Genomic DNA, 72,089 nt, shown 5'->3' on the forward strand with positions numbered 1-72,089 from the left:
AATAGGTAACGAAGAAGTAAAACTCGCGTTGTTTGCAGACGACATGATCTTATACATAAAAAACCCCAAAGAATCCACAGAAAAACTATTAGAAATAATCAACAACTACAGCAAAGTAGCAGGGTATAAAATTAACGGGCCCCAAAGCATCTTGCTTCCAGCTCTCTGGGAAGCTAAGAAACAACTCGCTCTGCACAGTCCTCTAACAGCCTACCGGGAACATCTCGTACAAAGGCCTGTGAAACGCAGTTTCTTTGCAGGTCTGATCTAGCTGAAGTAGAACTTCTGCTCTGGGTGTGCTACATTGCCCTAGAGCTGCAAGGCACACAGTGCTGCCTTCTTTCCAAAGGGTGAGAAGGGACCCAAAGCATCTTGCTTCCAGCTCTTTGGTAAGCTAAGAAACAAGTCGCTCTGCACAGTGCTCTAACAGCCTACCGGGAACATCTCTTACAAAGGCCTGTGAAACGAAGTTTCTTTGCAGGCCTGACCTGGCAGAAGTAGAACAACTTCTCTGGGTGTGCTACATTGCCCTAGAGCTGCAAGGCACAAAGTGCTGCCTTCTTTCCTTAAGGGCAGATGGTCCCTAAAGCATCTTGCTTCCAGCTCCTTGGGAAGCTAAGAAACAACTCGCTCTGCACAGTTCTCTACAGCCTACAGGGAACATCTTTTACAAAGGTCTGTGAAACGCAGTTTCTTTGCAGGTCTGATGTGGCTGAAGTAGAACTTCTGCTTTGGGTGTGCTACATTGCCCTAGAGCTGCAAGGCACAAAGTGCTGCCTTCTTTCCAAAGGGTGAGAAGGGCCCCAAAGCATCTTGCTTCCAGCTCTTTGGGAAGCTAGGAAACAACTTGCTCTGCACAGTGCTCTAACAGCCTACCGGGAACATCTCTCACAAAGGCCTGTGAAACGCCGTTTCTTTGCAGGCCTGATCTGGCTGAAGTAGAACTTCTGCTCTGGGTGTGCTACATTGCCCTAGAGCTGCAAGGCACAAAGTGCTGCCTTCATCTGAAAGGGGCAGATGAGCCCCAAAGCATCTTGCTTCCAACTCTTTTGGAAGCTGAGAAACAACTCGCTCTGCACAGTGCTCTAACAGCCTACCGGGAACATCTCTTACAAAGGCCTGTGAAACGCAGTTTCTTTGCATGCCTGATCTGGCTGAAGTAGAACTTCTGCTCTGGGTGTGCTACATTGCCTTAGAGCTGCAAGGCACAAAGTGCTGCCTTCTTGCCAAAGGGTGAGAAGGGCCCCAAAGCATCTTGCTTCCAGCTCTTTGGGAAGGTAAGAAACAACTCGCTCTGCACAGTGCTCTAACAGCCTACTGGGAACATCTCTTACAAAGGCCTGTGAAACGCAGTTTCTTTGCGGGCCTGATCTGGCTGAAGTAGAACTTCTGCTCTGGGTGTGCTACATTGCCCTAGAGCTGCAAGGCACAAAGTGCTGCGTTCTTTCCATAAGGGCAGATGGGCCCCAAAGCATCTTTTTTTTTTTTGTTTATTAATGTCATGATGGATTAGAAGCTTGTGAAATTTCAGTTGTACATTTTTGTTAGTCATGTTGTGGGAACACCACTTCCCACTCCGTGCCCTCCCCCCACCCCCCCTTTTCCCTGGTAACCACCGATCAGATCTCCTTCTCAATATACTAATTTCCACCTATGAGTGGAGTCATATAGAGTTCGTCTTTCTCTGACTGACTTATTTCGCTTAACATAATGCCCTCGAGGTCCATCCACATTGTTGTGAAGGGGCCAATGTCGTCTTTTTTTATGGCTGAGTAGTATTCCATTGTGTATATATACCACATCTTCTTTATCCAATCATCAGTTTCTGGGCATGTAGGCTGGTTCCACGTCTTGGCTATTGTAAATAATGCTGCGATGAACATAGGGGTGCAACGGACTCTTGAGATATCTGATATCAGGTTCTTAGGATAGATACCCAGTAATGGGATGGCTGGGTCATAGGGTATTTCTATTTTTAACTTTTTGAGAATTCTCCATACTGTTTTCCATAGTGGCTGTACCAGTTTGCATTCCCACCAACAGTGTATGAGGGTTCCTCTTTCTCCACAACCTCTCCCACATTTGTCGTTCTTGGTTTTGGATGTTTTTGCCAATCTAACGGGGGTAAGGTGATATCTTAGTGTAGTTTTGATTTGCATTTCCCTGATGATTAGCGATGATGAACATCTTTTCATGTGTCTATTGGCCATATTCCTATCTTCTTTTGAGAAATGTCTGTTCATGTCCTCTGCCCATTTTTGGATCGGGTTGTTTGTTTTTTTGTTGTTAAGCAGTGTGAGTTCTTTGTACCTATTCTCCTCAAACTGTTCCAGAAAATTGAGAAAGATGGAGAACTCCCTAACACATTCTATGAAGCCAACATCACTCTGATCCCCCAACCTGACAAGGACAACACAAAGAAGGAGAACTACAGGCCGATATCACTGATGAACATAGATGCAAAAATCCTCAACAAAATTTTGGCAAACCGATTACAGCAATACATCAAAAAGATTATACACCATGATCAAGTGGGATTTATACCAGGGACACAGGGATGGTTCAACACCCGCAAGTCAATCAACGTGATACACTACATCAACAAAATGAAAAACAAAAACCACATGATCATCTCAATAGACGCAGAGAAAGCATTCGACAAGATCCAACACCCATTTATGATAAAAACCCTCAGTAAAATGGGTATAGAAGGAAAGTACCTCAACATAATAAAGGCCATATATGATAGACCCACAGCCAACAGCATACTCAATGGACAAAAGCTGAAAGCCATCCCTCTGAGGACAGGAACAAGACAAGGGTGCCCACTTTCACCACTCCTATTCAACATAGTACTGGAGGTGCTGGCCAGAGCAATTCGGCAGGAAAAAAAAATAAAAGGAATCCAAATAGGTAACGAAGAAGTAAAACTCGCGTTGTTTGCAGACGACATGATCTTATACATAGAAAACCCCAAAGATTCCACAGAAAAACTATTAGAAATAATCAACAACTACAGCAAAGTAGCAGGGTATAAAATTAACGGGCCCCAAAGCATCTTGCTTCCAGCTCTCTGGGAAGCTAAGAAACAACTCGCTCTGCACAGTGCTCTAACAGCCTACCGGGAACATCTCTTACAAAGGCCTGTGAAACGCAGATTCTTTGCAGGCCTGATCTGGCTGAAGTAGAAATTCTGCTCGGGCTGTGCTGCATTGCCCTAGAGCTGCAAGGCACAAAGTGCTGCGTTCTTTCCATAGGGGCAGATGGGCCCCAAAGCATCTTGCTTCCAGCTCTCTGGGAAGCTAAGAAACTAGTCGCTCTGCACAGTGCTCTTACAGCCTACCGGGAACATCTCTCACAAAGGCCTGTGAAACGCAGTTTCTTTGCAGGCCTGATCTGGCTGAAGTAGAACTTCTGCTCTGGGTGTGCTACATTGCCCTAGAGCTGCAAGGCACAAAGTGCTGCGTTCTTTCCATAGGGGCAGATGGGCCCCAAAGCATCTTTTTTTTTTTTGTTTATTAATGTTATGATGGATTACAAGCTTGTGAAATTTCAGTTGTACATTTTTGTTAGTCATGTTGTGGGAACACCACTTCCCCCTCCGTGCCCTCCCCCCACCCCCCCTTTTCCCTGGTAACCACCGATCAGATCTCCTTCTCAATATACTAATTTCCACCTATGAGTGGAGTCATATAGAGTTCGTCTTTCTCTGACTGACTTATTTCGCTTAACATAATGCCCTCGAGGTCCATCCACATTGTTGTGAAGGGGCCAATGTCGTCTTTTTTTATGGCTGAGTAGTATTCCATTGTGTATATATACCACATCTTCTTTATCCAATCATCAGTTTCTGGGCATGTAGGCTGGTTCCACGTCTTGGCTATTGTAAATAATGCTGCGATGAACATAGGGGTGCAACGGACTCTTGAGATATCTGATATCAGGTTCTTAGGATAGATACCCAGTAATGGGATGGCTGGGTCATAGGGTATTTCTATTTTTAACTTTTTGAGAATTCTCCATACTGTTTTCCATAGTGGCTGTACCAGTTTGCATTCCCACCAACAGTGTATGAGGGTTCCTCTTTCTCCACAACCTCTCCCACATTTGTCGTTCTTGGTTTTGGATGTTTTTGCCAATCTAACGGGGGTAAGGTGATATCTTAGTGTAGTTTTGATTTGCATTTCCCTGATGATTAGCGATGATGAACATCTTTTCATGTGTCTATTGGCCATATTCCTATCTTCTTTTGAGAAATGTCTGTTCATGTCCTCTGCCCATTTTTGGATCGGGTTGTTTGTTTTTTTGTTGTTAAGCAGTGTGAGTTCTTTGTACCTATTCTCCTCAAACTGTTCCAGAAAATTGAGAAAGATGGAGAACTCCCTAACACATTCTATGAAGCCAACATCACTCTGATCCCCAAACCTGACAAGGACAACACAAAGAAGGAGAACTACAGGCCGATATCACTGATGAACATAGATGCAAAAATCCTCAACAAAATTTTGGCAAACCGATTACAGCAATACATCAAAAAGATTATACACCATGATCAAGTGGGATTTATACCAGGGACACAGGGATGGTTCAACACCCGCAAGTCAATCAACATGATACACTACATCAACAAAATGAAAAACAAAAACCACATGATCATCTCAATAGACGCAGAGAAAGCATTCGACAAGATCCAACACCCATTTATGATAAAAACCCTCAGTAAAATGGATGTAGAAGGAAAGTACCTCAACATAATAAAGGCCATATATGATAGACCCACAGCCAACATCATACTCAATGGACAAAAGCTGAAAGCCATCCCTCTGAGGACAGGAACAAGACAAGGGTGCCCACTTTCACCACTCCTATTCAACATAGTACTGGAGGTGCTGGCCAGAGCAATTCGGCAGGAAAAATAAATAAAAGGAATCGAAATAGGTAACGAAGAAGTAAAACTCGCGTTGTTTGCAGACGACATGATCTTATACATAGAAAACCCCAAAGAATCCACAGAAAAACTATTAGAAATAATCAACAACTACAGCAAAGTAGCAGGGTATAAAATTAACGGTCCCCAAAGCATCTTGCTTCCAGCTCTCTGGGAAGCTAAGAAACAACTCGCTCTGCACAGTGCTCTAACAGCCTACAGGGAACATCTCTTACAAAGGCCTGTGAAACGCAGTTTCTTTGCAGGTCTGATCTGGCTGAAGTAGAACTTCTGCTTTGGGTGTGCTACATTGCCCTAGAGCTGCAAGGCACAAAGTGCTGCCTTCTTTCCCAAGGGTGAGAAGGGCCCCAAAGCATCTTGCTTCCAGCTCTTTGGGAAGCTAGGAAACAACTCGCTCTGCACAGTGCTCTTACAGCCTACCGGGAACATCTCTTACAAAGGCCTGTGAAACGCAGTTTCTTTGCAGGCCTGATCTGGCTGAAGTACAACTTCTGCCCTGGGTGTGCTACATTGCCCTATAGCTGCAAGGCACAAAGTGCTGACTTCTTTCCAAAGGGTGAGAAGGGCCCCAAAGCATCTTGCTTCCGGCTGTTTGGGAAGCTAAGAAACAACTCGCTCTGCACAGTGCTCTAACAGCCTACTGGGAACATCTCTTACAGAGGCCTATGAAACGCAGTTTCTTTGCAGGCCTGATCTGGCTGAAGAAGAACTTCTGCTCTGGGTGTGCTACATTGCCCTAGAGCTGTAAGGCACAAAATGCTGCCTTCTTTCCAAAGGGTGAGAAGGGCCCCAAAGCATCTTGCTTCCAGCTCTTTGGGAAGCTAAGAAACAACTCGCTCTGCACAGTGCTCTATCAGCCTACCGGGAACATCTCTTACAAAGGCCTGTGAAACGCAGTTTCTTTGCAGGCCTGATCTGGCTGAAGTAGAACTTCTGCTCTGGGTGTGCTACATTGCCCTAGAGCTGCAAGGCACAAAGTGCTGCGTTCTTTCCATAAGGGCAGATGGGCCCCAAAGCATCTTTTTTTTTTTTGTTTATTAATGTCATGATGGATTAGAAGCTTGTGAAATTTCAGTTGTACATTTTTGTTAGTCATGTTGTGGGAACACCACTTCCCACTCCGTGCCCTCCCCCCACCCCCCCTTTTCCCTGGTAACCACCGATCAGATCTCCTTCTCAATATACTAATTTCCACCTATGAGTGGAGTCATATAGAGTTCGTCTTTCTCTGACTGACTTATTTCGCTTAACATAATGCCCTCGAGGTCCATCCACATTGTTGTGAAGGGGCCAATGTCGTCTTTTTTTATGGCTGAGTAGTATTCCATTGTGTATATATACCACATCTTCTTTATCCAATCATCAGTTTCTGGGCATGTAGGCTGGTTCCACGTCTTGGCTATTGTAAATAATGCTGCGATGAACATAGGGGTGCAACGGACTCTTGAGATATCTGATATCAGGTTCTTAGGATAGATACCCAGTAATGGGATGGCTGGGTCATAGGGTATTTCTATTTTTAACTTTTTGAGAATTCTCCATACTGTTTTCCATAGTGGCTGTACCAGTTTGCATTCCCACCAACAGTGTATGAGGGTTCCTCTTTCTCCACAACCTCTCCCACATTTGTCGTTCTTGGTTTTGGATGTTTTTGCCAATCTAACGGGGGTAAGGTGATATCTTAGTGTAGTTTTGATTTGCATTTCCCTGATGATTAGCGATGATGAACATCTTTTCATGTGTCTATTGGCCATATTCCTATCTTCTTTTGAGAAATGTCTGTTCATGTCCTCTGCCCATTTTTGGATCGGGTTGTTTGTTTTTTTGTTGTTAAGCAGTGTGAGTTCTTTGTACCTATTCTCCTCAAACTGTTCCAGAAAATTGAGAAAGATGGAGAACTCCCTAACACATTCTATGAAGCCAACATCACTCTGATCCCCCAACCTGACAAGGACAACACAAAGAAGGAGAACTACAGGCCGATATCACTGATGAACATAGATGCAAAAATCCTCAACAAAATTTTGGCAAACCGATTACAGCAATACATCAAAAAGATTATACACCATGATCAAGTGGGATTTATACCAGGGACACAGGGATGGTTCAACACCCGCAAGTCAATCAACGTGATACACTACATCAACAAAATGAAAAACAAAAACCACATGATCATCTCAATAGACGCAGAGAAAGCATTCGACAAGATCCAACACCCATTTATGATAAAAACCCTCAGTAAAATGGGTATAGAAGGAAAGTACCTCAACATAATAAAGGCCATATATGATAGACCCACAGCCAACAGCATACTCAATGGACAAAAGCTGAAAGCCATCCCTCTGAGGACAGGAACAAGACAAGGGTGCCCACTTTCACCACTCCTATTCAACATAGTACTGGAGGTGCTGGCCAGAGCAATTCGGCAGGAAAAAAAAATAAAAGGAATCCAAATAGGTAACGAAGAAGTAAAACTCGCGTTGTTTGCAGACGACATGATCTTATACATAGAAAACCCCAAAGATTCCACAGAAAAACTATTAGAAATAATCAACAACTACAGCAAAGTAGCAGGGTATAAAATTAACGGGCCCCAAAGCATCTTGCTTCCAGCTCTCTGGGAAGCTAAGAAACAACTCGCTCTGCACAGTGCTCTAACAGCCTAACGGGAACATCTCTTACAAAGGCCTGTGAAACGCAGATTCTTTGCAGGCCTGATCTGGCTGAAGTAGAAATTCTGCTCGGGCTGTGCTGCATTGCCCTAGAGCTGCAAGGCACAAAGTGCTGCGTTCTTTCCATAGGGGCAGATGGGCCCCAAAGCATCTTGCTTCCAGCTCTCTGGGAAGCTAAGAAACTAGTCGCTCTGCACAGTGCTCTTACAGCCTACCGGGAACATCTCTCACAAAGGCCTGTGAAACGCAGTTTCTTTGCAGGCCTGATCTGGCTGAAGTAGAACTTCTGCTCTGGGTGTGCTACATTGCCCTAGAGCTGCAAGGCACAAAGTGCTGCGTTCTTTCCATAGGGGCAGATGGGCCCCAAAGCATCTTTTTTTTTTTTGTTTATTAATGTTATGATGGATTACAAGCTTGTGAAATTTCAGTTGTACATTTTTGTTAGTCATGTTGTGGGAACACCACTTCCCCCTCCGTGCCCTCCCCCCACCCCCCCTTTTCCCTGGTAACCACCCATCAGATCTCCTTCTCAATATACTAATTTCCACCTATGAGTGGAGTCATATAGAGTTCGTCTTTCTCTGACTGACTTATTTCGCTTAACATAATGCCCTCGAGGTCCATCCACATTGTTGTGAAGGGGCCAATGTCGTCTTTTTTTATGGCTGAGTAGTATTCCATTGTGTATATATACCACATCTTCTTTATCCAATCATCAGTTTCTGGGCATGTAGGCTGGTTCCACGTCTTGGCTATTGTAAATAATGCTGCGATGAACATAGGGGTGCAACGGACTCTTGAGATATCTGATATCAGGTTCTTAGGATAGATACCCAGTAATGGGATGGCTGGGTCATAGGGTATTTCTATTTTTAACTTTTTGAGAATTCTCCATACTGTTTTCCATAGTGGCTGTACCAGTTTGCATTCCCACCAACAGTGTATGAGGGTTCCTCTTTCTCCACAACCTCTCCCACATTTGTCGTTCTTGGTTTTGGATGTTTTTGCCAATCTAACGGGGGTAAGGTGATATCTTAGTGTAGTTTTGATTTGCATTTCCCTGATGATTAGCGATGATGAACATCTTTTCATGTGTCTATTGGCCATATTCCTATCTTCTTTTGAGAAATGTCTGTTCATGTCCTCTGCCCATTTTTGGATCGGGTTGTTTGTTTTTTTGTTGTTAAGCAGTGTGAGTTCTTTGTACCTATTCTCCTCAAACTGTTCCAGAAAATTGAGAAAGATGGAGAACTCCCTAACACATTCTATGAAGCCAACATCACTCTGATCCCCAAACCTGACAAGGACAACACAAAGAAGGAGAACTACAGGCCGATATCACTGATGAACATAGATGCAAAAATCCTCAACAAAATTTTGGCAAACCGATTACAGCAATACATCAAAAAGATTATACACCATGATCAAGTGGGATTTATACCAGGGACACAGGGATGGTTCAACACCCGCAAGTCAATCAACGTGATACACTACATCAACAAAATGAAAAACAAAAACCACATGATCATCTCAATAGACGCAGAGAAAGCATTCGACAAGATCCAACACCCATTTATGATAAAAACCCTCAGTAAAATGGATGTAGAAGGAAAGTACCTCAACATAATAAAGGCCATATATGATAGACCCACAGCCAACATCATACTCAATGGACAAAAGCTGAAAGCCATCCCTCTGAGGACAGGAACAAGACAAGGGTGCCCACTTTCACCACTCCTATTCAACATAGTACTGGAGGTGCTGGCCAGAGCAATTCGGCAGGAAAAATAAATAAAAGGAATCGAAATAGGTAACGAAGAAGTAAAACTCGCGTTGTTTGCAGACGACATGATCTTATACATAGAAAACCCCAAAGAATCCACAGAAAAACTATTAGAAATAATCAACAACTACAGCAAAGTAGCAGGGTATAAAATTAACGGTCCCCAAAGCATCTTGCTTCCAGCTCTCTGGGAAGCTAAGAAACAACTCGCTCTGCACAGTGCTCTAACAGCCTACAGGGAACATCTCTTACAAAGGCCTGTGAAACGCAGTTTCTTTGCAGGTCTGATCTGGCTGAAGTAGAACTTCTGCTTTGGGTGTGCTACATTGCCCTAGAGCTGCAAGGCACAAAGTGCTGCCTTCTTTCCCAAGGGTGAGAAGGGCCCCAAAGCATCTTGCTTCCAGCTCTTTGGGAAGCTAGGAAACAACTCGCTCTGCACAGTGCTCTTACAGCCTACCGGGAACATCTCTTACAAAGGCCTGTGAAACGCAGTTTCTTTGCAGGCCTGATCTGGCTGAAGTACAACTTCTGCCCTGGGTGTGCTACATTGCCCTATAGCTGCAAGGCACAAAGTGCTGACTTCTTTCCAAAGGGTGAGAAGGGCCCCAAAGCATCTTGCTTCCGGCTGTTTGGGAAGCTAAGAAACAACTCGCTCTGCACAGTGCTCTAACAGCCTACTGGGAACATCTCTTACAGAGGCCTATGAAACGCAGTTTCTTTGCAGGCCTGATCTGGCTGAAGAAGAACTTCTGCTCTGGGTGTGCTACATTGCCCTAGAGCTGTAAGGCACAAAATGCTGCCTTCTTTCCAAAGGGTGAGAAGGGCCCCAAAGCATCTTGCTTCCAGCTCTTTGGGAAGCTAAGAAACAACTCGCTCTGCACAGTGCTCTATCAGCCTACCGGGAACATCTCTTACAAAGGCCTGTGAAACGCAGTTTCTTTGCAGGCCTGATCTGGCTGAAGTAGAACTTCTGCTCTGGGTGTGCTACATTGCCCTAGAGCTGCAAGGCACAAAGTGCTGCGTTCTTTCCATAGGGGCAGATGGGCCCCAAAGCATCTTTTTTTTTTTTTGTTTATTAATGTTATGATGGATTACAAGCTTGTGAAATTTCAGTTGTACATTTTTGTTAGTCATGTTGTGGGAACACCACTTCCCCCTCCGTGCCCTCCCCCCACCCCCCCTTTTCCCTGGTAACCACCGATCAGATCTCCTTCTCAATATACTAATTTCCACCTATGAGTGGAGTCATATAGAGTTCGTCTTTCTCTGACTGACTTATTTCGCTTAACATAATGCCCTCGAGGTCCATCCACATTGTTGTGAAGGGGCCAATGTCGTCTTTTTTTATGGCTGAGTAGTATTCCATTGTGTATATATACCACATCTTCTTTATCCAATCATCAGTTTCTGGGCATGTAGTCTGGTTCCACGTCTTGGCTATTGTAAATAATGCTGCGATGAACATAGGGGTGCAACGGACTCTTGAGATATCTGATATCAGGTTCTTAGGATAGATACCCAGTAATGGGATGGCTGGGTCATAGGGTATTTCTATTTTTAACTTTTTGAGAATTCTCCATACTGTTTTCCATAGTGGCTGTACCAGTTTGCATTCCCACCAACAGTGTATGAGGGTTCCTCTTTCTCCACAACCTCTCCCACGTTTGTCGTTCTTGGTTTTGGATGTTTTTGCCAATCTAACGGGGGTAAGGTGATATCTTAGTGTAGTTTTGATTTGCATTTCCCTGATGATTAGCGATGATGAACATCTTTTCATGTGTCTATTGGCCATATTCCTATCTTCTTTTGAGAAATGTCTGTTCATGTCCTCTGCCCATTTTTGGATCGGGTTGTTTGTTTTTTTGTTGTTAAGCAGTGTGAGTTCTTTGTACCTATTCTCCTCAAACTGTTCCAGAAAATTGAGAAAGATGGAGAACTCCCTAACACATTCTATGAAGCCAACATCACTCTGATCCCCAAACCTGACAAGGACAACACAAAGAAGGAGAACTACAGGCCGATATCACTGATGAACATAGATGCAAAAATCCTCAACAAAATTTTGGCAAACCGATTACAGCAATACATCAAAAAGATTATACACCATGATCAAGTGGGATTTATACCAGGGACACAGGGATGGTTCAACACCCGCAAGTCAATCAACGTGATACACTACATCAACAAAATGAAAAACAAAAACCACATGATCATCTCAATAGACGCAGAGAAAGCATTCGACAAGATCCAACACCCATTTATGATAAAAACCCTCAGTAAAATGGATGTAGAAGGAAAGTACCTCAACATAATAAAGGCCATATATGATAGACCCACAGCCAACATCATACTCAATGGACAAAAGCTGAAAGCCATCCCTCTGAGGACAGGAACAAGACAAGGGTGCCCACTTTCACCACTCCTATTCAACATAGTACTGGAGGTGCTGGCCAGAGCAATTCGGCAGGAAAAATAAATAAAAGGAATCGAAATAGGTAACGAAGAAGTAAAACTCGCGTTGTTTGCAGACGACATGATCTTATACATAGAAAACCCCAAAGAATCCACAGAAAAACTATTAGAAATAATCAACAACTACAGCAAAGTAGCAGGGTATAAAATTAACGGGCCCCAAAGCATCTTGCTTCCAGCTCTCTGGGAAGCTAAGAAACAACTCGCTCTGCACAGTGCTCTAACAGCCTAACGGGAACATCTCTTACAAAGGCCTGTGAAACGCAGATTCTTTGCAGGCCTGATCTGGCTGAAGTAGAAATTCTGCTCGGGGTGTGCTGCATTGCCCTAGAGCTGCAAGGCACAAAGTGCTGCGTTCTTTCCATAGGGGCAGATGGGCCCCAAAGCATCTTGCTTCCAGCTCTCTGGGAAGCTAAGAAACTAGTCGCTCTGCACAGTGCTCTTACAGCCTACCGGGAACATCTCTCACAAAGGCCTGTGAAACGCAGTTTCTTTGCGGGCCTGATCTGGCTGAAGTAGAACTTCTGCTCTGGGTGTGCTACATTGCCCTAGAGCTGCAAGGCACAAAGTGCTGCGTTCTTTCCATAGGGGCAGATGGGCCCCAAAGCATCTTTTTTTTTTTTGTTTATTAATGTTATGATGGATTACAAGCTTGTGAAATTTCAGTTGTACATTTTTGTTAGTCATGTTGTGGGAACACCACTTCCCCCTCCGTGCCCTCCCCCCACCCCCCCTTTTCCCTGGTAACCACCGATCAGATCTCCTTCTCAATATACTAATTTCCACCTATGAGTGGAGTCATATAGAGTTCGTCTTTCTCTGACTGACTTATTTCGCTTAACATAATGCCCTCGAGGTCCATCCACATTGTTGTGAAGGGGCCAATGTCGTCTTTTTTTATGGCTGAGTAGTATTCCATTGTGTATATATACCACATCTTCTTTATCCAATCATCAGTTTCTGGGCATGTAGGCTGGTTCCACGTCTTGGCTATTGTAAATAATGCTGCGATGAACATAGGGGTGCAACGGACTCTTGAGATATCTGATATCAGGTTCTTAGGATAGATACCCAGTAATGGGATGGCTGGGTCATAGGGTATTTCTATTTTTAACTTTTTGAGAATTCTCCATACTGTTTTCCATAGTGGCTGTACCAGTTTGCATTCCCACCAACAGTGTATGAGGGTTCCTCTTTCTCCACAACCTCTCCCACGTTTGTCGTTCTTGGTTTTGGATGTTTTTGCCAATCTAACGGGGGTAAGGTGATATCTTAGTGTAGTTTTGATTTGCATTTCCCTGATGATTAGCGATGATGAACATCTTTTCATGTGTCTATTGGCCATATTCCTATCTTCTTTTGAGAAATGTCTGTTCATGTCCTCTGCCCATTTTTGGATCGGGTTGTTTGTTTTTTTGTTGTTAAGCAGTGTGAGTTCTTTGTACCTATTCTCCTCAAACTGTTCCAGAAAATTGAGAAAGATGGAGAACTCCCTAACACATTCTATGAAGCCAACATCACTCTGATCCCCAAACCTGACAAGGACAACACAAAGAAGGAGAACTACAGGCCGATATCACTGATGAACATAGATGCAAAAATCCTCAACAAAATTTTGGCAAACCGATTACAGCAATACATCAAAAAGATTATACACCATGATCAAGTGGGATTTATACCAGGGACACAGGGATGGTTCAACACCCGCAAGTCAATCAACGTGATACACTACATCAACAAAATGAAAAACAAAAACCACATGATCATCTCAATAGACGCAGAGAAAGCATTCGACAAGATCCAACACCCATTTATGATAAAAACCCTCAGTAAAATGGATGTAGAAGGAAAGTACCTCAACATAATAAAGGCCATATATGATAGACCCACAGCCAACATCATACTCAATGGACAAAAGCTGAAAGCCATCCCTCTGAGGACAGGAACAAGACAAGGGTGCCCACTTTCACCACTCCTATTCAACATAGTACTGGAGGTGCTGGCCAGAGCAATTCGGCAGGAAAAATAAATAAAAGGAATCGAAATAGGTAACGAAGAAGTAAAACTCGCGTTGTTTGCAGACGACATGATCTTATACATAGAAAACCCCAAAGAATCCACAGAAAAACTATTAGAAATAATCAACAACTACAGCAAAGTAGCAGGGTATAAAATTAACGGTCCCCAAAGCATCTTGCTTCCAGCTCTCTGGGAAGCTAAGAAACAACTCGCTCTGCACAGTGCTCTAACAGCCTACAGGGAACATCTCTTACAAAGGCCTGTGAAACGCAGTTTCTTTGCAGGTCTGATCTGGCTGAAGTAGAACTTCTGCTTTGGGTGTGCTACATTGCCCTAGAGCTGCAAGGCACAAAGTGCTGCCTTCTTTCCCAAGGGTGAGAAGGGCCCCAAAGCATCTTGCTTCCAGCTCTTTGGGAAGCTAGGAAACAACTCGCTCTGCACAGTGCTCTTACAGCCTACCGGGAACATCTCTTACAAAGGCCTGTGAAACGCAGTTTCTTTGCAGGCCTGATCTGGCTGAAGTACAACTTCTGCCCTGGGTGTGCTACATTGCCCTATAGCTGCAAGGCACAAAGTGCTGACTTCTTTCCAAAGGGTGAGAAGGGCCCCAAAGCATCTTGCTTCCGGCTGTTTGGGAAGCTAAGAAACAACTCGCTCTGCACAGTGCTCTAACAGCCTACCGGGAACATCTCTTACAGAGGCCTATGAAACGCAGTTTCTTTGCAGGCCTGATCTGGCTGAAGAAGAACTTCTGCTCTGGGTGTGCTACATTGCCCTAGAGCTGTAAGGCACAAAATGCTGCCTTCTTTCCAAAGGGTGAGAAGGGCCCCAAAGCATCTTGCTTCCAGCTCTTTGGGAAGCTAAGAAACAACTCGCTCTGCACAGTGCTCTATCAGCCTACCGGGAACATCTCTTACAAAGGCCTGTGAAACGCAGTTTCTTTGCAGGCCTGATCTGGCTGAAGTAGAACTTCTGCTCTGGGTGTGCTACATTGCCCTAGAGCTGCAAGGCACAAAGTGCTGCGTTCTTTCCATAGGGGCAGATGGGCCCCAAAGCATCTTTTTTTTTTTTTGTTTATTAATGTTATGATGGATTACAAGCTTGTGAAATTTCAGTTGTACATTTTTGTTAGTCATGTTGTGGGAACACCACTTCCCCCTCCGTGCCCTCCCCCCACCCCCCCTTTTCCCTGGTAACCACCGATCAGATCTCCTTCTCAATATACTAATTTCCACCTATGAGTGGAGTCATATAGAGTTCGTCTTTCTCTGACTGACTTATTTCGCTTAACATAATGCCCTCGAGGTCCATCCACCATGTTGTGAAGGGGCCAATGTCGTCTTTTTTTATGGCTGAGTAGTATTCCATTGTGTATATATACCACATCTTCTTTATCCAATCATCAGTTTCTGGGCATGTAGGCTGGTTCCACGTCTTGGCTATTGTAAATAATGCTGCGATGAACATAGGGGTGCAACGGACTCTTGAGATATCTGATATCAGGTTCTTAGGATAGATACCCAGTAATGGGATGGCTGGGTCATAGGGTATTTCTATTTTTAACTTTTTGAGAAATCTCCATACTGTTTTCCATAGTGGCTGTACCAGTTTGCATTCCCACCAACAGTGTATGAGGGTTCCTCTTTCTCCACAACCTCTCCCACATTTGTCGTTCTTGGTTTTGGATGTTTTTGCCAATCTAACGGGGGTAAGGTGATATATTAGTGTAGTTTTGATTTGCATTTCCCTGATGATTAGCGATGATGAACATCTTTTCATGTGTCTATTGGCCATATTCATATCTCCTTTTGAGAAATGTCTGTTCATGTCCTCTGCCCATTTTTTGATCGGGTTGTTTGTTTTTTTGTTGTTAAGCAGTGTGAGTTCTTTGTACCTATTCTCCTCAAACTGTTCCAGAAAACTGAGAAAGATGGAGAACTCCCTAACACATTCTATGAAGCCAACATCACTCTGATCCCCAAACCTGACAAGGACAACACAAAGAAGGAGAACTACAGGCCGATATCACTGATGAACATAGATGCAAAAATCCTCAACAAAATTTTGGCAAACCGATTACAGCAATACATCAAAAAGATTATACACCATGATCAAGTGGGATTTATACCAGGGACACAGGGATGGTTCAACACCCGCAAGTCAATCAACGTGATACACTACATCAACAAAATGAAAAACAAAAACCACATGATCATCTCAATAGACGCAGAGAAAGCATTCGACAAGATCCAACACCCATTTATGATAAAAACCCTCAGTAAAATGGGTATAGAAGGAAAGTACCTCAACATAATAAAGGCCATATATGATAGACCCACAGCCAACATCATACTCAATGGACAAAAGCTGAAAGCCATCCCTCTGAGGACAGGAACAAGACAAGGGTGCCCACTTTCACCACTCCTATTCAACATAGTACTGGAGGTGCTGGCCAGAGCAATTCGGCAGGAAAAAAAAATAAAAGGAATCCAAATAGGTAACGAAGAAGTAAAACTCGCGTTGTTTGCAGACGACATGATCTTATACATAGAACACCCCAAAGAATCCACAGAAAAACTATTAGAAATAATCAACAACTACAGCAAAGTAGCAGGGTATAAAATTAACGGGCCCCAAAGCATCTTGCTTCCAGCTCTCTGGGAAGCTAAGAAACAACTCGCTCTGCACAGTGCTCTAACAGCCTACCGGGAACATCTCTTACAAAGGCCTGTGAAACGCAGTTTCTTTGCAGGCCTGATCTGGCTGAAGTAGAACTTCTGCTCGGGGTGTGCTGCATTGCCCTAGAGCTGCAAGGCACAAAGTGCTGCGTTCTTTCCATAGGGGCAGATGGGCCCCAAAGCATCTTGCTTCCAGCTCTCTTTGAAGCTAAGAAACTAGTCGCTCTGCACAGTGCTCTTACAGCCTACCGGGAACATCTCTTACAAAGGCCTGTGAAACGAAGTTTCTTTGCAGGTCTGATCTAGCTGAAATAGAACTTCGGCTCTGGGTGTGCTACATTGCCCTAGAGCTGCAAGGCACAAAGTGCTGCCTTCTTGCCAAAGGGGGAGAAGGGCCCCAAAGCATCTTGCTTCCAGCTGTTTGGGAAGCTAAGAAACAACTCGCTCTGCACAGTGCTCTAACAGCCTACGGGGAACACCTCTTACAAAGGCCTGTGAAATGCAGGTTCTTTGCGGGCCTGATCTGGCTGAAGTAGAACTTCTGCTCTGGGTCTGCTAAATTGCCCTAGAGCTGCAAGAAACAAAATGCTGCCTTCCTTTCAAAGAGGTAGATGAGCCCCAAAGCATCTTGCTTCCAACTATTTGGAAGCTGAGAAACAACTTGCTCTGCACAGTGCTCTAACAGCCTACAGGGAACATCTCTTACAAAGGCCTGTGAAACGCAGTTTCTTTGCGGGCCTGATCTGGCTGAAGTAGAACTTCTGCTCTGGGTGTGCTAAATTGCCCTAGAGCTGCAAGGCACAAAGTGCTGACTTCTTTCCAAAGGGTGAGAAGGGCCCCAAAGCATCTTGCTTCCGGCTGTTTGGGAAGCTAAGACACAACTCGCTCTGCACAGTGCTCTAACAGCCTACCGGGAACATCTCTTACAAAGGCCTGTGAAACGCAGTTTCTTTGCGGGCCTGATCTGGCTGAAGTAGAACTTCTGCTCTGGGTGTGCTACATTGCCCTAGAGCTGCAAGGCAGAAAGTGCTGCGTTCTTTCCATAGGGGCAGATGGGCCCCAAAGCATCTTTTTTTTTTTTTTTTTTGTTTATTAATGTTATGATGGATTACAAGCTTGTGAAATTTCAGTTGTACATTTTTGTTAGTCATGTTGTGAGAACACCACTTCCCCCTCCGTGCCCTCCCCCCACCCCCCCTTTTCCCTGGTAACCACCGATCAGATCTCCTTCTCAATATACTAATTTCCACCTATGAGTGGAGTCATATAGAGTTCGTCTTTCTCTGACTGACTTATTTCGCTTAACATAATGCCCTCGAGGTCCATGCACATTGTTGTGAAGGGGCCAATGTCGTCTTTTTTTATGGCTGAGTAGTATTCCATTGTGTATATATACCACATCTTCTTTATCCAATCATCAGTTTCTGGGCATGTAGGCTGGTTCCACGTCTTGGCTATTGTAAATAATGCTGCGATGAACATAGGGGTGCAACGGACTCTTGAGATATCTGATATCAGGTTCTTAGGATAGATACCCAGAAATGGGATGGCTGGGTCATAGGGTATTTCTATTTTTAACTTTTTGAGAAATCTCCATACTGTTTTCCATAGTGGCTGCACCAGTTTGCATTCCCACCAACAGTGTATGAGGGTTCCTCTTTCTCCACAACCTCTCCAACATTCGTCGTTCTTGGTTTTGGATGTTTTTGCCAATCTAACGGGGGTAAGGTGATATCTTAGTGTAGTTTTGATTTGCATTTCCCTGATGATTAGCGATGATGAACATCTTTTCATGTGTCTATTGGCCATATTCATATCTTCTTTTGAGAAATGTCTGTTCATGTCCTCTGCCCATTTTTGGATCGGGTTGTTTGTTTTTTTGTTGTTAAGCAGTGTGAGTTCTTTGTACCTATTCTCCTCAAACTGTTCCAGAAAATTGAGAAAGATGGAGAACTCCCTAACACATTCTATGAAGCCAACATCACTCTGATCCCCCAACCTGGCAAGGACAACACAAAGAAGGAGAACTACAGGCCGATATCACTGATGAAATAGATGCAAAAATCCTCAACAAAATTTTGGCAAACCGATTACAGCAATACATCAAAAAGATTATACACCATGATCAAGTGGGATTTATACCAGGGACACAGGGATGGTTCAACACCCGCAAGTCAATCAACGTGATACACTACATCAACAAAATGAAAAACAAAAACCACATGATCATCTCAATAGACGCAGAGAAAGCATTCGACAAGATCCAACACCCATTTATGATAAAAACCCTCAGTAAAATGGGTATAGAAGGAAAGTACCTCAACATAATAAAGGCCATATATGATAGACCCACAGCCAACAGCATAATCAATGGACAAAAGCTGAAAGCCATCCCTCTGAGGACAGGAACAAGACAAGGGTGCCCACTTTCACCACTCCTATTCAACATAGTACTGGAGGTGCCGGCCAGAGCAATTCGGAAGGAAAAAAAAATAAAAGGAATCCAAATAGGTAACGAAGAAGTAAAACTCGCATTGTTTGCAGACGACATGATCTTATACATAGAAAACCCCAAAGAATCCACAGAAAAACTATTAGAAATAATCAACAACTACAGCAAAGTAGAAGGGTATAAAATTAACGGGCCCCAAAGCATCTTGCTTCCAGCTCTCTGGGAAGCTAAGAAACAACTCGCTCTGCACAGTGCTCTAACAGCCTACCGGGAACATCTCTTACAAAGGCCTGTGAAACGCAGTTTCTTTGCAGGCCTGATCTGGCTGAAGTACAACTTCTGCTCTGGGTGTGCTACATTGCCCTAGAGCTGCAAGGCACAAAGTGCTGACTTCATTTCAAAGGGGCAGATGAGCCCCAAAGCATCTTGCTTCCAACTCTTTTGGAAGCTGAGAAACAACTCGCTCTGCACAGTGCTCTAACAGCCTACCGGGAACATCTCTTACAAGGGCCTGTGAAACGCAGTTTCTTTGCATGCCTGATCTGGCTGAAGTAGAACTTCTGCTCTGGGTGTGCTACATTGCCTTAGAGCTGCAAGGCACAAAGTGCTGCCTTCTTGCCAAAGGGTGAGAAGGGCCCCAAAGCATCTTGCTTCCAGCTGTTTGGGAAGCTAAGAAACAAGTCTCTCTGCACAGTGCTCTAACAGCCTACCGGGAACATCTCTTACAAAGGCCTGTGAAACGCAGTTTCTTTGCGGGCCTGATCTGGCTGAAGTAGAACTTCTGCTCTGGGTGTGCTACATTGCCCTAGAGCTGCAAGGCACAAAGTGCTGCGTTCTTTCCATAGGGGCAGATGGGCCCCAAAGCATCTTTTTTTGTTTTGTTTTGTTTATTAATGTTATGATGGATTACAAGCTTGTGAAATTTCAGTTGTACATTTTTGTTAGTCATGTTGTGGGAACGCCACTTCCCCCTCCGTGCCCTCCCCCCACCCCCCTTTTCCCTGGTAACCACCCATCAGATCTCCTTCTCAATATACTAATTTCCACCTATGAGTGGAGTCATATAGAGTTCCTCTTTCTCTGACTGACTTATTTCGCTTAACATAATGCCCTCGAGGTCCATCCACATTGTTGTGAAGGGGCCAATGTCGTCTTTTTTTATGGCTGAGTAGTATTCCATTGTGTATATATACCACATCTTCTTTATGCAATCATCAGTTTCTGGGCATGTAGGCTGGTTCCACGTCTTGGCTATTCTAAATAATGCTGCGATGAACATAGGGGTGCAACGGACTCTTGAGATATCTGATATCAGGTTCTTAGGATAGATACCCAGTAATGGGATGGCTGGGTCATAGGGTATTTCTATTTTTAACTTTTTGAGAAATCTCCATACTGTTTTCCATAGTGGCTGTACCAGTTTGCATTCCCACCAACAGTGTATGAGGGTTCCTCTTTCTCCACAACCTCTCCAACATTTGTCGTTCTTGGTTTTGGATGTTTTTGGCAATCTAACGGGGGTAAGGTGATATCTTAGTGTAGTTTTGATTTGCATTTCCCTGATGATTAGCGATGATGAACATCTTTTCATGTGTCTATTGGCCATATTCATATCTTCTTTTGAGAAATGTCTGTTCATGTCCTCTGCCCATTTTTTGATCAGGTTGTTTGTTTTTTTGTTGTTAAGCAGTGTGAGTTCTTTGTACCTATTCTCCTCAAACTGTTCCAGAAAATTGAGAAAGATGGAGAACTCCCTAACACATTCTATGAAGCCAACATCACTCTGATCCCCAAACCTGACAAGGACAACACAAAGAAGGAGAACTACAGGCCGATATCACTGATGAACATAGATGCAAAAATCCTCAACAAAATTTTGGCAAACCGATTACAGCAATACATCAAAAAGATTATACACCATGATCAAGTGGGATTTATACCAGGGACACAGGGATGGTTCAACACCCGCAAGTCAATCAACGTGATACACTACACCAACAAAATGAAAAACAAAAACCACATGATCATCTCAATAGACGCAGAGAAAGCATTCGACAAGATCCAACACCCATTTATGATAAAAACCCTCAGTAAAATGGGTATAGAAGGAAAGTACCTCAACATAATAAAGGCCATATATGATAGACCCACAGCCAACATCATACTCAATGGACAAAAGCTGAAAGCCATCCCTCTGAGGACAGGAACAAGACAAGGGTGCCCACTTTCACCACTCCTATTCAACATAGTACTGGAGGTGCTGGCCAGAGCAATTCGGCAGGAAAAAAAAATAAAAGGAATCCAAATAGGTAACGAAGAAGTAAAACTCGCGTTGTTTGCAGACGACATGATCTTATACATAGAAAACCCCAAAGAATCCACAGAAAAACTATTAGAAATAATCAACAACTACAGCAAAGTAGCAGGGTATAAAATTAACGGGCCCCAAAGCATCTTGCTTCCAGCTCTCTGGGAAGCTAAGAAACAACTCGCTCTGCACAGTGCTCTAACAGCCTACCGGGAACATCTCTTACAAAGGCCTGTGAAACGCAGTTTCTTTGCAGGCCTGATCTGGCTGAAGTAGAACTTCTGCTCGGGGTGTGCTGCATTGCCCTAGAGCTGCAAGGCACAAAGTGCTGCGTTCTTTCCATAGGGGAAGATGGGCCCCAAAGCATCTTGCTTCCAGCTCTCTGGGAACCTAAGAAACTAGTCGCTCTGCACAGTGCTCTTACAGCCTACCGGGAACATCTCTTACAAAGGCCTGTGAAACGCAGTTTCTTTGCGGGCCTGATCTGGCTGAAGTAGAACTTCTGCTCTGGGTGTGCTACATTGCCCTAGAGCTGCAAGGCACAAAGTGCTGCGTTCTTTCCATAGGGGCAGATGGGCCCCAAAGCATCTTTTTTTTTATTTTGTTTATTAATGTTATGATGGATTACAAGCTTGTGAAATTTCAGTTGTACATTTTTGTTAGTCATGTTGTGGGAACACCACTTCCCACTTCGTGCCCTCCCCCCACCCCCCCTTTTCCCTGGTAACCACCGATCAGATCTCCTTCTCAATATACTAATTTCCACCTATGAGTGGAGTCATATAGAGTTCGTCTTTCTCTGACTGACTTATTTCGCTTAACATAATGCCCTCGAGGTCCATCCACATTGTTGTGAAGGGGCCAATGTCGTCTTTTTTTATGGCTGAGTAGTATTCCATTGTGTATATATACCACATCTTCTTTATCCAATCATCAGTTTCTGGGCATGTAGGCTGGTTCCACGTCTTGGCTATTGTAAATAATGCTGCGATGAACATAGGGGTGCAACGGACTCTTGAGATATCTGATATCAGGTTCTTAGGATAGATACCCAGTAATGGGATGGCTGGGTCATAGGGTATTTCTATTTTTAACTTTTTGAGAATTCTCCATACTGTTTTCCATAGTGGCTGTACCAGTTTGCATTCCCACCAACAGTGTATGAGGGTTGCTCTTTCTCCACAACCTCTCCCACATTTGTCGTTCTTGGTTTTGGATGTTTTTGCCAATCTAACGGGGGTAAGGTGATATCTTAGTGTAGTTTTGATTTGCATTTCCCTGATGATTAGCGATGATGAACATCTTTTCATGTGTCTATTGGCCATATTCATATCTTCTTTTGAGAAATGTCTGTTCATGTCCTCTGCCCATTTTTGGATCGGGTTGTTTGTTTTTTTGTTGTTAAGCAGTGTGAGTTCTTTGTACCTATTCTCCTCAAACTGTTCCAGAAAATTGAGAAAGATGGAGAACTCCCTAACACATTCTATGAAGCCAACATCACTCTGATCCCCAAACCTGACAAGGACAACACAAAGAAGGAGAACTACAGGCCGATATCACTGATGAACATAGATGCAAAAATCCTCAACAAAATTTTGGCAAACCGATTACAGCAATACATCAAAAAGATTATACACCATGATCAAGTGGGATTTATACCAGGGACACAGGGATGGTTCAACACCCGCAAGTCAATCAACGTGATACACTACATCAACAAAATGAAAAACAAAAACCACATGATCATCTCAATAGACGCAGAGAAAGCATTCGACAAGATCCAACACCCATTTATGATAAAAACCCTCAGTAAAATGGGTATAGAAGGAAAGTACCTCAACATAATAAAGGCCATATATGATAGACCCACAGCCAACATCATACTCAATGGACAAAAGCTGAAAGCCATCCCTCTGAGGACAGGAACAAGACAAGGGTGCCCACTTTCACCACTCCTATTCAACATAGTACTGGAGGTGCTGGCCAGAGCAATTCGGCAGGAAAAAAAAATAAAAGGAATCCAAATAGGTAACGAAGAAGTAAAACTCGCGTTGTTTGCAGACGACATGATCTTATACATAGAAAACCCCAAAGAATCCACAGAAAAACTATTAGAAATAATCAACAACTACAGCAAAGTAGCAGGGTATAAAATTAACGGGCCCCAAAGCATCTTGCTTCCAGCTCTCTGGGAAGCTAAGAAACAACTCGCTCTGCACAGTGCTCTAACAGCCTACAGGGAACATCTCTTACAAAGGCCTGTGAAACGCAGTTTCTTTGCAGGTCTGATCTGGCTGAAGTAGAACTTCTGCTTTGGGTGTGCTACATTGCCCTAGAGCTGCAAGGCACAAAGTGCTGCCTTCTTGCCAAAGGGTGAGAAGGGCCCCAAAGCATCTTGCTTCCAGCTCTTTGGGAAGCTAGGAAACAACTAGCTCTGCACAGTGCTCTAACAGCCTACCGGGAACATCTCTTACAAAGGCCTTTGAAACGCAGTTTCTTTGCAGGCCTGATCTGGCTGAAGTACAACTTCTGCCCTGGGTGTGCTACATTGCCCTATAGCTGCAAGGCACAAAGTGCTGACTTCTTTCCAAAGGGTGAGAAGGGCCCCAAAGCATCTTGCTTCCGGCTGTTTGGGAAGCTAAGAAACAACTCGCTCTGCACAGTGCTCTAACAGCCTACCGGGAACATCTCTTACAAAGGCCTATGAAACGCAGTTTCTTTGCAGGCCTGATCTGGCTGAAGAAGAACTTCTGCTCTGGGTGTGCTACATTGCCCTAGAGCTGTAAGGCACAAAATGCTGCCTTCTTTCCAAAGGGTGAGAAGGGCCCCAAAGCATCTTGCTTCCAGATCTTTGGGAAGCTAAGAAACAACTCGCTCTGCACAGTGCTCTATCAGCCTACCGGGAACATCTCTTACAAGGGCCTGTGAAACGCAGTTTCTTTGCGGGCCTGATCTGGCTGAAGTAGATCTTCTGCTCTGGGTGTGCTACATTGCCCTAGAGCTGCAAGGCACAAAGTGCTGCGTTCTTTCCATAGGGGCAGATGGGCCCCAAAGCATCTTTTTTTTTTTCTTTTTTTGTTTATTAATGTTATGATGGATTAGAAGCTTGTGAAATTTCAGTTGTACATTTTTGTTAGTCATGTTGTGGGAACACCACTTCCCCCTCCGTCCCCTCACCCCACCCCCCCTTTTCCCTGGTAACCACCGATCAGATCTCCTTCTCAATATACTAATTTCCACCTATGAGTGGAGTCATATAGAGTTCGTCTTTCTCTGACTGACTTATTTCGCTTAACATAATGCCCTCGAGGTCCATCCACATTGTTGTGAAGGGGCCAATGTCGTCCTTTTTTATGGCTGAGTAGTATTCCATTGTGTTTATATACCACATCTTCTTTATCCAATCATCAGTTTCTGGGCATGTAGGCTGGTTCCACGTCTTGGCTATTCTAAATAATGCTGCGATGAACATAGGGGTGCAACGGACTCTTGAGATATCTGATATCAGGTTCTTAGGATAGATACCCAGTAATGGGATGGCTGGGTCATAGGGTATTTCTATTTTTAACTTTTTGAGAAATCTCCATACTGTTTTCCATAGTGGCTGTACCAGTTTGCATTCCCACCAACAGTGTATGAGGGTTCCTCTTTCTCCACAACCTCTCCCACATTTGTCGTTCTTGGTTTTGGATGTTTTTGCCAATCTAACGGGGGTAAGGTGATATCTTAGTGTAGTTTTGATTTGCATTTCCCTGATGATTAGCGATGATGAACATCTTTTCATGTGTCTATTGGCCATATTCATATCTTCTTTGGAGAAATGTCTGTTCATGTCCTCTGCCCATTTTTGGATCGGGTTGTTTGTTTTTTTGTTGTTAAGCAGTGTGAGTTCTTTGTACCTATTCTCCTCAAACTGTTCCAGAAAATTGAGAAAGATGGAGAACTCCCTAACACATTCTATGAAGCCAACATCACTCTGATCCCCCAACCTGACAAGGACAACACAAAGAAGGAGAACTACAGGCCGATATCACTGATGAACATAGATGCAAAAATCCTCAACAAAATTTTGGCAAACCGATTACAGCAATACATCAAAAAGATTATACACCATGATCAAGTGGGATTTATACCACGGACACAGGGATGGTTCAACACCCGCAAGTCAATCAACGTGATACACTACATCAACAAAATGAAAAACAAAAACCACATGATCATCTCAATAGACGCAGAGAAAGCATTCGACAAGATCCAACACCCATTTATGATAAAAACCCTCAGTAAAATGGGTATAGAAGGAAAGTACCTCAACATAATAAAGGCCATATATGATAGACCCACAGCCAACATCATACTCAATGGACAAAAGCTGAAAGCCATCCCTCTGAGGACAGGAACAAGACAAGGGTGCCCACTTTCACCACTCCTATTCAACATAGTACTGGAGGTGCTGGCCAGAGCAATTCGGCAGGAAAATAAAATAAAAGGAATCGAAATAGGTAACGAAGAAGTAAAAGTCGCGTTGTTTGCAGACGACATGATCTTATACATAGAAAACCCCAAAGAATCCACAGAAAAACTATTAGAAATAATCAACAACTACAGCAAAGTAGCAGGGTATAAAATTAACGGGCCCCAAAGCATCTTGCTTCCAGCTCTCTGGGAAGCTAAGAAACAACTCGCTCTGCACAGTGCTCTAACAGCCTACCGGCAACATCTCTTACAAAGGCCTGTGAAACGCAGTTTCTTTGCAGGCCTGATCTGGCAGAAGTAGAACATCTGCTCTGGTTGTGCTACATTGCCCTAGAGCTGAAAGGCACAAAGTGCTGCCTTCTTTCCTTAAAGGCAGATGGCCCCCAAAGCATCTTTCTTCCAGGTCTTTGGGAAGCTAAGAAACAACTCGCTCGGCACAGTGCTCTAACAGCCTACAGTGAACATCTCTTACAAAGGCCTGTGAAACGCAGTTTCTTTGCAGGCCTGATCTGGCTGAAGAAGAATTTCTGCTCTGGGTGTGCTACATTGCCATAGAGCTGTAAGGCACAAAGTGCTGCCTTCTTTCCAAAGGGTGAAAGGGCCCCAAAGCATCTTGCTTCCAGCTCTTTGGGAAGCTAAGAAACAACTCGCTCTGCACAGTGCTCTAACAGCCTACCGGGAACATCTCTTACAAAGGACTGTGAAACGCAGATTCTTTGCAGGCCTGACCTGGCAGAAGTAGAACATCTTCTCTGGGTGAGCTACATTGCCCTAGAGCTGCAAGGCACGAAGTGCTGCCTTCTTTACTTAAGGGCAGATGGCCCATAAAGCATCTTGCTTCCAGCTCTTTGGGAAGCTAAGAAAGAACTCACTCTGCACACTGCTCTAACAGCCTACCAGGAACATCTCTTACAAAGGCCTGTGCAACGAATTTTCTTTGCAGGTCTGATCTAGCTGAAGTAGAACTTCTGCTCTGGGTGTGCTACATTGCCCTAGAGCTTCAAGGCACAAAGTGCTGCCTTCTTTCCAAAGTGTGAGAAGGCCCCAAAGCATCTTGCTTCCAGCTCTTTGGGAAGCTAAGAAACAACTCGCTCTGCACAGTGCTCTAACAGCCTACCGGGAACATCTCTTACAAAGGACTGTGAAACGAAGTTTCTTTGTAGGACTGACCTGACAGAAGTAGAACATCTGCTCTGGGTGTGCTACATTGCCCTAGACCTGCAAGGCACAAAGTGCTGCCTTCTTTCCAAAGGGGCAGATGAGTCTCAAATCATTTTGCTTCCAGCTCTTTGGTAAGGTAAGAAACAAGTCCCTCTGCACAGTGCTCTTACAGCCTACCGGGAACATCTCTTACAAAGGCCTGTGAAACGCAGTTTCTTTGCAGGCCTGATACGGCTGAAGTAGAACTTCCACTCTGGGTGTGCTACATTGCCCTAGAGCTGCAAGGCACAAAGTGCTGAGTTCTTTCCATAGGGGCAGATGGGCCCCAAGGCATCTTTTTTTTTTTTTTGTTTATTAATGTTATGATGGATTACAAGCTTGTGAAATTTCAGTTGTACATTTTTGTTAGTGATGTTGTGGGAACACCACTTCCCCCTCCGTGCCCTCCCCCCACCCCCCCTTTTCCCTGGTAACCACCGATCAGATCTCCTTCTCAATATACTAATTTCCACCTATGAGTGGAGTCATATAGAGTTCGTCTTTCTCTGACTGACTTATTTCGCTTAACATAATGCCCTCGAGGTCCATCCACATTGTTGTGAAGGGGCCAATGTCGTCTTTTTTTATGGCTGAGTAGTATTCCATTGTGTATATATACCACATCTTCTTTATCCAATCATCAGTTTCTGGGCATGTAGGCTGGTTCCACGTCTTGGCTATTGTAAATAATGCTGCGATGAACATAGGGGTGCAACGGACTCTTGAGATATCTGATATCAGGTTCTTAGGATAGATACCCAGTAATGGGATGGCTGGGTCATAGGGTATTTCTATTTTTAACTTTTTGAGAAATCTCCATACTGTTTTCCATAGTGGCTGTACCAGTTTGCATTCCCACCAACAGTGTATGAGGGTTCCTCTTTCTCCACAACCTCTCCCACATTTGTCGTTCTTGGTTTTGGATGTTTTTGCCAATCTAACGGGGGTAAGGTGATATCTTAGTGTAGTTTTGATTTGCATTTCCCTGATGATTAGCGATGATGAACATCTTTTCATGTGTCTATTGGCCATATTCTTATCTTCTTTGGAGAAATGTCTGTTCATGTCCTCTGCCCATTTTTTGATCGGGTTGTTTGTTTTTTTGTTGTTAAGCAGTGTGAGTTCTTTGTACCTATTCTCCTCAAACTGTTCCAGAAAATTGAGAAAGATGGAGAACTCCCTAACACATTCTATGAAGCCAACATCACTCTGATCCCCAAACCTGACAAGGACAACACAAAGAAGGAGAACTACAGGCCGATATCACTGATGAACATAGATGCAAAAATCCTCAACAAAATTTTGGCAAACCGATTACAGCAATACATCAAAAAGATTATACATCATGATCAAGTGGGATTTATACCAGGGACACAGGGATGGTTCAACACCCGCAAGTCAATCAACGTGATACACTACATCAACAAAATGAAAAACAAAAACCACATGATCATCTCAATAGACGCAGAGAAAGCATTCGACAAGATCCAACACCCATTTATGATAAAAACCCTCAGTAAAATGGGTATAGAAGGAAAGTACCTCAACATAATAAAGGCCATATATGATAGACCCACAGCCAACAGCATACTCAATGGACAAAAGCTGAAAGCCATCCCTCTGAGGACAGGAACAAGACAAGGGTGCCCACTTTCACCACTCCTATTCAACATAGTACTGGAGGTGCTGGCCAGAGCAATTCGGCAGGAAAAAAAAATAAAAGGAATCCAAATAGGTAACGAAGAATTAAACCTCGCGTTGTGTGCAGACGACATGATCTTATACATAGAAAACCCCAAAGAATCCACAGAAAAACTATTAGAAATAATCAACAACTGCAGCAAAGTAGCAGGGTATAAAATTAACGGGCCCCAAAGCATCTTGCTTCCAGATCTCTGGGAAGCTAAGAAACAACTCGCTCTGCACACTGCTCTAACAGCCTACCGGGAACATCTCTTACAAAGGCCTGTGAAACGCAGTTTCTTTGCAGGCCTGATATGGCTGAAGTAGGACTTCTGCTCTGGGTGTGCTACATTGCCCTAGACCTGCAAGGCACAAAGTGCTGCCTTCTTTCCAAAGGGGCAGATGAGTCTCAAATCATTTTGCTTCCAGCTCTTTGGTAAGCTAAGAAACAAGTCCCTCTGCACAGTGCTCTTACAGCCTACCGGGAACATCTCTTACAAAAGCCTGTGAAACGCAGTTTCTTTGCAGGCCTGATACGGCTGAAGTAGAACTTCCACTCTGGGTGTGCTACATTGCCCTAGAGCTGCAAGGCACAAAGTGCTGCGTTCTTTCCATAGGGGCAGATGGGCCCCAAAGCATCTTTTTTTTTTTTTTGTTTATTAATGTTATGATGGATTACAAGCTTGTGAAATTTCAGTTGTACATTTTTGTTAGTCATGTTGTGGGAACACCACTTCCCCCTCCGTGCCCTCCCCCCACCCCCCTTTTCCCTGGTAACCACCGATCAGATCTCCTTCTCAATATACTAATTTCCACCTATGAGTGGAGTCATATAGAGTTCGTCTTTCTCTGACTGACTTATTTCGCTTAACATAATGCCCTCGAGGTCCATCCACATCGTTGTGAAGGGGCCAATGTCGTCTTTTTTTATGGCTGAGTAGTATTCCATTGTGTATATATACCACATCTTCTTTATCCAATCATCAGTTTCTGGGCATGTAGGCTGGTTCCACGTCTTGGCTATTGTAAGTAATGCTGCGATGAACATAGGGGTGCAACGGACTCTTGAGATATCTGATATCAGTTTCTTAGGATAGATACCCAGTAATGGGATGGCTGGGTCATAGGGTATTTCTATTTTTAACTTTTTGAGAAATCTCCATACTGTTTTCCATAGTGGCTGTACCAGTTTGCATTCCCACCAACAGTGTATGAGGCTTCCTCTTTCTCCACAACCTCTCCAACATTTGTCGTTCTTGGTTTTGGATGTTTTTGCCAATCTAACGGGGGTAAGGTGATATCTTAGTGTAGTTTTGATTTGCATTTCCCTGATGATTAGCGATGATGAACATCTTTTCATGTGTCTATTGGCCATATTCTTATCTTCTTTGGAGAAATGTCTGTTCATGTCCTCTGCCCATTTTTTGATCGGGTTGTTTGTTTTTTTGTTGTTAAGCAGTGTGAGTTCTTTGTACCTATTCTCCTCAAACTGTTCCAGAAAATTGAGAAAGATGGAGAACTCCCTAACACATTCTATGAAGCCAACATCACTCTGATCCCCAAACCTGACAAGGACAACACAAAGAAGGAGAACTACAGGCCGATATCACTGATGAACATAGATGCAAAAATCCTCAACAAAATTTTGGCAAACCGATTACAGCACTACATCAAAAAGATTATACACCATGATCAAGTGGGATTTATACCAGGGACACAGGGATGGTTCAACACCCGCAAGTCAATCAACGTGATACACTACATCAACAAAATGAAAAACAAAAACCACATGATCATCTCAATAGACGCAGAGAAAGCATTCGACAAGATCCAGAACCCATTTATGATAAAAACCCTCAGTAAAATGGGTATAGAAGGAAAGTACCTCAACATAATAAAGGCCATATATGATAGACCCACAGCCAACAGCATACTCAATGGACAAAAGCTGAAAGCCATCCCTCTGAGGACAGGAACAAGACAAGGGTGCCCACTTTCACCACTCCTATTCAACATAGTACTGGAGGTGCTGGCCAAAGCAATTCGGCAGGAAAAAAAAATAGAAGGAATCCAAATAGGTAACGAAGAAGTAAAACTCGCGTTGTTTGCAGACGACATGATCTTATACATAGAAAACCCCAAAGAATCCACAGAAAAACTATTAGAAATAATCAACAACTACAGCAAAGTAGCAGGGTATAAAATTAACGGGCCCCAAAGCATCTTGCTTCCAGCTCTCTGGGAAGCTAAGAAACAACTCGCTCTGCACAGTGCTCTAACAGCCTACCGGGAACATCTCTTACAAAGGCCTGTGAAACGCATTTTCTTTGCAGGCCTGATCTGGCAGAAGTAGAACATCTGCTCTGGTTGTGCTACATTGCCCTAGAGCTGAAAGGCACAAAGTGCTGCCTTCTTTCCTTAAAGGCAGATGGCCCCCAAAGCATCTTTCTTCCAGGTCTTTGGGAAGCTAAGAAACAACTCGCTCGGCACAGTGCTCTAACAGCCTACAAGGAACATCTCTTACAAAGGCCTGTGAAACGCAGTTTCTTTGCAGGCCTGATCTGGCTGAAGAAGAATTTCTGCTCTGGGTGTGCTACATTGCCATAGAGCTGTAAGGCACAAAGTGCTGCCTTCTTTCCAAAGGGTGAAAGGGCCCCAAAGCATCTTGCTTCCAGCTCTTTGGGAAGCTAAGAAACAACTCGCTCTGCACAGTGCTCTAACAGCCTACCGGGAACATCTCTTACAAAGGCCTGTGAAACGCATTTTCTTTGCAGTCCTGATCTGGCAGAAGTAGAACATCTGCTCTGGTTGTGCTACATTGCCCTAGAGCTGAAAGGCACGAAGTGCTGCCTTCTTTACTTAAGGGCAGATGGCCCCCAAAGCATCTTGCTTCCAGCTCTTTGGGAAGCTAAGAAAGAACTCGCTCTGCACACTGCTCTAACCGCCTACCGGGAACATCTCTTACAAAGGCCTGTGCAACGAATTTTCTTTGCAGGTCTGATCTAGCTGAAGTAGAACTTCTGCTCTGGGTGTGCTACATTGCCCTAGAGCTTCAAGGCACAAAGTGCTGCCTTCTTTCCAAAGTGTGAGAAGGCCCCAAAGCATCTTGCTTCCAGCTCTTTGGGAAGCTAAGAAACAACTCGCTCTGCACAGTGCTCTAACAGCCTACCGGGAACATCTCTTACAAAGGCCTGTGAAACGCAGTTTCTTTGCAGGCCTGATACGGCTGAAGTAGAACTTCCACTCTGGGTGTGCTACATTGCCCTAGAGCTGCTAGGCACAAAGTGCTGCGTTCTTTCCATAGGGGCAGATGGGCCCCAAGGCATCTTTTTTTTTTTTTTGTTTATTAATGTTATGATGGATTACAAGCTTGTGAAATTTCAGTTGTACATTTTTGTTAGTCATGTTGTGGGAACACCACTTCCCCCTCCGTGCCCTCCCCCCACCCCCCCTTTTCCCTGGTAACCACCGATCAGATCTCCTTCTCAATATACTAATTTCCACCTATGAGTGGAGTCATATAGAGTTCGTCTTTCTCTGACTGACTTATTTCGCTTAACATAATGCCCTCGAGGTCCATCCACATCGTTGTGAAGGGGCCAATGTCGTCTTTTTTTATGGCTGAGTAGTATTCCATTGTGTATATATACCACATCTTCTTTATCCAATCATCAGTTTCTGGGCATGTAGGCTGGTTCCACGTCTTGGCTATTGTAAATAATGCTGCGATGAACATAGGGGTGCAACGGACTCTTGAGATATCTGATATCAGGTTCTTAGGATAGATACCCAGTAATGGGATGGCTGGGTCATAGGGTATTTCTATTTTTAACTTTTTGAGAAATCTCCATACTGTTTTCCATAGTGGCTGTACCAGTTTGCATTCCCACCAACAGTGTATGAGGGTTCCTCTTTCTCCACAACCTCTCCCACATTTGTCGTTCTTGGTTTTGGATGTTTTTGCCAATCTAACGGGGGTAAGGTGATATCTTAGTGTAGTTTTGATTTGCATTTCCCTGATGATTAGCGATGATGAACATCTTTTCATGTGTCTATTGGCCATATTCTTATCTTCTTTGGAGAAATGTCTGTTCATGTCCTCTGCCCATTTTTTGATCGGGTTGTTTGTTTTTTTGTTGTTAAGCAGTGTGAGTTCTTTGTAGCTATTCTCCTCAAACTGTTCCAGAAAATTGAGAAAGATGGAGAACTCCCTAACACATTCTATGAAGCCAACATCACTCTGATCCCCAAACCTGACAAGGACAACACAAAGAAGGAGAACTACAGGCCGATATCACTGATGAACATAGATGCAAAAATCCTCAACAAAATTTTGGCAAACCGATTACAGCAATACATCAAAAAGATTATACACCATGATCAAGTGGGATTTATACCAGGGACACAGGGATGGTTCAACACCCGCAAGTCAATCAACGTGATACACTACATCAACAAAATGAAAAACAAAAACCACATGATCATCTCAATAGACGCAGAGAAAGCATTCGACAAGATCCAACACCCATTTATGATAAAAACCCTCAGTAAAATGGGTATAGAAGGAAAGTACCTCAACATAATAAAGGCCATATATGATAGACCCACAGCCAACAGCATACTCAATGGACAAAAGCTGAAAGCCATCCCTCTGAGGACAGGAACAAGACAAGGGTGCCCACTTTCACCACTCCTATTCAACATAGTACTGGAGGTGCTGGCCAGAGCAATTCGGCAGGAAAAAAAAATAAAAGGAATCCAAATAGGTAACGAAGAATTAAACCTCGCGTTGTGTGCAGACGACATGATCTTATACATAGAAAACCCCAAAGAATCCACAGAAAAACTATTAGAAATAATCAACAACTGCAGCAAAGTAGCAGGGTATAAAATTAACGGGCCCCAAAGCATCTTGCTTCCAGCTCTCTGGGAAGCTAAGAAACAACTCGCTCTGCACACTGCTCTAACAGCCTACCGGGAACATCTCTTACAAAGGCCTGTGAAACGCAGTTTCTTTGCAGGCCTGATCTGGCTGAAGTAGGACTTCTGCTCTGGGTGTGCTACATTGCCCTAGACCTGCAAGGCACAAAGTGCTGCCTTCTTTCCAAAGGGGCAGATGAGTCTCAAATCATTTTGCTTCCAGCTCTTTGGTAAGCTAAGAAACAAGTCCCTCTGCACAGTGCTCTTACAGCCTACCGGGAACATCTCTTACAAAGGCCTGTGAAACGCAGTTTCTTTGCAGGCCTGATACGGCTGAAGTAGAACTTCCACTCTGGGTGTGCTACATTGCCCTAGAGCTTCAAGGCACAAAGTGCTGCGTTCTTTCCATAGGGGCAGATGGGCCCCAAAGCATCTTTTTTTTTTTTTTTGTTTATTAATGTTATGATGGATTACAAGCTTGTGAAATTTCAGTTGTACATTTTTGTTAGTCATGTTGTGGGAACACCACTTCCCCCTCCGTGCCCTCCCCCCACCCCCCCTTTTCCCTGGTAACCACCGATCAGATCTCCTTCTCAATATACTAATTTCCACCTATGAGTGGAGTCATATAGAGTTCCTCTTTCTCTGACTGACTTATTTCGCTTAACATAATGCCCTCGAGGTCCATCCACATCGTTGTGAAGGGGCCAATGTCGTCTTTTTTTATGGCTGAGTAGTATTCCATTGTGTATATATACCACATCTTCTTTATCCAATCATCAGTTTCTGGGCATGTAGGCTGGTTCCACGTCTTGGCTATTGTAAATAATGCTGCGATGAACATAGGGGTGCAACGGACTCTTGAGATATCTGATATCAGGTTCTTAGGATAGATACCCAGTAATGGCATGGCTGGGTCATAGGGTATTTCTATTTTTAACTTTTTGAGAAATCTCCATACTGTTTTCCATAGTGGCTGTACCAGTTTGCATTCCCACCAACACTGTATGAGGGTTCCTCTTTCTCCACAACCTCTCCAACATTTGTCGTTCTTGGTTTTGGATGTTTTTGCCAATCTAACGGGGGTAAGGTGATATCTTAGTGTAGTTTTGATTTGCATTTCCCTGATGATTAGCGATGATGAACATCTTTTCATGTGTCTATTGGCCATATTCTTATCTTCTTTGGAGAAATGTCTGTTCATGTCCTCTGCCCATTTTTTGATCGGGTTGTTTGTTTTTTTGTTGTTGAGCAGTGTGAGTTCTTTGTACCTATTCTCCTCAAACTGTTCCAGAAAATTGAGAAAGATGGAGAACTCCCTAACACATTCTATGAAGCCAACATCACTCTGATCCCCCAACCTGACAAGGACAACACAAAGAAGGAGAACTACAGGCCGATATCACTGATGAACATAGATGCAAAAATCCTCAACCAAATTTTGGCAAACCGATTACAGCAATACATCAAAAAGATTATACACCATGATCAAGTGGGATTTATACCAGGGACACAGGGATGGTTCAACACCCGCAAGTCAATCAACGTGATACACTACATCAACAAAATGAAAAACAAAAACCACATGATCATCTCAATAGACGCAGAGAAAGCATTCGACAAGATCCAACACCCATTTATGATAAAAACCCTCAGTAAAATGGGTATAGAAGGAAAGTACCTCAACATAATAAAGGCCATATATGATAGACCCACAGCCAACAGCATACTCAATGGACAAAAGCTGAAAGCCATCCCTCTGAGGACAGGAACAAGACAAGGGTGCCCACTTTCACCACTCCTATTCAACATGGTACTGGAGGTGCTGGCCAGAGCAATTCGGCAGGAAAAAAAAATAAAAGGAATCCAAATAGGTAACGAAGAAGTAAAACTCGCGTTGTTTGCAGACGACATGATCTTATACATAGAAAACCCCAAAGAATCCACAGAAAAACTATTAGAAATAATCAACAACTACAGCAAAGTAGCAGGGTATAAAATTAACGGGAACCAAAGCATCTTGCTTCCAGCTCTCTGGGAAGCTAAGAAACAACTCGCTCTGCACAGTGCTCTAACAGCCTACAGGGAACATCTCTTACAAAGGCCTGTGAAACGCAGTTTCTTTGCAGGTCTCATCTGGCTGAAGTAGAACTTCTGCTTTGGGTGTGCTACATTGCCCTAGAGCTGCAAGGCACAAAGTGCTGCCTTCTTTCCCAAGGGTGAGAAGGGCCCCAAAGCATCTTGCATCCAGCTCTTTGGGAAGCTAAGAAAGAAGTCGCTCTGCACAGTGCTCTAACAGCCTACCGGGAACATCTCTTACAAAGGCCTGTGAAACGCAGTTTCTTTGCGGGCCTGATCTGGCTGAAGTAGAACTTCTGCTCTGGGTGTGCTACATTGCCCTAGAGCTGCAAGGCACAAAGTGCTGCGTTCTTTCCATAGGGGCAGATGGGCCCCAAAGCATCTTTTTTTTTTGTTTATTAATGTTATGATGGATTACAAGCTTGTGAAATTTCAGTTGTACATTTTTGTTAGTCATCTTGTGGGAACACCACTTCCCCCTCCGTGCCCTCCCCCCACCCCCCCTTTTCCCTGGTAACCACCGATCAGATCTCCTTCTCAATATACTAATTTCCACCTATGAGTGGAGTCATATAGAGTTCGTCTTTCTCTGACTGACTTATTTCGCTTAACATAATGCCCTCGAGGTCCATCCACCATGTTGTGAAGGGGCCAATGTCGTCTTTTTTTATGGCTGAGTAGTATTCCATTGTGTATATATACCACATCTTCTTTATCCAATCATCAGTTTCTGGGCATGTAGGCTGGTTCCACGTCTTGGCTATTCTAAATAATGCTGCGATGAACATAGGGGTGCAACGGACTCTTGAGATATCTGATATCAGGTTCTTAGGATAGATACCCAGTAATGGGATGGCTGGGTCATAGGGTATTTCTATTTTTAACTTTTTGAGAAATCTCCATACTGTTTTCCATAGTGGCTGTACCAGTTTGCATTCCCACCAACAGTGTATGAGGGTTCCTCTTTCTCCACAACCTCTCCAACATTCGTCGTTCTTGGTTTTGGATGTTTTTGCCAATCTAACGGGGGTAAGGTGATATCTTAGTGTAGTTTTGATTTGCATTTCCCTGATGATTAGCGATGATGAACATCTTTTCATGTGTCTATTGGCCATATTCCTATCTTCTTTTGAGAAATGTCTGTTCATGTCCTCTGCCCATTTTTTGATCGGGTTGTTTGTTTTTTTGTTGTTAAGCAGTGTGAGTTCTTTGTACCTATTCTCCTCAAACTGTTCCAGAAAATTGAGAAAGATGGAGAACTCCCTAACACATTCTATGAAGCCAACATCACTCTGATCCCCCAACCTGACAAGGACAACACAAAGAAGGAGAACTACAGGCCGATATCACTGATGAACATAGATGCAAAAATCCTCAACAAAATTTTGGCAAACCGATTACAGCAATACACCAAAATATTATACACCATGATCAAGTGGGATTTATACCAGGGACACAGGGATGGTTCAACACCCGCAAGTCAATCAACGTGATACACTACATCAACAAAATGAAAAACAAAAACCACATGATCATCTCAATAGACGCAGAGAAAGCATTCGACAAGATCCAGCACACATTTATGATAAAAACCCTCAGTAAAATGGGTATAGAAGGAAAGTACCTCAACATATAAAGGCCATATATGATAGACCCACAGCCAACATCATACTCAATGGACAAAAGCTGAAAGCCATCCCTCTGAGGACAGGAACAAGACAAGGGTGCCCACTTTCACCACTCCTATTCAACATAGTACTGGAGGTCCTGGCCAGAGCAATTCGGCAGGAAAAAAAAATAGAAGGAATCCAAATAGGTAACGAAGAAGTAAAACTCGCGTTGTTTGCAGACGACATGATCTTATACATAGAAAGCCCCAAAGAATCCACAGAAAAACTATTAGAAATAATCAACAACTACAGCAAAGTAGCAGGGTATAAAATTAACGGGCCCCAAAGCATCTTGCTTCCAGCTCTCTGGGAAGCTAAGAAACAACTCGCTCTGCACAGTGCTCTAACAGCCTACCGGGAACATCTCTTACAAAGGCCTGTGAAACGCAGTTTCTTTGCAGGCCTGATCTGGCAGAAGTAGAACATCTGCTCTGGTTGTGCTACATTGCCCTAGAGCTGAAAGGCACAAAGTGCTGCCTTCTTTCCTTAAAGGCAGATGGCCCCCAAAGCATCTTGCTTCCAGGTCTTTGGGAAGCTAAGAAACAACTCGCTCTGCACAGTGCTCTAACAGCCTACAGGGAACATCTCTTACAAAGGCCTGTGAAACGCAGTTTCTTTGCAGGTCTGATCTGGCTGAAGTAGAACTTCTGCTTTGGGTGTGCTACATTGCCCTAGAGCTGCAAGGCACAAAGTGCTGCCTTCTTTCCTTAAGGGTGAGAAGGGCCCCAAAGCATCTTGCATCCAGCTCTTTGGGAAGCTAAGAAAGAAGTCGCTCTGCACAGTGCTCTAACAGCCTACCGGGAACATCTCTTACAAAGGCCTGTGAAACGCAGTTTCTTTGCGGGCCTGATCTGGCTGAAGTAGAACTTCTGCTCTGGGTGTGCTACATTGCCCTAGAGCTGCAAGGCACAAAGTGCTGCGTTCTTTCCATAGGGGCAGATGGGCCCCAAAGCATCTTTTTTTTTTTGTTTATTAATGTTATGATGGATTACAAGCTTGTGAAATTTCAGTTGTACATTTTTGTTAGTCATCTTGTGGGAACACCACTTCCCCCTCCGTGCCCTCCCCCCACCCCCCCTTTTCCCTGGTAACCACCGATCAGATCTCCTTCTCAATATACTAATTTCCACCTATGAGTGGAGTCATATAGAGTTCGTCTTTCTCTGACTGACTTATTTCGCTTAACATAATGCCCTCGAGGTCCATCCACATTGTTGTGAAGGGGCCAATGTCGTCTTTTTTTATGGCTGAGTAGTATTCCATTGTGTATATATACCACATCTTCTTTATCCAATCATCAGTTTCTGGGCATGTAGGCTGGTTCCACGTCTTGGCTATTGTAAATAATGCTGCGATGAACATAGGGGTGCAACGGACTCTTGAGATATCTGATATCAGGTTCTTAGGATAGATACCCAGTAATGGGATGGCTGGGTCATAGGGTATTTCTATTTTTAACTTTTTGAGAAATCTCCATACTGTTTTCCATAGTGGCTGTACCAGTTTGCATTCCCACCAACAGTGTATGAGGGTTCCTCTTTCTCCACAACCTCTCCAACATTTGTCGTTCTTGGTTTTGGATGTTTTTGCCAATCTAACGGGGGTAAGGTGATATCTTAGTGTAGTTTTGATTTGCATTTCCCTGATGATTAGCGATGATGAACATCTTTTCATGTGTCTATTGGCCATATTCCTATCTTCTTTTGAGAAATGTCTGTTCATGTCCTCTGCCCATTTTTTGATCGGGTTGTTTGTTTTTTTGTTGTTAAGCAGTGTGAGTTCTTTGTACCTATTCTCCTCAAACTGTTCCAGAAAATTGAGAAAGATGGAGAACTCCCTAACACATTCTATGAAGCCAACATCACTCTGATCCCCAAACCTGACAAGGACAACACAAAGAAGGAGAACTACAGGCCGATATCACTGATGAACATAGATGCAAAAATCCTCAACAAAATTTTGGCAAACCGATTACAGCAATACATCAAAAAGATTATACACCATGATCAAGTGGGATTTATACCAGGGACACAGGGATGGTTCAACACCCGCAAGTCAATCAACGTGATACACTACATCAACAAAATGAAAAACAAAAACCACATGATCATCTCAATAGACGCAGAGAAAGCATTCGACAAGATCCAGCACACATTTATGATAAAAACCCTCAGTAAAATGGGTATAGAAGGAAAGTACCTCAACATAATAAAGGCCATATATGATAGACCCACAGCCAACATCATACTCAATGGACAAAAGCTGAAAGCCATCCCTCTGAGGACAGGAACAAGACAAGGGTGCCCACTTTCACCACTCCTATTCAACATAGTACTGGAGGTGCTGGCCAAAGCAATTCGGCAGGAAAAAAAAAAGAAGGAATCCAAATAGGTAACGAAGAAGTAAAACTCGCGTTGTTTGCAGACGACATGATCTTATACATAGAAAACCCCAAAGAATCCACAGAAAAACTATTAGAAATAATCAACAACTACAGCAAAGTAGCAGGGTATAAAATTAACGGGCCCCAAAGCATCTTGCTTCCAGCTCTTTGGGAAGCTAAGAAAGAACTCGCTCTGCACACTGCTCTAACAGCCTACCGGGAACATCTCTTACAAAGGCCTGTGCAACGAATTTTCTTTGCAGGTCTGATCTAGCTGAAGTAGAACTTCTGCTCTGGGTGTGCTACATTGCCCTAGAGCTTCAAGGCACAAAGTGCTGCCTTCTTTCCAAAGTGTGAGAAGGCCCCAAAGCATCTTGCTTCCAGCTCTTTGGGAAGCTAAGAAACAACTCGCTATGCACAGTGCTCTAACAGCCTACCGGGAACATCTCTTACAAAGGACTGTGAAACGAAGTTTCTTTGTAGGACTGACCAGACAGAAGTAGAACATCTGCTCTGGGTGTGCTACATTGCCCTAGACCTGCAAGGCACAAAGTGCTGCCTTCTTTCCAAAGGGGCAGATGAGTCTCAAATCATTTTGCTTCCAGCTCTTTGGTAAGCTAAGAAACAAGTCCCTCTGCACAGTGCTCTTACAGCCTACCGGGAACATCTCTTACAAAGGCCTGTGAAACGCAGTTTCTTTGCAGGCCTGATACGGCTGAAGTAGAACTTCCGCTCTGGGTGTGCTACATTGCCCTAGAGCTGCAAGGCACAAAGTGCTGCGTTCTTTCCATAGGGTCAGATGGGCCCCAAAGCATCTTTTTTTTTTTTTGTTTATTAATGTTATGATGGATTACAAGCTTGTGAAATTTCAGTTGTACATTTTTGTTAGTCATGTTGTGGGAACACCACTTCCCCCTCCGTGCCCTCCCCCCACCCCCCCTTTTCCCTGGTAACCACCGATCAGATCTCCTTCTCAATATACTAATTTCCACCTATGAGTGGAGTCATATAGAGTTCGTCTTTCTCTGACTGACTTATTTCGCTTAACATAATGCCCTCGAGGTCCATCCACATTGTTGTGAATGGGCCAATGTCGTCTTTTTTTATGGCTGAGTAGTATTCCATTGTGTATATATACCACATCTTCATTATCCAATCATCAGTTTCTGGGCATGTAGGCTGGTTCCACGTCTTGGCTATTGTAAATAATGCTGCGATGAACATAGGGGTGCAACGGACTCTTGAGATATCTGATATCAGGTTCTTAGGATAGATACCCAGTAATGGGATGGCTGGGTCATAGGGTATTTCTATTTTTAACTTTTTGAGAAATCTCCATACTGTTTTCCATAGTGGCTGTACCAGTTTGCATTCCCACCAACAGTGTATGAGGGTTCCTCTTTCTCCACAACCTCTCCAACATTTGTCGTTCTTGGTTTTGGATGTTTTTGCCAATCTAACGGGGGTAAGGTGATATCTTAGTGTAGTTTTGATTTGCATTTCCCTGATGATTAGCGATGATGAACATCTTTTCATGTGTCTATTGGCCATATTCTTATCTTCTTTGGAGAAATGTCTGTTCATGTCCTCTGCCCATTTTTTGATCGGGTTGTTTGTTTTTTTGTTGTTAAGCAGTGTGAGTTCTTTGTACCTATTCTCCTCAAACTGTTCCAGAAAATTGAGAAAGATGGAGAACTCCCTAACACATTCTATGAAGCCAACATCACTCTGATCCCCAAACCTGACAAGGACAACACAAAGAAGGAGAACTACAGGCCGATATCACTGATGAACATAGATGCAAAAATCCTCAACAAAATTTTGGCAAACCGATTACAGCAATACATCAAAAAGATTATACACCATGATCAAGTGGGATTTATACCAGGGACACAGGGATGTTTCAACACCCGCAAGTCAATCAACGTGATACACTACATCAACAAAATGAAAAACAAAAACCACACGATCATCTCAATAGACACAGAGAAAGCATTCGACAAGATCCAACACCGATTTATGATAAAAACCCTCAGTAAAATGGGTATAGAAGGAAAGTACCTCAACATAATAAAGGCCATATATGATAGACCCACAGCCAACAGCATACTCAATGGACAAAAGCTGAAAGCCATCCCTCTGAGGACAGGAACAAGACAAGGGTGCCCACTTTCACCACTCCTATTCAACATAGTACTGGAGGTGCTGGCCAGAGCAATTCGGCAGGAAAAAAAAATAAAAGGAATCCAAATAGGTAACGAAGAAGTAAAACTCACGTTGTTTGCAGACGACATGATCTTATACATAGAAAACCCCAAAGAATCCACAGAAAAACTATTAGAAATAATCAACAACTACAGCAAAGTAGCAGGGTATAAAATTAACGGGCCCCAAAGCATCTTGCTTCCAGCTCTCTGGGAAGCTAAGAAACAACTCGCTCTGCACAGTGCTCTAACAGCCTACCGGGAACATCTCTTACAAAGGCCTGTGAAACGCAGTTTCTTTGCAGGTCTGATCTGGCTGAAGTAGAACTTCTGCTCGGGGTGTGCTGCATTGCCCTAGAGCTGCAAGGCACAAAGTGCTGCGTTCTTTCCATAGGGGCAGATGGGCCCCAAAGCATCATGCTTCCAGCTCTCTGGGAAGCTAAGAAACTAGTCGCTCTGAACAGTGCTCTTACAGCCTACCGGGAACATCTCTTACAAAGGCATGTGAAACGAAGTTTCTTTGCAGGTCTGATCTAGCTGAAATAGAACTTCGGCTCTGGGTGTGCTACATTGCCCTAGAGCTGCAAGGCACAAAGTGCTGCCTTCTTTCCAAAGGGTGAGAAGGGCCCCAAAGCATCTTGCTTCCAGCTCTTTGGGAAGCTAAGAAACAACTCGCTCTGCACAGTGCTCTAACAGCCTACCGGGAACATCTCTTACAAAGGCCTGTGAAACGCAGTTTCTTTGCAGGCCTGATCTGGCTGAAGTAGAACTTCTGCTCTGGGTGTGCTACATTGCCCTAGAGCTGCAAGGAACAAAGTGCTGCGTTCTTTCCATAGGGGCAGATGGGCCCCAAAGCATCTTTTTTTGTTGTTGTTGTTTATTAATCTTATGATGGATTACAAGCTTGTGAAATTTCAGTTGTACATTTTTGTTAGTCATGTTGTGGGAACACCACTTCCCCCTCCGTGCCCTCCCCCCACCCCCCCTTTTCCCTGGTAACCACCGATCAGATCTCCTTCTCAATATACTAATTTCCACCTATGAGTGGAGTCATATAGAGTTCGTCTTTCTCTGACTGACTTATTTCGCTTAACATAATGCCCTCGAGGTCCATCCACATTATTGTGAATGGGCCAATGTCGTCTTTTTTTATGGCTGAGTAGTATTCCGTTGTGTATATATACCACATCTTCTTTATCCAATCATCAGTTTCTGGGCATGTAGGCTGGTTCCACGTCTTGGCTATTGTAAATAATGCTGCGATGAACATAGGGGTGCAACGGACTCTTGAGATATCTGATATCAGGTTCTTAGGATAGATACCCAGTAATGGGATGGCTGGGTCATAGGGTATTTCTATTTTTAACTTTTTGAGAAATCTCCATACTGTTTTCCATAGTGGCTGTACCAGTTTGCATTCCCACCAACAGTGTATGAGGGTTCCTCTTTCTCCACAACCTCTCCAACATTTGTCGTTCTTGGTTTTGGATGTTTTTGCCAATCTAACGGGGGTAAGGTGATATCTTAGTGTAGTTTTGATTTGCATTTCCCTGATGATTAGCGATGATGAACATCTTTTCATGTGTCTATTGGCCATATTCTTATCTTCTTTTGAGAAATGTCTGTTCATGTCCTCTGCCCATTTTTTGATCGGGTTGTTTGTTTTTTTGTTGTTAAGCAGTGTGAGTTCTTTGTACCTATTCTCCTCAAACTGTTCCAGAAAATTGAGAAAGATGTAGAACTCCCTAACACATTCTATGAAGCCAACATCACTCTGATCCCCAAACCTGACAAGGACAACACAAAGAAGGAGAACTACAGGCCGATATCACTGATGAACATAGATGCAAAAATCCTCAACAAAATTTTGGCAAACCGATTACAGCAATACATCAAAAAGATAATACACCATGATCAAGTGGGATTTATACCAGGGACACAGGGATGGTTCAACACCCGCAAGTCAATCAACGTGATACACTACATCAACAAAATGAAAAACAAAAACCACATGATCATCTCAATAGACGCAGAGAAAGCATTCGACAAGATCCAACACCCATTTATGATAAAAACCCTCAGTAAAATGGGTATAGAAGGAAAGTACCTCAACATAATAAAGGCCATATATGATAGACCCACAGCCAACATCATACTCAATGGACAAAAGCTGAAAGCCATCCCTCTGAGGACAGGAACAAGACAAGGGTGCCCACTTTCACCACTCCTATTCAACATAGTACTGGAGGTGCTGGCCAGAGCAATTCGGCAGGAAGAAAAAATAAAAGGAATCCAAATAGGTAACGAAGAAGTAAAACTCGCGTTGTTTGCAGACGACATGATCTTATACATAGAAAACACCAAAGAATCCACAGAAAAACTATTAAAAATAATCAACAACTACAGCAAAGTAGCAGGGTATAAAATTAACGGGCCCCAAAGCATCTTGCTTCCAGCTCTCTGGGAAGCTAAGAAACAACTCGCTCTGCACAGTGCTCTAACAGCCTACCGGGAACATCTCTTACAAAGGCCTGTGAAACGCAGTTTCTTTGCAGGTCTGATCTGGCTGAAGTAGAACTTCTGCTCGGGGTGTGCTGCATTGCCCTAGAGCTGCAAGGCACAAAGTGCTGCGTTCTTTCCATAGGGGCAGATGGGCCCCAAAGCATCATGCTTCCAGCTCTCTGGGAAGCTAAGAAACTAGTCGCTCTGAACAGTGCTCTTACAGCCTACCGGGAACATCTCTTACAAAGGCATGTGAAACAAAGTTTCTTTGCAGGTCTGATCTAGCTGAAATAGAACTTCGGCTCTGGGTGTGCTACATTGCCCTAGAGCTGCAAGGCACAAAGTGCTGCCTTCTTTCCAAAGGGTGAGAAGGGCCCCAAAGCATCTTGCTTCCAGCTCTTTGTGAAGCTAGGAAACAACTCGCTCTGCACAGTGCTCTAACAGCCTACCGGGAATCTCTTACAATGGCCTGTGGACCGCAGTTTCTTTGCAGTCCTGATCTGGCTGAAGTACAACTTCTGCTCTGGGTGTGCTACATTGCCCTAGAGCTGAAAGGCACAAAGTGCTGCCTTCTTTACTTAACGGCAGATGGCCCCCAAAGCATCTTGCTTCCAGGTCTTTGTGAAGCTAAGAAAGAACTCGCTCTGCACAGTGCTCTAACAGCCTACAGGGAACATCTCTTACAAAGGCCTGTGAAACGCAGTTTCTTTGCAGGCCTGATCTGGCTGAAGAAGAACTTCTGCTCTGGGTGTGCTACATTGCCCTAGAGCTGCAAGGCACAAAGTGCTGCGTTCTTTCCATAGGGGCAGATGGGCCCCAAAGCATCTTTTTTTTTTGTTGTTGTTTATTAATCTTTGATGGATTACAAGCTTGTGAAATTTCAGTTGTACATTTTTGTTAGTCATGTTGTGGGAACACCACTTCCCCCTCCGTGCCCTCCCCCCACCCCCCCTTTTCCCTGGTAACCACCGATCAGATCTCCTTCTCAATATACTAATTTCCACCTATGAGTGGAGTCATATAGAGTTCGTCTTTCTCTGACTGACTTATTTCGCTTAACATAATGCCCTCGAGGTCCATCCACATTGTTGTGAATGGGCCAATGTCGTCTTTTTTTATGGCTGAGTAGTATTCCATTGTGTATATATACCACATCTTCTTTATCCAATCATCAGTTTCTGGGCATGTAGGCTGGTTCCACGTCTTGGCTATTGTAAATAATGCTGCGATGAACATAGGGGTGCAACGGACTCTTGAGATATCTGATATCAGGTTCTTAGGATAGATACCCAGTAATGGGATGGCTGGGTCATAGGGTATTTCTATTTTTAACTTTTTGAGAAATCTCCATACTGTTTTCCATAGTGGCTGTACCAGTTTGCATTCCCACCAACAGTGTATGAGGGTTCCTCTTTCTCCACAACCTCTCCAACATTTGTCGTTCTTGGTTTTGGATGTTTTTGCCAATCTAACGGGGGTAAGGTGATATCTTAGTGTAGTTTTGATTTGCATTTCCCTGATGATTAGCGATGATGAACATCTTTTCATGTGTCTATTGGCCATATTCTTATCTTCTTTGGAGAAATGTCTGTTCATGTCCTCTGCCCATTTTTTGATCGGGTTGTTTGTTTTTTTGTTGTTAAGCAGTGTGAGTTCTTTGTACCTATTCTCCTCAAACTGTTCCAGAAAATTGAGAAAGATGGAGAACTCCCTAACACATTCTATGAAGCCAACATCACTCTGATCCCCAAACCTGACAAGGACAACACAAAGAAGGAGAACTACAGGCCGATATCACTGATGAACATAGATGCAAAAATCCTCAACCAAATTTTGGCAAACCGATTACAGCAATACATCAAAAAGATTATACACCATGATCAAGTGGGATTTATACCAGGGACACAGGGATGGTTCAACACCCGCAAGTCAATCAACGTGATACACTACATCAACAAAATGAAAAACAAAAACCACATGATCATCTCAATAGACGCAGAGAAAGCATTCGACAAGATCCAACACCCATTTATGATAAAAACCCTCAGTAAAATGGGTATAGAAGGAAAGTACCTCAACATAATAAAGGCCATATATGATAGACCCACAGCCAACATCATACTCAATGGACAAAAGCTGAAAGCCATCCCTCTGAGGACAGGAACAAGACAAGGGTGCCCACTTTCACCACTCCTATTCAACATAGTACTGGAGGTGCTGGCCAGAGCAATTCGGCAGGAAAAAAAAATAAAAGGAATCCAAATAGGTAACGAAGAAGTAAAACTCAAGTTGTTTGCAGACGACATGATCTTATACATAGAAAACCCCAAAGAATCCACAGAAAAACTATTAGAAATAATCAACAACTACAGCAAAGTAGCAGGGTATAAAATTAACGGGCCCCAAAGCATCTTGCTTCCAGCTCTCTGGGAAGCTAAGAAACAACTCGCTCTGCACAGTGCTCTAACAGCCTACCGGGAACATCTCTTACAAAGGCCTGTGAAACGCAGTTTCTTTGCAGGCCTGATCTGGCTGAAGTAGAACTTCTGCTCGGGGTGTGCTGCATTGCCCTAGAGCTGCAAGGCACAAAGTGCTGCGTTCTTTCCATAGGGGCAGATGGGCCCCAAAGCGTCTTGCTTCCAGCTCTCTGGGAAGCTAAGAAACTAGTCGCTCTGCACCGTGCTCTTACAGCCTACCGGGAACATCTCTTACAAAGGCCTGTGAAACGAAGTTTCTTTGCAGGTCTGATCTAGCTGAAGTAGAACTTCGGCTCTGGGTGTGCTACATTGCCCTAGAGCTGCAAGGCACAAAGTGCTGCCTTCTTTCCAAAGGTTGAGAGGGCCCCAAAGCATCTTGCTTCCAGCTCTTTGGGAAGCTAGGAAACAACTCGCTCTGCACAGTGCTCTAACAGCCTACCGGGAACATCTCTTACAAAGGCCTGTGAAACGCAGTTTCTTTGCAGGCCTGACCTGGCAGAAGTAGAACATCTGCTCTGGGTGTGCTACATTGCCCTAGAGCTGAAAGGCACAAAGTGCTGCCTTCTTTACTTAACGGCAGATGGCCCCCAAAGAATCTTTCTTCCAGGTCTTTGGGAAGCTAAGAAAGAACTCGCTCTGCACAGTGCTCTAACAGCCTACAGGGAACATCTCTTACAAAGGCCTGTGAAACGCAGTTTCTTTGTAGTCCTGATCTGGCTGAAGAAGAACTTCTGCTCTGGGTGTGCTACATTGCCCTAGAGCTGTAAGGCACAAAGTGCTGCCTTCTTTCCAAAGGGTGAGAAGGGCTCCAAAGCATCTTGCTTCCAGCTCTTTGGGAAGCTAAGAAACAACTCGCTCTGCACAGTGCTCTAACAGCCTACCGGGAACATCTCTTACAAAGGCCTGTGAAACGCAGTTTCTTTGCAGGCCTGATCTGGCTGAAGTACAACTTCTGCTCTGGGTGTGCTACATTGCCCTAGAGCTGCAAGGCACAAAGTGCTGCATTCTTTCCTTAAGGGCAGATGGCCCCTAAAGCATCTTGCTTCCAGCTCGTTGGGAAGATAAGAAAGAACTCGCTCTGCACAGTGCTCTAACAGCCTACCGGGAACATCTCTTACAAAGGCCTGTGAAACGCAGTTTCTTTGCGGCCTGATCTCGCTGAAGTAGAACTTCTGCTCCGGGTGTGCTACATTGCCCTAGAGCTGCAAGGCACAAAGTGCTGCGTTCTTTCCATAGGGGCAGATGGGCCCCAAAGCATCTTTTATTGTTGTTGTTGTTTATTAATCTTATGATGGATTACAAGCTTGTGAAATTTCAGTTGTACATTTTTGTTAGTCATGTTGTGGGAACACCACTTCCCCCTCCGTGCCCTCCCCCCACCCCCCCTTTTCCCTTGTAACCACCGATCAGATCTCCTTCTCAATATACTAATTTCCACCTATGAGTGGAGTCATATAGAGTTCGTCTTTCTATGACTGACTTATTTCGCTTAACATAATGCCCTCGAGGTGCATCCACATTGTTGTGAAGGGGCCAATGTCGTCTTTTTTTATGGCTGAGTAGTATTCCATTGTGTATATATACCACATCTTCTTTATCCAATCATCAGTTTCTGGGCATGTAGGCTGGTTCCACGTCTTGGCTATTGTAAATAATGCTGCGATGAACATAGGGGTGCAACGGACTCTTGAGATATCTGATATCAGGTTCTTAGGATAGATACCCAGTAATGGGATGGCTGGGTCATAGGGTATTTCTATTTTTAACTTTTTGAGAAATCTCCATACTGTTTTCCATAGTGGCTGTACCAGTTTGCATTCCCACCAACAGTGTATGAGGGTTCCTCTTTCTCCACAACCTCTCCAACATTCGTCGTTCTTGGTTTTGGATGTTTTTGCCAATCTAACGGGGGTAAGGTGATATCTTAGTGTAGTTTTGATTTGCATTTCCCTGATGATTAGCGATGATGAACATCTTTTCATGTGTCTATTGGCCATATTCATATCTTCTTTTGAGAAATGTCTGTTCATGTCCTCTGCCCATTTTTTGATCGGGTTGTTTGTTTTTTGTTGTTAAGCAGTGTGAGTTCTTTGTACCTATTCTCCTCAAACTGTTCCAGAAAATTGAGAAAGATGGAGAACTCCCTAACACATTCTATGAAGCCAAGATCATTCTGATCCCCAAACCTGACAAGGACAACACAAAGAAGGAGAACTACAGGCCGATATCACTGATGAACATAGATGCAAAAATCCTCAACCAAATTTTGGCAAACCGATTACAGCAATACATCAAAAAGATTATACACCATGATCAAGTGGGATTTATACCAGGGACACAGGGATGGTTCAACACCCGCAAGTCAATCAACGTGATACACTACATCAACAAAATGAAAAACAAAAACCACATGATCATCTCAATAGACGCAGAGAAAGCATTCGACAAGATCCAACACCCATTTATGATAACAACCCTCAGTAAAATGGGTATAGAAGGAAAGTACCTCAACATAATAAAGGCCATATATGATAGACCCACAGCCAACATCATACTCAATGGACAAAAGCTGAAAGCCATCCCTCTGAGGACAGGAACAAGACAAGGGTGCCCACTTTCACCACTCCTATTCAACATAGTACTGGAGGTGCTGGGCAGAGCAATTCGGCAGGAAAAAAAAATAAAAGGAATCCAAATAGGTAACGAAGAAGTAAAACTCGCGTTGTTTGCAGACGACATGATCTTATACATAGAAAACCCCAAAGAATCCACAGAAAAACTATTAGAAATAATCAACAACTACAGCAAAGTAGCAGGGTATAAAATTAACGGGCCCCAAAGCATCTTGCTTACATCTCTCTGGGAAACTAAGAAACAATTCGCTCTGCACAGTGCTCTAACAGCCTACAGGGAACATCTCTTACAAAGGCCTGTGAAACGCAGTTTCTTTGCAGGCCTGATCTGGCTGAAGTAGAACTTCTGCTTTGGGTGTGCTACATTGCCCTAGAGCTGCAAGGCACAAAGTGCTGCCTTCTTTCCAAAGGGTGAGAAGGGCCCCAAAGCATCTTGCTTCCAGCTCTTTGGGAAGCTAGGAAACAACTCGCTCTGCACAGTGCTCTAACAACCTACCGGGAACATCTCTTACAAAGGCCTGTGAAACGCAGTTTCTTTGCAGGCCTGATCTGGCTGAAGTACAACTTCTGCTCGGGGTGTGCTGCATTGCCCTAGAGCTGCAAGGCACAAAGTGCTGCGTTCTTTCCATAGGGGCAGATGGGCCCCAAAGCATCTTTTTTTTTGTTTGTTTGTTTATTAATGTTATGATGGATTACAAGCTTGTGAAATTTCAGTTGTACATTTTTGTTAGTCATGTTGTGGGAACACCACTTCCCCCTCCGTGCCCTCCCCCCACCCCCTCTTTTCCCTGGTAACCACCGATCAGATCTCCTTCTCAATAAACTAATTTCCACCTATGAGTGGAGTCATATAGAGTTCATCTTTCTCTGACTGACTTATTTCGCTTAACATAATGCCCTCGAGGTCCATCCACATTGTTGTGAAGGGGCCAATGTCGTCTTTTTTTATGGCTGAGTAGTATTCCATTGTGTATATATACCACATCTTCTTTATCCAATCATCAGTTTCTGGGCATGTAGGCTGGTTCCACGTCTTGGCTATTGTAAATAATGCTGCGATGAACATAGGGGTGCAACGGACTCTTGAGATATCTGATATCAGGTTCTTAGGATAGATACCCAGTAATGGGATGGCTGGGTCATAGGGTATTTCTATTTTTAACTTTTTGAGAAATCTCCATACTGTTTTCCATAGTGGCTGTACCAGTTTGCATTCCCACCAACAGTGTATGAGTGTTCCTCTTTCTCCACAACCTCTCCAACATTCGTCGTTCTTGGTTTTGGATGTTTTTGCCAATCTAACGGGGGTAAGGTGATATCTTAGTGTAGTTTTGATTTGCATTTCCCTGATGATTAGCGATGATGAACATCTTTTCATGTGTCTATTGGCCATATTCATATCTTCTTTTGAGAAATGTCTGTTCATGTCCTCTGCCCATTTTTTGATCGGGTTGTTTGTTTTTTTGTTGTTAAGCAGTGTGAGTTCTTTGTACCTATTCTCCTCAAACTGTTCCAGAAAATTGAGAAAGATGGAGAACTCCCTAACACATTCTATGAAGCCAACATCACTCTGATCCCCAAACCTGACAAGGACAACACAAAGAAGGAGAACTACAGGCCGATATCACAGATGAACATAGATGCAAAAATCCTCAACAAAATTTTGGCAAACCGATTACAGCAATACATCAAAAAGATTATACACCATGATCAAGTGGGATTTATACCAGGGACACAGGGATGGTTCAACACCCGCAAGTCAATCAACGTGATACACTACATCAACAAAATGAAAAACAAAAACCACATGATCATCTCAATAGACGCAGAGAAAGCATTCGACAAGATCCAACACCCATTTATGATAACAACCCTCAGTAAAATGGGTATAGAAGGAAAGTACCTCAACATAATAAAGGCCATATATGATAGACCCACAGCCAACATCATACTCAATGGACAAAAGCTAAAAGCCATCCCTCTGAGGACAGGAACAAGACAAGGGTGACCACTTTCACCACTCCTATTCAACATAGTACTGGAGGTGCTGGGCAGAGCAATTCGGCAGGAAAAAAAAATAAAAGGAATCCAAATAGGTAACGAAGAAGTAAAACTCACGTTGTTTGCAGACGACATGATCTTATACATAGAAAACCCCAAAGAATCCACAGAAAAACTATTAGAAATAATCAACAACTACAGCAAAGTAGCAGGGTATAAAATTAACGGGCCCCAAAGCATCTTGCTTCCAGCTCCTTGGGAAGCTAAGAAACAACTCGCTCTGCACAGTTCTCTAACAGCCTAAAGGGAACATCTCTTACAAAGGCCTGTGAAACGCAGTTTCTTTGCAGGTCTGATCTGGCTGAAGTACAACTTCTGCTCGGGGTGTGCTGCATTGCCCTAGAGCTGCAAGGCACAAAGTGCTGCCTTCTTTCCATAGGGGCAGATGGGCCCCAAAGCATCTTGCTTCCAGCTCTCTGGGAAGCTAAGAATCTAGTCACTCTGCACAGTGCTCTTACAGCCTACCGGGAACATCTCTTACAAAGGCCTGTGAAACGAAGTTTCTTTGCAGGTCTGATCTAGCTGAAGTAGAACTTCGGCTCTGGGTGTGCTACATTGCCCTAGAGCTGCAAGGCACAAAGTGCTGCCTTCTTTCCAAAGGGTGAGAGGGCCCCAAAGCATCTTGCTTCCAGCTCTTTGGGAAGCTCAGAAACAACTCGCTCTGCACAGTGCTCTAACAGCCTACCGGGAACATCTCTTACAAAGGCCTGTGAAACGCAGTTTCTTTGCAGGCCTGACCTGGGAGAAGTAGAACATCTGCTCTGGGTGTGCTACATTGCCCTAGAGATGCAAGGCACAAAGTGCTGCCTTCTTTCCTTAAGGGCAGATGGCCCCTAAAGCATCTTGCTTCCAGCCCCTTGGGAAGCTAAGAAACAACTCGCTCTGCACAGTGCTCTAACAGCCTACAGGGAACATCTCTTACAAAGGCCTGTGAAACGCAGTTTCTTTGCAGGTCTGATCTGGCTGAAGTAGAACTTCTGCTTTGGGTGTGCTACATTGCTCTAGAGCTGCAAGGCACAAAGTGCTGCCTTCTTTCCAAAGGGTGAGAAGGGCCCCAAAGCATCTTGCTTCCAGCTCTTTGGGAAGCTAAGAAACAACTCGCTCTGCACAGTGCTCTAACAGCCTACCGGGAACATCTCTTACAAAGGCCTGTGAAACGCAGTTTCTTTGCAGGCCTGATCTGGCTGAAGTACAACTTCTGCTCGGGGTGTGCTGCATTGCCATAGAGCTGCAAGGCACAAAGTGCTGCGTTCTTTCCATAGGGGCAGATTGGCCCCAAAGCATCTTGCTTCCAGCTCTTTGGGAAGCTAAGAAACAAGTCGCTCTGCACAGTGCTCTAACAGCCTACTGGGAACATCTCTTACAAAGGCCTGTGAAACGCAGTTTCTTTGCAGGCCTGACCTGGCAGAAGTAGAACAACTGCTCTGGGTGTGCTACATTGCCCTAGAGCTGCTAGGCACAAAGTGCTGCCTTCTTTCCTTAAGGGCAGATGGCCCCTAAAGCATCTTGCTTCCATCTCCTTGGGAAGCTACGAAACAAGTCGCTCTGCACAGTGCTCTAACAGCCTACCGGGAACATCTCTTACAAAGGCCTGTGAAACGAAGTTTCTTTGCAGGCCTGTCCTCGCAGAAGTAGAACAACTGCTCTGGGTGTGCTACATTGCCCTAGAGCTGCAAGGCACAAAGTGCTGCCTTCTTTCCTTAAGGGCAGATGGCCCCTAAAGCATCTTGCTTCCAGCTCCTTGGGAAGCTAAGAAACAACTCGCTCTGCACAGTGCTCTAACAGCCTACCGGGAACATCTCTTACAAAGGCCTGTGAAACGCAGTTTCTTTGCAGGCCTGATCTGGCTGAAGTAGAACTTCTGCTCTGGGTGTGCTACATTGCCCTAGAGCTGCAAGGCACAAAGTGCTGACTTCTTTCCAAAGGGTGAGAAGGGCCCCAAAGCATCTTGCTTCCGGCTGTTTGGTAAGCTAAGAAACAACTCGCTCTGCACAGTGCTCTAACAGCCTACCGGGAACATCTCTTACAAAGGCCTGTGAAACGCAGTTTCTTTGCAGGCCTGATCTGGCTGAAGTAGAACTTCTGCTCTGGGTGTGCTACATTGCCCTAGAGCTGCAAGGCACAAAGTGCTGCGTTCTTTCCATAGGGTCAGATGGGCCCCAAAGCATATTTTTTTTTTGTTTGTTTATTAATCTTATGATGGATTACAAGCTTGTGAAATTTCAGTTGTACATTTTTGTTAGTCATGTTGTGGGAACACCACTTCCCCCTCCGTGCCCTCCCCCACCCCCCCTTTTCCCTGGTAACCACCGATCAGATCTCCTTCTCAATATACTAATTTCCACCTATGAGTGGAATCATATAGAGTTCGTCTTTCTCTGACTGACTTATTTCGCTTAACATAATGCCCTCGAGGTCCATCCACATTGTTGTGAAGGGGCCAATGTCGTCTTTTTTTATGGCTGAGTAGTATTCCATTGTGTATATATACCACATCTTCTTTATCCAATCATCAGTTTCTGGGCATGTAGGCTGGTTCCACGTCTTGGCTATTGTAAATAATGCTGCGATGAACATAGGGGTGCAACGGACTCTTGAGATATCTGATATCAGGTTCTTAGGATAGATACCCAGTAATGGGATGGCTGGCTCATAGGGTATTTCTATTTTTAACTTTTTGAGAAATCTCCATACTGTTTTCCATAGTGGCTGTACCAGTTTGCATTCCCACCAACAGTGTATGAGGGTTCCTCTTTCTCCACAACCTCTCCAACATTCGTCGTTCTTGGTTTTGGATGTTTTTGCCAATCTAACGGGGGTAAGGTGATATCTTAGTGTAGTTTTGATTTGCATTTCCCTGATGATTAGCGATGATGAACATCTTTTCATGTGTCTATTGGCCATATTCATATCTTCTTTGGAGAAATGTCTGTTCATGTCCTCTGCCCATTTTTTGATCGGGTTGTTTGTTTTTTTGTTGTTAAGCAGTGTGAGTTCTTTGTACCTATTCTCCTCAAACTGTTCCAGAAAATTGAGAAAGATGGAGAACTCCCTAACACATTCTATGAAGCCAACATCACTCTGATCCCCAAACCTGACAAGGACAACACAAAGAAGGAGAACTACAGGCCGATATCACTGATGAACATAGATGCAAAAATCCTCAACCAAATTTTGGCAAACCGATTACAGCAATACATCAAAAAGATTATACACCATGATCAAGTGGGATTTATACCAGGGACACAGGGATGGTTCAACACCCGCAAGTCAATCAACGTGATACACTACATCAACAAAATGAAAAACAAAAACCACATGATCATCTCAATAGACGCAGAGAAAGCATTCGACAAGATCCAACACCCATTTATGATAAAAACCCTCAGTAAAATGGGTGTAGAAGGAAAGTACCTCAACATAATAAAGGCCATATATGATAGACCCACAGCCAACATCATACTCAATGGACAAAAGCTGAAAGCCATCCCTCTGAGGACAGGAACAAGACAAGGGTGCCCACTTTCACCACTCCTATTCAACATAGTACTGGAGGTGCTGGCCAGAGCAATTCGGCAGGAAAAAAAAATAAAAGGAATCCAAATAGGTAACGAAGAAGTAAAACTCGCGTTGTTTGCAGACGACATGATCTTATACATAGAAAACCCCAAAGAATCCACAGAAAAACTATTAGAAATAATCAACAACTACAGCAAAGTAGCAGGGTATAAAATTAACGGGCCCCAAAGCATCTTGCTTCCAGCTCTCTGGGAAGCTAAGAAACAACTCGCTCTGCACAGTGCTCTAACAGCCTACCGGAAAGATCTCTTACAAAGGCCTGTGAAACGAAGTTTCTTTGCAGGTCTGATCTAGCTTAAGTAGTACTTCGGCTCTGGGTGTGCTACATTGCCCTAGAGCTGCAAGGCACAAAGTGCTGCCTTCTTTCCAAAGGGTGAGAAGGGCCCCAAAGCATCTTGCTTCCAGCTCCTTGGGAAGCTAAGAAACAACTAGCTCTGCACAGTGCTCTAACACCCTACAGGGAACATCTCTTACAAAGGCCTGTGAAACGAAGTTTCTTTGCAGGCCTGACCTGGCAGAAGTAGAACAACTGCTCTGGGTGTGCTACATTGCCCTAGAGCTGCAAGGCACAAAGTGCTGCCTTCTTTCCTAAAGGGCAGATGGCCCCTAAAGCATCTTGCTTCCAGCTCCTTGGGAAGCTAAGAAACAACTCGCTCTGCACAGTTTTCTAAAAGCCTACAGGGAACATCTCTTACAAAGGCCTGTGAAACGAAGTTTCTTTGCAGGCCTGACCTGGCAGAAGCAGAACAACTGCTCTGGGTATGCTACATTACCCTAGAGCTGCAAGGCACAAAGTGCTGCCTTCTTTCCTTAAGGGCAGATGGCCCCTAAAGCATCTTGCTTCCAGCTCCTTGGGAAGCTAAGAAACAACTCGCTCTGCACAGTTCTCTAACAGCCTAAAGGGAACATCTCTTACAAAGGCCTGTGAAACGCAGTTTCATTGCAGGTCTGATCTGGCTGAAGTACAACTTCTGCTCGGGGTGTGCTGTATTGCCCTAGAGCTGCAAGGCACAAAGTGCTGCCTTCTTTCCTTAAGGGCAGATGGCCCCTAAAGCATCTTGCTTCCAGCCCCTTGGGAAGCTAAGAAACAACTCGCTCTGCACAGTGCTCTAACAGCCTACAGGGAACATCTCTTACAAAGGCCTGTGAAACGCAGTTTCTTTGCAGGTCTGATCTGGCTGAAGTAGAACTTCTGTTTTGGGTGTGCTACATTGCTCTAGAGCTGCAAGGCACAAAGTGCTGCCTTCTTTCCAAAGGGTGAGAAGGGCCCCAAAGCATCTTGCTTCCAGCTCTTTGGGAAGCTAAGAAACAACTCGCTCTGCACAGTGCTCTAACAGCCTACCGGGAACATCTCTTACAAAGGCCTGTGAAACGCAGTTTCTTTGCAGGCCTGATCTGGCTGAAGTACAACTTCTGCTCGGGGTGTGCTGCATTGCCATAGAGCTGCAAGGCACAAACTGCTGCGTTCTTTCCATAGGGGCAGATTGGCCCCAAAGCATCTTGCTTCCAGCTCTTTGGGAAGCTAAGAAACAAGTCGCTCTGCACAGTGCTCTAACAGCCTACTGGGAACATCTCTTACAAAGGCCTGTGAAACGCAGTTTCTTTGCAGGCCTGACCTGGCAGAAGTAGAACAACTGCTCTGGGTGTGCTACATTGCCCTAGAGCTGCAAGGCACAAAGTGCTGCCTTCTTTCCTTAAGGGCAGATGGCCCCTAAAGCATCTTGCTTCCAGCTCCTTGGGAAGCTACGAAACAAGTCGCTCTGCACAGTGCTCTAACAGCCTACCGGGAACATCTCTTACAAAGGCCTGTGAAACGAAGTTTCTTTGCAGGCCTGACCTGGCAGAAGTAGAACAACTGCTCTGGGTGTGCTACATTGCCCTAGAGCTGCAAGGCACAAAGTGCTGCCTTCTTTACTTAAGGGCAGATGGCCCCTAAAGCATCTTGCTTCCAGCTCCTTGGGAAGCTAAGAAACAACTCGCTCTGCACAGTGCTCTAACAGCCTACCGGGAACATCTCTTACAAAGGCCTGTGAAACGCAGTTTCTTTGCAGGCCTGATCTGGCTGAAGTAGAACTTCTGCTCTGGGTGTGCTACATTGCCCTAGAGCTGCAAGGCACAAAGTGCTGCGTTCTTTCCATAGGGTCAGATGGGCCCCAAAGCATATTTTTTTTTTGTTTGTTTATTAATCTTATGATGGATTACAAGCTTGTGAAATTTCAGTTGTACATTTTTGTTAGTCATGTTGTGGGAACACCACTTCCCCCTCCGTGCCCTCCCCCACCCCCCCTTTTCCCTGGTAACCACCGATCAGATCTCCTTCTCAATATACTAATTTCCACCTATGAGTGGAATCATATAGAGTTCGTCTTTCTCTGACTGACTTATTTCGCTTAACATAATGCCCTCGAGGTCCATCCACATTGTTGTGAAGGGGCCAATGTCGTCTTTTTTTATGGCTGAGTAGTATTCCATTGTGTATATATACCACATCTTCTTTATCCAATCATCAGTTTCTGGGCATGTAGGCTGGTTCCACGTCTTGGCTATTGTAAATAATGCTGCGATGAACATAGGGGTGCAACGGACTCTTGAGATATCTGATATCAGGTTCTTAGGATAGATACCCAGTAATGGGATGGCTGGGTCATAGGGTATTTCTATTTTTAACTTTTTGAGAAATCTCCATACTGTTTTCCATAGTGGCTGTACCAGTTTGCATTCCCACCAACAGTGTATGAGGGTTCCTCTTTCTCCACAACCTCTCCAACATTCGTCGTTCTTGGTTTTGGATGTTTTTGCCAATCTAACGGGGGTAAGGTGATATCTTAGTGTAGTTTTGATTTGCATTTCCCTGATGATTAGCGATGATGAACATCTTTTCATGTGTCTATTGGCCATATTCATATCTTCTTTGGAGAAATGTCTGTTCATGTCCTCTGCCCATTTTTTGATCGGGTTGTTTGTTTTTTTGTTGTTAAGCAGTGTGAGTTCTTTGTACCTATTCTCCTCAAACTGTTCCAGAAAATTGAGAAAGATGGAGAACTCCCTAACACATTCTATGAAGCCAACATCACTCTGATCCCCAAACCTGACAAGGACAACACAAAGAAGGAGAACTACAGGCCGATATCACTGATGAACATAGATGCAAAAATCCTCAACCAAATTTTGGCAAACCGATTACAGCAATACATCAAAAAGATTATACACCATGATCAAGTGGGATTTATACCAGGGACACAGGGATGGTTCAACACCCGCAAGTCAATCAACGTGATACACTACATCAACAAAATGAAAAACAAAAACCACATGATCATCTCAATAGACGCAGAGAAAGCATTCGACAAGATCCAACACCCATTTATGATAAAAACCCTCAGTAAAATGGGTGTAGAAGGAAAGTACCTCAACATAATAAAGGCCATATATGATAGACCCACAGCCAACATCATACTCAATGGACAAAAGCTGAAAGCCATCCCTCTGAGGACAGGAACAAGACAAGGGTGCCCACTTTCACCACTCCTATTCAACATAGTACTGGAGGTGCTGGCCAGAGCAATTCGGCAGGAAAAAAAAATAAAAGGAATCCAAATAGGTAACGAAGAAGTAAAACTCGCGTTGTTTGCAGACGACATGATCTTATACATAGAAAACCCCAAAGAATCCACAGAAAAACTATTAGAAATAATCAACAACTACAGCAAAGTAGCAGGGTATAAAATTAACGGGCCCCAAAGCATCTTGCTTCCAGCTCTCTGGGAAGCTAAGAAACAACTCGCTCTGCACAGTGCTCTAACAGCCTACCGGAAAGATCTCTTACAAAGGCCTGTGAAACGAAGTTTCTTTGCAGGTCTGATCTAGCTTAAGTAGTACTTCGGCTCTGGGTGTGCTACATTGCCCTAGAGCTGCAAGGCACAAAGTGCTGCCTTCTTTCCAAAGGGTGAGAAGGGCCCCAAAGCATCTTGCTTCCAGCTCCTTGGGAAGCTAAGAAACAACTAGCTCTGCACAGTGCTCTAACACCCTACAGGGAACATCTCTTACAAAGGCCTGTGAAACGAAGTTTCTTTGCAGGCCTGACCTGGCAGAAGTAGAACAACTGCTCTGGGTGTGCTACATTGCCCTAGAGCTGCAAGGCACAAAGTGCTGCCTTCTTTCCTAAAGGGCAGATGGCCCCTAAAGCATCTTGCTTCCAGCTCCTTGGGAAGCTAAGAAACAACTCGCTCTGCACAGTTTTCTAAAAGCCTACAGGGAACATCTCTTACAAAGGCCTGTGAAACGAAGTTTCTTTGCAGGCCTGACCTGGCAGAAGTAGAACAACTGCTCTGGGTATGCTACATTACCCTAGAGCTGCAAGGCACAAAGTGCTGCCTTCTTTCCTTAAGGGCAGATGGCCCCTAAAGCATCTTGCTTCCAGCTCCTTGGGAAGCTAAGAAACAACTCGCTCTGCACAGTTCTCTAACAGCCTAAAGGGAACATCTCTTACAAAGGCCTGTGAAACGCAGTTTCATTGCAGGTCTGATCTGGCTGAAGTACAACTTCTGCTCGGGGTGTGCTGTATTGCCCTAGAGCTGCAAGGCACAAAGTGCTGCCTTCTTTCCTTAAGGGCAGATGGCCCCTAAAGCATCTTGCTTCCAGCCCCTTGGGAAGCTAAGAAACAACTCGCTCTGCACAGTGCTCTAACAGCCTACAGGGAACATCTCTTACAAAGGCCTGTGAAACGCAGTTTCTTTGCAGGTCTGATCTGGCTGAAGTAGAACTTCTGTTTTGGGTGTGCTACATTGCTCTAGAGCTGCAAGGCACAAAGTGCTGCCTTCTTTCCAAAGGGTGAGAAGGGCCCCAAAGCATCTTGCTTCCAGCTCTTTGGGAAGCTAAGAAACAACTCGCTCTGCACAGTGCTCTAACAGCCTACCGGGAACATCTCTTACAAAGGCCTGTGAAACGCAGTTTCTTTGCAGGCCTGATCTGGCTGAAGTACAACTTCTGCTCGGGGTGTGCTGCATTGCCATAGAGCTGCAAGGCACAAACTGCTGCGTTCTTTCCATAGGGGCAGATTGGCCCCAAAGCATCTTGCTTCCAGCTCTTTGGGAAGCTAAGAAACAAGTCGCTCTGCACAGTGCTCTAACAGCCTACTGGGAACATCTCTTACAAAGGCCTGTGAAACGCAGTTTCTTTGCAGGCCTGACCTGGCAGAAGTAGAACAACTGCTCTGGGTGTGCTACATTGCCCTAGAGCTGCAAGGCACAAAGTGCTGCCTTCTTTCCTTAAGGGCAGATGGCCCCTAAAGCATCTTGCTTCCAGCTCCTTGGGAAGCTACGAAACAAGTCGCTCTGCACAGTGCTCTAACAGCCTACCGGGAACATCTCTTACAAAGGCCTGTGAAACGAAGTTTCTTTGCAGGCCTGACCTGGCAGAAGTAGAACAACTGCTCTGGGTGTGCTACATTGCCCTAGAGCTGCAAGGCACAAAGTGCTGCCTTCTTTACTTAAGGGCAGATGGCCCCTAAAGCATCTTGCTTCCAGCTCCTTGGGAAGCTAAGAAACAACTCGCTCTGCACAGTGCTCTAACAGCCTACCGGGAACATCTCTTACAAAGGCCTGTGAAACGCAGTTTCTTTGCAGGCCTGATCTGGCTGAAGTAGAACTTCTGCTCTGGGTGTGCTACATTGCCCTAGAGCTGCAAGGCACAAAGTGCTGCGTTCTTTCCATAGGGTCAGATGGGCCCCAAAGCATATTTTTTTTTTGTTTGTTTATTAATCTTATGATGGATTACAAGCTTGTGAAATTTCAGTTGTACATTTTTGTTAGTCATGTTGTGGGAACACCACTTCCCCCTCCGTGCCCTCCCCCACCCCCCCTTTTCCCTGGTAACCACCGATCAGATCTCCTTCTCAATATACTAATTTCCACCTATGAGTGGAATCATATAGAGTTCGTCTTTCTCTGACTGACTTATTTCGCTTAACATAATGCCCTCGAGGTCCATCCACATTGTTGTGAAGGGGCCAATGTCGTCTTTTTTTATGGCTGAGTAGTATTCCATTGTGTATATATACCACATCTTCTTTATCCAATCATCAGTTTCTGGGCATGTAGGCTGGTTCCACGTCTTGGCTATTGTAAATAATGCTGCGATGAACATAGGGGTGCAACGGACTCTTGAGATATCTGATATCAGGTTCTTAGGATAGATACCCAGTAATGGGATGGCTGGGTCATAGGGTATTTCTATTTTTAACTTTTTGAGAAATCTCCATACTGTTTTCCATAGTGGCTGTACCAGTTTGCATTCCCACCAACAGTGTATGAGGGTTCCTCTTTCTCCACAACCTCTCCAACATTCGTCGTTCTTGGTTTTGGATGTTTTTGCCAATCTAACGGGGGTAAGGTGATATCTTAGTGTAGTTTTGATTTGCATTTCCCTGATGATTAGCGATGATGAACATCTTTTCATGTGTCTATTGGCCATATTCATATCTTCTTTGGAGAAATGTCTGTTCATGTCCTCTGCCCATTTTTTGATCGGGTTGTTTGTTTTTTTGTTGTTAAGCAGTGTGAGTTCTTTGTACCTATTCTCCTCAAACTGTTCCAGAAAATTGAGAAAGATGGAGAACTCCCTAACACATTCTATGAAGCCAACATCACTCTGATCCCCAAACCTGACAAGGACAACACAAAGAAGGAGAACTACAGGCCGATATCACTGATGAACATAGATGCAAAAATCCTCAACCAAATTTTGGCAAACCGATTACAGCAATACATCAAAAAGATTATACACCATGATCAAGTGGGATTTATACCAGGGACACAGGGATGGTTCAACACCCGCAAGTCAATCAACGTGATACACTACATCAACAAAATGAAAAACAAAAACCACATGATCATCTCAATAGACGCAGAGAAAGCATTCGACAAGATCCAACACCCATTTATGATAAAAACCCTCAGTAAAATGGGTGTAGAAGGAAAGTACCTCAACATAATAAAGGCCATATATGATAGACCCACAGCCAACATCATACTCAATGGACAAAAGCTGAAAGCCATCCCTCTGAGGACAGGAACAAGACAAGGGTGCCCACTTTCACCACTCCTATTCAACATAGTACTGGAGGTGCTGGCCAGAGCAATTCGGCAGGAAAAAAAAATAAAAGGAATCCAAATAGGTAACGAAGAAGTAAAACTCTCGTTGTTTGCAGACGACATGCTCTTATACATAGAAAACCCCAAAGAATCCACAGAAAAACTATTAGAAATAATCAACAACTACAGCAAAGTAGCAGGGTATAAAATTAACGGGCCCCAAAGCATCTTGCTTCCAGCTCTCTGGGAAGCTAAGAAACAACTCGCTCTGCACAGTGCTCTAACAGCCTACCGGAAAGATCTCTTACAAAGGCCTGTGAAACGAAGTTTCTTTGCAGGTCTGATCTAGCTTAAGTAGTACTTCGGCTCTGGGTGTGCTACATTGCCCTAGAGCTGCAAGGCACAAAGTGCTGCCTTCTTTCCAAAGGGTGAGAAGGGCCCCAAAGCATCTTGCTTCCAGCTCCTTGGGAAGCTAAGAAACAACTAGCTCTGCACAGTGCTCTAACACCCTACAGGGAACATCTCTTACAAAGGCCTGTGAAACGAAGTTTCTTTGCAGGCCTGACCTGGCAGAAGTAGAACAACTGCTCTGGGTGTGCTACATTGCCCTAGAGCTGCAAGGCACAAAGTGCTGCCTTCTTTCCTTAAGGGCAGATGGCCCCTGAAGCATCTTGCTTCCAGCTCCTTGGGAAGCTAAGAAACAACTCGCTCTGCACAGTTCTCTAAAAGCCTACAGGGAACATCTCTTACAAAGGCCTGTGAAACGAAGTTTCTTTGCAGGCCTGACCTGGCAGAAGTAGAACAACTGCTCTGGGTGTGCTACATTACCCTAGAGCTGCAAGGCACAAAGTGCTGCCTTCTTTCCTTAAGGGCAGATGGCCCCTAAAGCATCTTGCTTCCAGCTCCTTGGGAAGCTAAGAAACAACTCGCTCTGCACAGTTCTCTAACAGCCTAAAGGGAACATCTCTTACAAAGGCCTGTGAAACGCAGTTTCATTGCAGGTCTGATCTGGCTGAAGTACAACTTCTGCTCGGGGTGTGCTGTATTGCCCTAGAGCTGCAAGGCACAAAGTGCTGCGTTCTTTCCATAGGGGCAGATGGGCCCCAAAGCATCTTGCTTCCAGCTCTCTGGGAAGCTAAGAAACTAGTCGCTCTGCACAGTGCTCTTACAGCCTACCGGGAACATCTCTTACAAAGGCCTGTGAAACGAAGTTTCTTTGCAGGTCTGATCTAGCTGAAGTAGAACTTCGGCTCTGGGTGTGCTACATTGCCCTAGAGCTGCAAGGCACAAAGTGCTGCCTTCTTTCCAAAGGGTGAGAAGGGCCCCAAAGCATCTTGCTTCCAGCTCTTTGGGAAGCTCAGAAACAACTCGCTCTGCACAGTGCTCTAACAGCCTACCGGGAACATCTCTTACAAAGGCCTGTGAAACGCAGTTTCTTTGCAGGCCTGACCTGGGAGAAGTAGAACATCTGCTCTGGGTGTGCTACATTGCCCTAGAGATGCAAGGCACAAAGTGCTGCCTTCTTTCCTTAAGGGCAGATGGCCCCTAAAGCATCTTGCTTCCAGCCCCTTGGGAAGCTAAGAAACAACTCGCTCTGCACAGTGCTCTAACAGCCTACAGGGAACATCTCTTACAAAGGCCTGTGAAACGCAGTTTCTTTGCAGGTCTGATCTGGCTGAAGTAGAACTTCTGCTTTGGGTGTGCTACATTGCTCTAGAGCTGCAAGGCACAAAGTGCTGCCTTCTTTCCAAAGGGTGAGAAGGGCCCCAAAGCATCTTGCTTCCAGCTCTTTGGGAAGCTAAGAAACAACTCGCTCTGCACAGTGCTCTAACAGCCTACCGGGAACATCTCTTACAAAGGCCTGTGAAACGCAGTTTCTTTGCAGGCCTGATCTGGCTGAAGTACAACTTCTGCTCGGGGTGTGCTGCATTGCCATAGAGCTGCAAGGCACAAACTGCTGCGTTCTTTCCATAGGGGCAGATTGGCCCCAAAGCATCTTGCTTCCAGCTCTTTGGGAAGCTAAGAAACAAGTCGCTCTGCACAGTGCTCTAACAGCCTACTGGGAACATCTCTTACAAAGGCCTGTGAAACGAAGTTTCTTTGCAGGCCTGACCTGGCAGAAGTAGAACAACTGCTCTGGGTGTGCTACATTGCCCTAGAGCTGCAAGGCACAAAGTGCTGCCTTCTTTCCTTAAGGGCAGATGGCCCCTAAAGCATCTTGCTTCCAGCTCCTTGGGAAGCTACGAAACAAGTCGCTCTGCACAGTGCTCTAACAGCCTACCGGGAACATCTCTTACAAAGGCCTGTGAAACGAAGTTTCTTTGCAGGCCTGACCTGGCAGAAGTAGAACAACTGCTCTGGGTGTGCTACATTGCCCTAGAGCTGCAAGGCACAAAGTGCTGCCTTCTTTACTTAAGGGCAGATGGCCCCTAAAGCATCTTGCTTCCAGCTCCTTGGGAAGCTAAGAAACAACTCGCTCTGCACAGTGCTCTAACAGCCTACCGGGAACATCTCTTACAAAGGCCTGTGAAACGCAGTTTCTTTGCAGGCCTGATCTGGCTGAAGTAGAACTTCTGCTCTGGGTGTGCTACATTGCCCTAGAGCTGCAAGGCACAAAGTGCTGCGTTCTTTCCATAGGGTCAGATGGGCCCCAAAGCATATTTTTTTTTTGTTTGTTTATTAATCTTATGATGGATTACAAGCTTGTGAAATTTCAGTTGTACATTTTTGTTAGTCATGTTGTGGGAACACCACTTCCCCCTCCGTGCCCTCCCCCACCCCCCCTTTTCCCTGGTAACCACCGATCAGATCTCCTTCTCAATATACTAATTTCCACCTATGAGTGGAATCATATAGAGTTCGTCTTTCTCTGACTGACTTATTTCGCTTAACATAATGCCCTCGAGGTCCATCCACATTGTTGTGAAGCGGCCAATGTCGTCTTTTTTTATGGCTGAGTAGTATTCCATTGTGTATATATACCACATCTTCTTTATCCAATCATCAGTTTCTGGGCATGTAGGCTGGTTCCACGTCTTGGCTATTGTAAATAATGCTGCGATGAACATAGGGGTGCAACGGACTCTTGAGATATCTGATATCAGGTTCTTAGGATAGATACCCAGTAATGGGATGGCTGGGTCATAGGGTATTTCTATTTTTAACTTTTTGAGAAATCTCCATACTGTTTTCCATAGTGGCTGTACCAGTTTGCATTCCCACCAACAGTGTATGAGGGTTCCTCTTTCTCCACAACCTCTCCAACATTCGTCGTTCTTGGTTTTGGATGTTTTTGCCAATCTAACGGGGGTAAGGTGATATCTTAGTGTAGTTTTGATTTGCATTTCCCTGATGATTAGCGATGATGAACATCTTTTCATGTGTCTATTGGCCATATTCATATCTTCTTTGGAGAAATGTCTGTTCATGTCCTCTGCCCATTTTTTGATCGGGTTGTTTGTTTTTTTGTTGTTAAGCAGTGTGAGTTCTTTGTACCTATTCTCCTCAAACTGTTCCAGAAAATTGAGAAAGATGGAGAACTCCCTAACACATTCTATGAAGCCAACATCACTCTGATCCCCAAACCTGACAAGGACAACACAAAGAAGGAGAACTACAGGCCGATATCACTGATGAACATAGATGCAAAAATCCTCAACCAAATTTTGGCAAACCGATTACAGCAATACATCAAAAAGATTATACACCATGATCAAGTGGGATTTATAACAGGGACACAGGGATGGTTCAACACCCGCAAGTCAATCAACGTGATACACTACATCAACAAAATGAAAAACAAAAACCACATGATCATCTCAATAGACGCAGAGAAAGCATTCGACAAGATCCAACACCCATTTATGATAAAAACCCTCAGTAAAATGGGTGTAGAAGGAAAGTACCTCAACATAATAAAGGCCATATATGATAGACCCACAGCCAACATCATACTCAATGGACAAAAGCTGAAAGCCATCCCTCTGAGGACAGGAACAAGACAAGGGTGCCCACTTTCACCACTCCTATTCAACATAGTACTGGAGGTGCTGGCCAGAGCAATTCGGCAGGAAAAAAAAATAAAAGGAATCCAAATAGGTAACGAAGAAGTAAAACTCGCGTTGTTTGCAGACGACATGATCTTATACATAGAAAACCCCAAAGAATCCACAGAAAAACTATTAGAAATAATCAACAACTACAGCAAAGTAGCATGGTATAAAATTAACGGGCCCCAAAGCATCTTGCTTCCAGCTCTCTGGGAAGCTAAGAAACAACTCGCTCTGCACAGTGCTCTAACAGCCTACCGGAAAGATCTCTTACAAAGGCCTGTGAAACGAAGTTTCTTTGCAGGTCTGATCTAGCTTAAGTAGTACTTCGGCTCTGGGTGTGCTACATTGCCCTAGAGCTGCAAGGCACAAAGTGCTGCCTTCTTTCCAAAGGGTGAGAAGGGCCCCAAAGCATCTTGCTTCCAGCTCCTTGGGAAGCTAAGAAACAACTAGCTCTGCACAGTGCTCTAACACCCTACAGGGAACATCTCTTACAAAGGCCTGTGAAACGATGTTTCTTTGCAGGCCTGACCTGGCAGAAGTAGAACAACTGCTCTGGGTGTGCTACATTGCCCTAGAGCTGCAAGGCACAAAGTGCTGCCTTCTTTCCTTAAGGGCAGATGGCCCCTAAAGCATCTTGCTTCCAGCTCCTTGGGAAGCTAAGAAACAACTCGCTCTGCACAGTTCTCTAACAGCCTAAAGGGAACATCTCTTACAAAGGCCTGTGAAACGCAGTTTCATTGCAGGTCTGATCTGGCTGAAGTACAACTTCTGCTCGGGGTGTGCTGTATTGCCCTAGAGCTGCAAGGCACAAAGTGCTGCGTTCTTTCCATAGGGGCAGATGGGCCCCAAAGCATCTTGCTTCCAGCTCTCTGGGAAGCTAAGAAACTAGTCGCTCTGCACAGTGCTCTTACAGCCTACCGGGAACATCTCTTACAAAGGCCTGTGAAACGCAGTTTCTTTGCAGGTCTGATCTGGCTGAAGTAGAACTTCTGCTTTGGGTGTGCTACATTGCTCTAGAGCTGCAAGGCACAAAGTGCTGCCTTCTTTCCAAAGGGTGAGAAGGGCCCCAAAGCATCTTGCTTCCAGCTCTTTGGGAAGCTAAGAAACAACTCGCTCTGCACAGTGCTCTAACAGCCTACCGGGAACATCTCTTACAAAGGCCTGTGAAACGCAGTTTCTTTGCAGGCCTGATCTGGCTGAAGTACAACTTCTGCTCGGGGTGTGCTGCATTGCCATAGAGCTGCAAGGCACAAACTGCTGCGTTCTTTCCATAGGGGCAGATTGGCCCCAAAGCATCTTGCTTCCAGCTCTTTGGGAAGCTAAGAAACAAGTCGCTCTGCACAGTGCTCTAACAGCCTACTGGGAACATCTCTTACAAAGGCCTGTGAAACGAAGTTTCTTTGCAGGCCTGACCTGGCAGAAGTAGAACAACTGCTCTGGGTGTGCTACATTGCCCTAGAGCTGCAAGGCACAAAGTGCTGCCTTCTTTCCTTAAGGGCAGATGGCCCCTAAAGCATCTTGCTTCCAGCTCCTTGCTAAGCTACGAAACAAGTCGCTCTGCACAGTGCTCTAACAGCCTACCGGGAACATCTCTTACAAAGGCCTGTGAAACGAAGTTTCTTTGCAGGCCTGACCTGGCAGAAGTAGAACAACTGCTCTGGGTGTGCTACATTGCCCTAGAGCTGCAAGGCACAAAGTGCTGCCTTCTTTACTTAAGGGCAGATGGCCCCTAAAGCATCTTGCTTCCAGCTCCTTGGGAAGCTAAGAAACAACTCGCTCTGCACAGTGCTCTAACAGCCTACCGGGAACATCTCTTACAAAGGCCTGTGAAACGCAGTTTCTTTGCAGGCCTGATCTGGCTGAAGTAGAACTTCTGCTCTGGGTGTGCTACATTGCCCTAGAGCTGCGAGGCACAAAGTGCTGCGTTCTTTCCATAGGGTCAGATGGGCCCCAAAGCATATTTTTTTTTGTTTGTTTATTAATCTTATGATGGATTACAAGCTTGTGAAATTTCAGTTGTACATTTTTGTTAGTCATGTTGTGGGAACACCACTTCCCCCTCCGTGCCCTCCCCCACCCCCCCTTTTCCCTGGTAACCACCGATCAGATCTCCTTCTCAATATACTAATTTCCACCTATGAGTGGAATCATATAGAGTTCGTCTTTCTCTGACTGACTTATTTCGCTTAACATAATGCCCTCGAGGTCCATCCACATTGTTGTGAAGGGGCCAATGTCGTCTTTTTTTATGGCTGAGTAGTATTCCTTTGTGTATATATACCACATCTTCTTTATCCAATCATCAGTTTCTGGGCATGTAGGCTGGTTCCACGTCTTGGCTATTGTAAATAATGCTGCGATGAACATAGGGGTGCAACGGACTCTTGAGATATCTGATATCAGGTTCTTAGGATAGATACCCAGTAATGGGATGGCTGGGTCATAGGGTATTTCTATTTTTAACTTTTTGAGAAATCTCCATACTGTTTTCCATAGTGGCTGTACCAGTTTGCATTCCCACCAACAGTGTATGAGGGTTCCTCTTTCTCCACAACCTCTCCAACATTCGTCGTTCTTGGTTTTGGATGTTTTTGCCAATCTAACGGGGGTAAGGTGATATCTTAGTGTAGTTTTGATTTGCATTTCCCTGATGATTAGCGATGATGAACATCTTTTCATGTGTCTATTGGCCATATTCATATCTTCTTTGGAGAAATGTCTGTTCATGTCCTCTGCCCATTTTTTGATCGGGTTGTTTGTTTTTTTGTTGTTAAGCAGTGTGAGTTCTTTGTACCTATTCTCCTCAAACTGTTCCAGAAAATTGAGAAAGATGGAGAACTCCCTAACACATTCTATGAAGCCAACATCACTCTGATCCCCAAACCTGACAAGGACAACACAAAGAAGGAGAACTACAGGCCGATATCACTGATGAACATAGATGCAAAAATCCTCAACCAAATTTTGGCAAACCGATTACAGCAATACATCAAAAAGATTATACACCATGATCAAGTGGGATTTATACCAGGGACACAGGGATGGTTCAACACCCGCAAGTCAATCAACGTGATACACTACATCAACAAAATGAAAAACAAAAACCACATGATCATCTCAATAGACGCAGAGAAAGCATTCGACAAGATCCAACACCCATTTATGATAAAAACCCTCAGTAAAATGGGTGTAGAAGGAAAGTACCTCAACATAATAAAGGCCATATATGATAGACCCACAGCCAACATCATACTCAATGGACAAAAGCTGAAAGCCATCCCTCTGAGGACAGGAACAAGACAAGGGTGCCCACTTTCACCACTCCTATTCAACATAGTACTGGAGGTGCTGGCCAGAGCAATTCGGCAGGAAAAAAAAATAAAAGGAATCCAAATAGGTAACGAAGAAGTAAAACTCGCGTTGTTTGCAGACGACATGATCTTATACATAGAAAACCCCAAAGAATCCACAGAAAAACTATTAGAAGTAATCAACAACTACAGCAAAGTAGCAGGGTATAAAATTAACGGGCCCCAAAGCATCTTGCTTCCAGCTCTCTGGGAAGCTAAGAAAAACTCGCTCTGCACAGTGCTCTAACAGCCTACCGGGAACATCTCTTACAAAGGCCTGTGAAACGCAGTTTCTTTGCAGGCCTGATCTGGCTGAAGTAGAACTTCTGCTCGGGGTGTGCTGCATTGCCCTAGAGCTGAAAGGCACAAAGTGCTGCCTTCTTTATTTAACGGCAGATGGCCCCCAAAGCATCTTGCTTCCAGGTCTTTGGGAAGCTAAGAAAGAACTCGCTCTGCACAGTGCTCTAACAGCCTACAGGGAACATCTCTCACAAAGGCCTGTGAAACGCAGTTTCTTTGCAGGCCTGATCTGGCTGAAGAAGAACTTCTGCTCTGGGTGTGCTACATTGCCCTAGAGCTGTAAGGCACAAAGTGCTGCCTTCTTTCCAAAGGGTGAGAAGGGCCCCAAAGCATCTTGCTTCCAGCTCTTTGGGAAGCTAAGAAACAACTCGCTCTGCACAGTGCTCTAACAGCCTACCGGGAACATCTCTTACAAAGGCCTGTGAAATGCAGTTTCTTTGCAGGCCTGATCTGGCTGAAGTAGAACTTCTGCTCTGGGTGTGCTACATTGCCCTAGAGCTGCAAGGCACAAAGTGCTGCCTTCTTTACTTAAGGGCAGATGGCCCCTAAAGCATCTTGCTTCCAGCTCGTTGGGAAGCTAAGAAACAACTCGCTCTGCACAGTGCTCTAACAGCCTACCGGGAACATCTCTTACAAAGGCCTGTGAAACGCAGTTTCTTTGCGGGCCTGATCTGGCTGAAGTAGAACTTCTGCTCTGGGTGTGCTACATTGCCCTAGAGCTGCAAGGCACAAAGTGCTGCGTTCTTTCCATAGGGGCAGATGGGCCCCAAAGCATCTTTTTTTTTTTTGTTTGTTTATTAATGTTATGATGGATTACAAGCTTGTGAAATTTCAGTTGTACTTTTTTGTTAGTCATGTTGTGGGAACACCACTTCCCCCTCCGTGCCCTCCCCCCACCCCCCCTTTTCCCTGGTAACCACCGATCAGATCTCCTTCTCAATATACTAATTTCCACCTATGAGTGGAGTCATATAGAGTTCGTCTTTCTCTGACTGACTTATTTCGCTTAACATAATGCCCTCGAGGTCCATCCACATTGTTGTGAATGGGAAAATGTCGTCTTTTTTTATGGCTGAGTAGTATTCCGTTATGTATATATACCACATCTTCTTTATCCAATCATCAGTTTCTGGGCATGTAGGCTGGTTCCACGTCTTGGCTATTGTAAATAATGCTGCGATGAACATAGGGGTGCAACGGACTCTTGAGATATCTGATATCAGGTTCTTAGGATAGATACCCAGTAATGGGATGGCTGGGTCATAGGGTATTTCTATTTTTAACTTTTTGAGAAATCTCCATACTGTTTTCCATAGTGGCTGTACCAGTTTGCATTCCCACCAACAGTGTATGAGGGTTCCTCTTTCTCCACAACCTCTCCAACATTCGTCGTTCTTGGTTTTGGATGTTTTTGCCAATCTAACGGGGGTAAGGTGATATCTTAGTGTAGTTTTGATTTGCATTTCCCTGATGATTAGCGATGATGAACATCTTTTCATGTGTCTATTGGCCATATTCATATCTTCTTTGGAGAAATGTCTGTTCATGTCCTCTGCCCATTTTTTGATCGGGTTGTTTGTTTTTTTGTTGTTAAGCAGTGTGAGTTCTTTGTACCTATTCTCCTCAAACTGTTCCAGAAAATTGAGAAAGATGGAGAACTCCCTAACACATTCTATGAAGCCAACATCACTCTGATCCCCAAACCTGACAAGGACAACACAAAGAAGGAGAACTACAGGCCGATATCACTGATGAACATAGATGCAAAAATCCTCAACAAAATTTTGGCAAACCGATTACAGCAATACATCAAAAAGATTATACACCATGATCAAGTGGGATTTATACCAGGGACACAGGGATGGTTCAACACCCGCAAGTCAATCAACGTGATACACTACATCAACAAAATGAAAAACAAAAACCACATGATCATCTCAATAGACGCAGAGAAAGCATTCGACAAGATCCAACACCCATTTATGATAAAAACCCTCAGTAAAATGGGTGTAGAAGGAAAGTACCTCAACATAATAAAGGCCATATATGATAGACCCACAGCCAACATCATACTCAATGGACAAAAGCTGAAAGCCA

The sequence above is a fragment of the Equus asinus genome, chromosome 1 (assembly GCF_041296235.1).
Source record: "Equus asinus isolate D_3611 breed Donkey chromosome 1, EquAss-T2T_v2, whole genome shotgun sequence".
In the NCBI taxonomy this organism is placed as follows: domain Eukaryota; kingdom Metazoa; phylum Chordata; class Mammalia; order Perissodactyla; family Equidae; genus Equus; species Equus asinus.